At 39.6% G+C, this 72089-nt stretch overlaps 1 protein-coding gene across 1 annotated transcript; it reads left to right on the forward strand.

Annotated features, from left to right (window-relative positions):
• Positions 1 to 12115: 12115 nt before the first annotated feature.
• LOC121869030 (MOG interacting and ectopic P-granules protein 1-like) lies at positions 12116 to 59034 on the forward strand. The gene is given in 19 exon segments (XM_042370108.1): positions 12116 to 12219; positions 21377 to 21439; positions 22561 to 23465; positions 31071 to 31316; positions 34229 to 34384; positions 37631 to 37907; positions 37909 to 38215; positions 40181 to 40328; positions 40636 to 40836; positions 41370 to 41582; positions 42561 to 42795; positions 43687 to 43805; positions 47553 to 47720; positions 50509 to 50688; positions 51129 to 51251; positions 51447 to 51551; positions 51674 to 51869; positions 52357 to 52478; positions 56003 to 59034. Coding segments are annotated over 18 exon segments (3933 nt in total). The 5' UTR covers positions 12116 to 12219; positions 21377 to 21393; the 3' UTR covers positions 56189 to 59034.
• Positions 59035 to 72089: the final 13055 nt, after the last annotated feature.

Genomic DNA, 72089 nt, shown 5'->3' on the forward strand with positions numbered 1-72089 from the left:
ATCACCTGAAGATTAGACACCCTAACGTTAACCTAACCTAACCCAGGTAGCGTTAGGGTGCTTATTCTTATGGTGGCTCTAAAAAGAATTGTTACTTTATCATGTGGATATTATAACGTTGAGGGAGAGAGAAAGAATAATATTAATAATTCTAATTAACCCTTGTTGACGCATTTCATAAGGATGACGTCATAAGTTCTAATATAAACATTATCTTCCCCTCAGTGGCATCCAGCTCCCAAGTCATATTACTTATTTATTACTGTATATTAAAAAAAAAGAAATATACACCAAGAGGAGTTTCATTGGATGGTTTAATAATATTATTAATCATAAGTAAATATATTTCCTCGTGGAAGGTTACCAAAATAAACATAAATTTTGATGAGTGACGTCAGCAGCAACATGGCCGCCGGTGCCTGATACTGGTGAATATATCATACACCATCAAGGTCTATTTTCCTCCATCTATCCTTCACAAACTCCAACGGTAAAATTCATCGTCCACTAAACTTGAATCCCAAACAATAGCTATATAGAGAAAAATACCTTTATTAATTACATTTTATATAAACAAACGATGTAAATTTGTCTATTGTTTCAGAGATAAGTTTATCGTCCTTTTCACAGTTTTTAACGTTGGCTTCACAAGTATTCGCCCAGAGTCTCACTGTGTATCGCTCAACTAACACTCTACTGTTTAATGGACGAATTATTTTGAGAAACATACTTTAAGGAACAGCTTTTGGTATAATCTGAATATTTGTTTTATTTATTTTTTACCGGAAAATATATTATTATTTTATTAATTTTAGGCCCGTCATATACAGGGGATCACCTGAAGATAAGACACCCCAGCTTATTTCACGGTAAACTGGTGTATTGTAAACTGCGGTAAACTGGTGTATTGTAGACTGCGGTAAACTGGTGTATTGTAGACTGCGGTAAACTGGTGTATTGTAGACTGCGGTAAATTGGTGTATTGTAAACTACGGTAAACTGGTGTATTGTAAACTGCGGTAAATTGGTGTATTGTAGACTGCGGTAAACTGGTGTATTGTAAACTGCGGTAAATTGGTGTATTGTAAACTGCGGTAAATTGGTGTATTGTAAACTGCGGTAAACTGGTGTATTGTAAACTGCGGTAAACTTGCAGGCTTCAAACTGCGTAACCGGTGGCTGTAGACCGCGGTAAACGGTGCATTGAAACGTGTAAACTGCGTCTAAACCGCTGCGGTAACCGTATTGTAGACTGCGGTAAACTGGTGTATTGTAAACTGCGGTAAACTGGTGTATTGTAGACTGCGGTAAACTGGTGTCTAAACTGCGGTAAATTGGTGTATTGTAAACTGCGGTAAACTGGTGTATTGTAAACTGCGGTAAACTGGTGTCTAGGCTGCGGTAAACTGGTGTATTGTAAACTGCGGTAAACTGGTGTATTGTAAACTGCGGTAAACTGGTGTCTAAACTGCGGTAAACTGGTGTATTGTAGACTGCGGTCAATTGCTGTAACATCCGCTAATTATGAACTTAACATAGATAGATAGATGTGTAAATAAAGTGTATAATGTAAGGTCGCATTTATCTGCCCTGAAGTGATTAATTATTTAACTAATATATAAAATATGAATGAGCAGTTTATTGTTATTATTATTATTATTATTATTATTATTATTATTATTATTATTATTATTATTAATATTATTATTATTTTTATTTTTATTATTATTATTATTATTATTATTATTATTATTATTATTTTTATTATTATTATTATTATTATTATTATTATTTTTATTATTTTTATTATTATTATTATTATTACATTATTAATATTATTATTATTTTTATTTTTATTATTATTATTATTATTATTATTATTATTATTATTATTTTTATTATTATTATTATTATTATTATTATTATTTTTATTATTTTTATTATTATTATTATTAAAACAACGAGGTACAGTGTTGCCAAATGACTATAGTGTGTTAGTTAGTTTTAATTAATAATGATTTTCAAACATTGTGTAACTATTTTGTTATGTTAACTAACTTAACCTAACCAACCCTAACTTAACGATCTTGGAATATATTTTGGTTATGTAGGGTTAAGTTGGGTTGGGTTAGGTTAAGGTTAGGTTAGGTTGAGTTGGGTTAGGTTAAGGTTAGGTTAGGTTGAGTTGGGTTAGGTTAAGGTTAGGTTAGGTTGAGTTGGGTTAGGTTAAGTTGGGTTGGGTTAGGTTAAGGTTAGGTTAAGTTGGGTTGGGTTAGGTTAAGGTTAGGTTAGGTTGAGTTGGGTTAGGTTAAGGTTAGGTTAGGTTGAGTTGGTTAGGTTAAGGTTAGGTTAGGTTGAGTTGGGTTAGGTAGAGTTTATGTGTTTAATAACGTGAAATAAACTAGAGGGGCTGATCTTAATGCGATCCCGTTATTTTTGTGGTGTAGTTTAAGACAAATAGTTTAGTACATTATTAAAGACTGCATTAAATGTATACCTGTAATTTTAAGACTTCCACACACCGTAACGTGCTTGTACAGTATATGACAAAAGCTTCACTACACACAACTCAGGAATGATCAAGGTTACTTTACTGAATCACCGGATATAGTGCTTCACCCACGAGATTATTAACTACTATTACAGACGCCTCGTGTAGGAGTAACTATAATGATGCGAGGTAATATTGAGTCGGTAAATACTTGATGATGGTGACGGTGTGATGAAGTAGTCGGCGGTGTGGTGGTCTGTGTGATGAAGGAGTCGGCGGTGTGGTGGTCTGTGTGATGAAGGAGTCGGCGGTGTGGTGGTGTGTGTGATGAAGTAGTCGGCGGTGTGGTGGTGTGTGTGATGAAGTAGTCGGCGGTGTGGTGGTGTGTGTGATGAAGGAGTCAGCGGTGTGGTGACGGTGTGATGAAGTAGTGATGTGTTTCCCGGCAAGAATGATAATGAGTCAAAAGTTAGATGAATACAGACAACAGTTATTATAGTAGTCAACATATCCAAGGAAACTCTAGATATTGGGAGGTGTGAAGTAGCTAAGCAGACATGACTTAGCCTATAGTAACCTGTGATAAATAGCCATCATAACTGACATCATTACCTCAGAACTATGTTAGCTTATGTCCTAATGTTGCATGTCACTACCAAGGACCCCGGTTTTCAATTCCGGGCATAAAACTTGTGCTGGATACCGTCTGTGTAGGAAGCTTGAACAGCGGGGCGGGGCGGGGCGGGAGGTGAGGGCCTCTGACGCCCACCGTAACATAGTTCATCAGAGGGCCTCCTGTTGTGTGCTTCCCAGGTAGTTAACGATGGTGTGTTGGGCCCGTACACCTCCGTCAAGGACTACTGTATCACTACTTCATTATGATACCTTACACGTAGTTATTATTATTTTAAAGTCTGTATTACACCATGTTAGGAAAAGTACAGTACATTGTTAACTCTTTCTCAACCCTTTTCTTACAGTCAAACTTTTCACTACCGAATACATTATTATGCTTCATTAATAAACAGTATTTCTAAGAATACTTATCGTTTATGTTATTATAATGGGTTAATGTTCTTTGGTCTGTCTTCCACTGCCGACAGCCGACCTTGGGAGCTGAGTACACTTTCAGACTATAATCGTCGACTAAGTTGACCTAAAATCTGTGGTGGCATTGATAATAATTGTTGTGGCTTATTAAGAAACTGACAGTGAAAGAAAAAATACAATAAAAAAGTTGTAAATAAAACTAATAACATTGCTTATAATACGGGGCCAAATATATTATGTCAGTTTTAGTAATTTACCCTCCAGTAGATTGTAGGAAATGTTATTACTTTTTTAATCAAGAAACAAGAGTTGTGATTATTGCATATTCCTTATACAAACATTGATGGATCACCAGAGCTTGTTTGATGAGCGTCAGTTATTTATCCTGTTAAAATAAATATTGTCTTGTCAAAGGAGATGTAAATTATGTTGTCAAAATCTTAGCTAATTTAGTTCCAGAGTAATTAGTTGATTATATTTATTTATTGCTAAGGTTATGTTTTATCATATCAGCGGCGTGGAAATAATTAATGTTTGAGTATTGTGGTTCATTTAGTTATTCTTTACAGCATTTATCTTGGAAATCTAATTTTCGCCAATATTCTGCTCTTGGGATACAGTAAGGTGAAAGATGGCCAACAGTGTCAGGGCGGTGTAGTCCTCTCTTGGTCTTCAGACTTGAGGCTCTTGTCTTGTGGCCTTTCACTATAACTTAGAAATGTTGTCACATTGGCCTATCGTGATTCTCAGTTTTAAAATTGTGGTCTTTCGTATTCTGATGAGAGGTGTTTTCAGGTTACTCAAGAGTGTATTGTGCCAGCGGGGTCCTTGGTCTTTGGGTTCCATCTTCACCTTTTTACTCTTATATTCTTTTTGCTGTGTTTTTTCTCCCGTGGATGAACCTCGAAATCGAAAAGCTGGCGGCGTGTTGCTACATTCCTGGGTCGCCACCACCACCACCCACCGCCCCACGAGATAGAATTTTAGTCCTGGAAAATCAGATCATCTCTCACACACTGTTACGGCGACGCGGGTTAGGGTAGGTAGAGTAACTCAGAGTCTCATATGTGTGTTATTATGCTGTGATCACCTCCCTATTATATACACCAAACTGGGAGCTGTTGTAGAGTTAAGATCATGCAGAGACGCCTTGAGCGAGAACCAGCCAGTGTTTTAACGTGTTAGATCCTTTCTGGCGCTGAAAGAACAGAAAAGTGACTCGTCCTTTCTCTTGTGAGTCATAGGGAACTTTAGTTATGTGGAGAAGAAATTTACAGGAATTGCGATAAAGTTAATGAATGTTGGTTAGGTTAAGTGAGAACTAATGAGAACCTTTTGCACAAATTAAAGGATTATGGTTCATTATATTAAGAACGTAATTATACGGACTTGGGTTTTCCTCTTCATTTCGAATATAAAATTGTAAGAACTAAATAAAGACCTACACCTGCCAGAAGTCTTTGTGCGCATGCGCAGTGACCCTCAGTGTGCGTGTGTGAAGGAAATAAAATAAAATTCTTCTCGTCATAAGGTCGGTACGTTAGGCTGAATTGTTTCTGTTGTCATAATGTACCTAGGCTGTTCACACCCCGCCAGAGTAAAGTTATACTGTATTTAGAGCCAGAGTTTGATGTGTAGCGTCAGCTTTATATAAAGATCATTCGTTCCAGTTGAAGCATCTAAATGGAAGAACAGCTACCGTTCTCAGCTTAAGGACGAAGGAACATGACCATATTTGGTGGTCCAGTCCAGAAGATACCAGTATGGGAAGTCTTTTTTCTATCGTTGGTGTGACGGAGGGGGCGCCACCCGGGACTCACGCACCACGACGCCATGCGCGACTGATGCTACGAGGTATAGTGTGTAGGTGTTGTAGTTAGTGTAGGTGTAGTGTGTCGTCGTGGTGAGTGTAGAATATATAGTATATCATGGTGGTAAGTGTAGGTGTAGTGTGTGACGTGAGTGTAGGTGTAGTGTGACGTGAGTGTGGTGCTTCAACCTACTCACAGCTGGTTCTGGTGTAAAGGCTGTAGTGTTGTCTGATGGTCGCCGGCAAGTACATTTTTCCCAATACTTCTACACTCACAGCTCCATTTTTTAAGCAGCTGGTCCACGAGGTAGACCACTGACTGCCAGATCTCCGTGTGTCTCTCCTGGTGTTAGCCTCGAGCTCTGAACATCACCTCAAGATAACCCCTCATCTTAACACTGAGCCATCCTAATGATAATATAGTGGTAAACACAGGGGTACCTAGTGACAGCACTAGGATCCCGCTTCCTCGATCAAGGAATAAACATTTGAAATTGAAATTGAATACAGAGGGGCGCTGGTGGTAGAGCGGTACCGTTCTTGCCTCGCAAGCGAGATGTCTTGGGTTCGATTCCCGGGCCGGTGGTAGTTGTTTAGACACACTTCCTAGCCCCCATTAGTCCCTGTTCACCTAGCAGTACAGTAGGTACCTGGTGTAAGTCGAAAGTTGCGAATTCGTATTCAGGGACAAGTTGTTGGAGCTTCCAATAACTTGATGACATAAACCATTGACTCTTCAGGCTTCTACGCCCTTAACTCGTGAGACATAAAGGCAAGCATGAACTTAGCATGCTTCCCTGTTGGGCGCTGTAAACGCTTCTGCGCTTCACCTTACACAAGGATGTGGGGGAGTGCCTTAATAATAATAATAATACAGTATAACCTTAACTAACCAAATCGTAAATAACTTACCTAACCTAACGTTGTTGTATGAGAGTGTATTGTGGTATTTACTTCAGCTTGTTGATATTGTTGACAACTGAAGTAAATTAGAAAGCTGTTACCATGTTTAGCACTTTGGGGAATGAACTGTTTCTGGTGTCATTCTTGTTAATGGTGTTGGATGGACTGTATATACTTAACAACTCATGTAAACAAAGTCACAATAACAAAGAGTTGAGATTGATGCTTTTAAGTTGATACAGTGAAGTAATTGGCTTTAAGTGTAATAATTATGGATCACCTGAAGATTAGACCCCCTAACTTATTTAACTTGTTGATTAATCTTCCTAATGTGGGGTTTAGTGTGCCATGTATGTTTAGTGTACAGTGCCATGTATGTTTAGTGTACAGTGCCATGTATGTGTGTAAGTATTATAGTAAACATTCATCATCAGACTACATTTTCTGGCTATTCTCCGGTTATCCTTCTGTTAACACAAGGGCCGCTCTTATATTTTACTTAATATCTCAGTAAATAATAAGAGTTTGTTTTATACATTATACACCCAGTCATTTGAGCTTCATATTTTTATCATGCAACGAGGAACATGGTATTTTGTTTTTGTTATTTACGGTTCATATTAGCTATTATGTGCTTTAGTGAATTTTTTATTTTTAATGTTTGGATTAAAATTGAGGGATCACTTGAACTTTAGACACCCCAGTTTATATTGCAAGAAGATTAATCACACCATGAGGATTAGGACTATTTATTTTTTGTATTAACTAATAGATTAAATAATAAAATCTTGAGTAATAATTATTCATAAGTGTTTTGTGGGGTATTTGAAGCATCACCGAAATTTAACAAAATAACAGTACAGAATATTATTGTTTTCAAGTGTGACTCAAGAATACGACTTACAGTACACACTTGAGGGAGAGTATCGATGACTGACTGACCTGAGTGGTTATGTGTGGTTAGGTTATGTTTTGTGAGGTTAGGTTAGTTTATTTTATTTTTCACCTTTGGAAATGTTCATAATTTATCACACTGCATTAAAATTATTAAAGTTATTATTATTATTATTATTATTATTATTATTATTATTATTAATGATCTAAAGGAACTACAGTCCTCTTGTAACTACACTCTGTAAATATGTCAGTCTCTTGGGTGTCCGTCTGTCTGTCTGTGTGTGTGTGTGTGTGTGTGTGTGTGTGTGTGTGTGTGTGTCTGTGTGTGTGTGTGTGTGTGTGTGTGTGTGTGTGTGTCTGTGTGTGTGTGTGTGTGTCTGTGTGTGTGTGTGTGTGTAGGTTACAGTGACCACTGCAGCTCAATAACCACACGGACTAATGTGGTGAAATCTTGTATTTTCTCTTAACAACTTAATTACTGTGTTAATGAGAACTTGTGGCTCTGTTTTTATATATTATTAGTAGTAGTAGTATTATTGTTATATATTAAGAAATATTGTTCTTATTATTATTTTGTTATTTATTATTATTATTATTATTATTATTATTGTTAATATTATTGTTCTTATATATATTTATTATCACATATTATTATTATTATTTTATATTATTATTTATTATTATTATTAAAGTATCACTATAAACACTTAACATCACAAGTTACTTAAAATTGCCAGTAAGTTGTTTAGTAGAAAGTTTGTGTGTTTGGGCTGGTGTGTAGAAAGTGTGTGGTGAACATGTGGTGTATGTGTGTGTGTGAACATGTGGTAATGTGGGTGAACATGGTGTAGTGTGTGTGAACATGTGTGTAATGTGGGTGAACATGTGGTGTAGTGTGTGGTGAACATGTGGTGTAGTGTGGTGAACATGTGGTGTAGTGTGTGTGAACATGTGGTGTAGTGTGTGTGAACATGTGGTGTAGTGTGTGTGAACATGTGGGTGTAGTGTGTGTAGAATGTGGTGTAATGTGTGAACATGTGGTGTAGTGTGTGTGAACATGTGGTGTAATGTGGGTGAACATGTGGTGTAGTGTGTGGTGAACATGTGGTGTAGTGTGGTGAACATGGTGTAGTGTGTGTGAACATGTGGTGTAGTGTGTGTGAACATGTGGTGTAGTGTGGTGAACATGTGGTGTAGTGTGTGGTGAACATGTGGTGTAGTGTGTGTGTGAACATGGTGTAGGGTGGGTGAACATGTGTAGTGTGGTGAACATGTGGTGTAGTGTGTGAACATGTGTGTAGTGTGTATATGGTGTAGTGTGTGTGTGAACATGTGGTGTAGTGTGTGTGAACATGTGGTGTTGTGTGTGGTGAACATGTGGTGTAGTGTGGTGAACATGTGGTGTAGTGTGTGGTGAACATGTGGTGTAGTGTGTGTGAACATGTGGTGTGTGTGTGAACATGTGGTGTAGTGTGTGAACATGTGGTGTAGTGTGTGTGAACATGTGGTGTAGTGTGGTGAACATGTGGTGTGTAGTGTGTGAACATGTGGTGTGTGTGTGTGAACATGTGGTGTGTGTGTGTGGGTGAACATGTGGTGTAGTGTGTGTAAGATGTGTGGTGTAGGTGTGTGTGAACATGTGGTGTAGTGTGTGTGAACATGTGTAGTGTGTGGTGAACATGTGGTGTAGTGTGTGTGAACATGTGTAGTGTGTGTGAACATGTGGTGTAGTGTGGTGAACATGTGGTGTAGTGTTGAACATGTGGTGTAGTGTGTGGTGAAATATGTGGTGTAGTGTGTGAACATGTAGTGTGTGAACATGTGGTGTAATGTGTGTGAACATGTGGTGTAGTGTGTGGTGAACATGTGGTGATGATGAAGGTCAGAAGTGACAGTTCCACATATGAGGTCATCCTCGAGTGAGTGATAGGTCATACGGGGTGAACAAGAGTATCTGCGACTTCTAAAGGTCAAACGAGGTCAAATTTTCTAATGTTACAGGTGGAAAGGTCAGAAGTGTTAAACAATGACTTAATAGAGGTCAGATTAGGTCAACAGTAACGAGACAACCAACTACTATGAATACCTCCTGGGTCATGTGACGTATTATTCGACCTTGAAGACGTTATGTGACACTATACGTAACAGTAACTTCAGCTGTGTGTGTGTGTGTGTGTGTGTGTGTGTGTGTGTGTGTGTGTGTGTGTGTTGTGTGTTTGTGTGTGTGTGTGTTGTGTTGTGTGTGTGTGTGTGTGTGTGTGTGTGTGTGTGTGTGATAACCACCGTGCCATCACCGCCTGCCGATAACCTGATCAATATAAACTTGATAACAATAACAAAAAGTTTGCAGCTAATGAAAGGAGAATGAAATAAAATAGCAATTACTCCAGCTATTGTATAGGTTACTCCAGCCGGTTCACTGAGTATATAAACCGGTTATAAGCGACGTGTTCCTACTCAAGGTACTGCCGTGACGTCACCTTGTGTACGCCTGTCAGCTGATTATGTTCTCCTTTATGTTATTGTTTTTCATCACGTGACGATTAAGCACCCTTGCTTATTTCAACCCTGACACTAACCTAACCTAATTAACGTAATTTAATCTAAACCTAACCTAACCTAAAAAACAGGTAGCGGCGTTAGGGTGTCTAATATTCAGGTGATCTGTGTATAGACTGAGGGGGTAACATCCTGGTGAGGTTACGCTACAGAGGTCAAGGTCAAACGCAGGGGTCATGGGGTATTGAAGGCGTGGGTCAGTCAGGGGTCATGGGGCATTGGGTGTTGAAGGCGTGGGTCAGTCAGGGGTCATGGGGTATTGAAGGCGTGGGTCAGTCAGGGGTCACGGGCAAATTGAATCTGATCTTGCATGCGTGATGATGAGTACAGGTGTTTTTCATCGTTTAATGTTTGTAATTATTGCTATTATTATCATCATTAGTTGTTGTTATTATTATTAAGCCTCGTATGTTAACATATTTTCATAATGGGATATGGGATAAGTTGTCTTACGGAAGCAGACGCAAAAAACTAATTGGCCAGACCTCATAGTTTCCTTAACATGATAAACGTATACCATTCATTAGGTGGCGTAAATGACGACACAAAGATATATTCTCAAAGGTCGACCATTGTACGTTTATACTCTTCCTCTCCCTAATATTATAACCTAATAATATATATCACCATTAACTCGAACACGCTGGATAGCCTCGAACATAAGTTGGATGGATATATGAGCGATAGGGGTTGGGTGTAAATGGGACTCCCGGTATGGCTCGCTGCAGTTTCCTCCATTCTTATGTTCTTAACCCACTTAACTATCTTACTAAGTGGTATATAAACTTCATTGAGACTATACACCACATCAGTAGACATTCACTATACTCAGTTAAGTGAAAAATATTAACGTAATAAGGTTGGGAAATCCATAGTTGTGTTGACATTTTTGTTGAAGTGTTTCCGGTCGCGGCAAGTCGGGGAGGTGATGGTCAGGACTGATACCCGGGATGGTGATCTTAGTTCCTCTCTCGCTGTGTACTCTTTACCTAACCTAACCTTCAGTACGTCGTTGTTTGGCACATTAGTACACTATAATTGGTGGGAATAATGGGGTAGAATATTACATAAAATTGGTTGATATAATTGGGTTGATTACAATATGTGGGTACAGTTAGATAGGTCAGTACAGTAAATAGTTTATATAATTGGGTATGCTATTACACGATATTACACGAGTTATCCCAACCTAACCAGTTCTAACATTCAGTCCTAATTTAACTACCATAATTTTAATCTTGCATGACCTATTTAAACTGGTCTTAGTTAAAACACATTAACTCTAATATATGCCAACCTGAACCAAACTAACATTGACTAAACTTACTTAACCTGTTTTAATGTAAGTAATAGAATGGTAAGATGTTGGTTCATTATTTTGGTGGTGAGGTATTGGCCAGTGTGTGTGGCAGGTGTTTGTTCCCCCGCGTGCCACCAACGAGGTCCACGAAGAGGTGTGTGTGTGTGTGTGTGAGATGAGTGTGTGTGTGTGTGTGTGTGAGATGAGTGTGTGTGTGTGTGTGTGAGATGAGTGAGTGAGTGTGTGAGATGAGTGAGTGTGTGTGTGTGTGAGATGAGTGAGTGAGTGTGTGAGATGAGTGTGTGTGTGTGTGTGAGATGAGTGAGTGAGTGTGTGTGTGTGTGTTATTAGTATTATTAGTATTATTGAGATAGGTAGGTGGTATGTGTGTAGAGAGATGAGTGTGTGTGGTAATGTGTGTGTGTGAGTGTGGGTGTGTGGCTGAGTGTGAATTCATGTGAGTGTGAGTGTGTGTGAGTGTGTGTGATGTGTGTGTGTGTGTGAGTGGTGTGTGAGTGAGTGTGTGTGTGTGAGTGTGTGTATTGTGTGATTATTATTGCATGTTGTCCTCACCCAGCTGGTGGGGAGGAGGGCCTCACCTGGCCAGCCACTATGCTTCACCACCCATCATACATCTCATGACAAGGTGAACAATTGGCAGGTGACTCCTCCATTAATAAACTTCGTCAGGCAGATCGCAATATAAGGATAATGTGATGGAGGGGCTGGCTGGTATTCTCTCCTGACGAAGGTATTTAATACAGGTAGTAATGGGTGTTCCTTCAGGTAGGTCCAGGTCAGAGGGAGTTAATACCTGACGAAGGCACTGTGTGGGTGGGTGAGGTAGCACGTGGAGGAGGTGACATGTGGTGGTGGAGGAGGAGGTCAGACCACGTGGAGGGCGACCTGGTCCCCCTCTACTGTAGCAGGCGCTGACGGGGGGTTTGGGGGGATAGGGGCATATAAGTCGTCATCTACGAGCCCTGATTGGTGAACGCGGCACCGCTGGTCACGTGACGTAGAAACTTGACGCTGATTGGCTGGTCTCACTCCGTCTGGAGCTTTAGGTGACGTCACTGTTTTCCGTCACGTGACCAGTCGCCGCCATATTGGGACCGCGGGTGCACTGCGGAGTCGATGGTTAACTAGACTTTCCTCAATATACAGTGACTTTAACGTTAATTGTGCTTGAAAATAGTGTGTGATCAAGTAAGTAGTGGGCACGAGTGCAGTGAGGATAAGGACAGTGCCACTAGTGGTTCCGGCAGTGAGATATTAGTGTGTTAAGATGAATCTGACAGATGAAACAGACAACTGGAGAAGGCGCCAAACATTGAACACGGGTTTACCGCGCAACTTTGAATGTTGTGATGCTGCCACTAACGTTGGCTGCTCCTCCACTACCCGGAGTTGTCCCTGCTGCTGCTAGTAGAGGCATATAGAGGTGCTACGGAGGTGATAGAAGTGTGTTAGAGCTGTAACCCGTCGGGTAGAATCCAGCCGGCTGTGGAGTTAAGGGCGCCGGGCGGTGACAGGGTCGTAACCCACAGGCGCCGAGTGGGATCACACGCCCCACTGTTTATGGCACCCACTGGGTATTGTGGGTACTGTGGGCATCCCTGGGGGAGTGTGTATGGGTGGTCTACTGTTGTGGGTGGAAGAGTGGGCGATGAGTGGAGTGTGGGTGGTGGTGGGGGCGGCGAGTGGGTTAGGTGGAGTGGGATGTGGGTTACGCCGTTGGTGTGGTGTGGAACAAAGCGGAGCGGCAGCAGTGCGGGGGGAGGGGGGAGAGGGGCGAGGGAGAAGGGGGGTTACAGGGGGACGCACAAGTTGTACACACACACACATACACACACATCACCACGCACACACTTACATACGCACACACGGTCGGGGTGGGGGGGGAGGTGGTTTGGGGAGACTGGGGGGACACCACTACTTTTTCACGCACATACGCACATGGACGTACACATGCGTACATACGCTGACAGGGAGGGTGCACACAGGCTATGGGGTGGTGTGTGTACGCGGAAGTCTGTGGAGGAGACTGTGTGCGTGCTGGCTGGTATGGAAGAGTTCAATGTACACATGACCCGCTGATACACACACACACGCACATCTAGGATACGTTCACACAGCAACCCACCCCACCCTCCCTCTCTCCCTCCTTCCCCACTCTCTCTATCTCCCCCCACCTCCCCCTCGCCACACCACACTACCACCACACCCCACTAACCTCACCCACCCCAACACACACACACACACACATACATACATATATACATACATACATATGCTTGCAGCACCACAGGTGTGCTTGTCTCAGCTTGTTATAGTGTACATGTGTGTACATGTAATGTACACACTCGTATACAGTTATAATTGTAGTCTGACGTACATACGTACATGGTCACTCATACATGTGTGTTTTGTTATGTAAAGGTACACAAGTATAAACTTGGAATTGCGCACGCGCGCTGCCACATAAACACCTGTAAACAAAAATCTTGTTTACAAATACAGCTCGTACCTGTACACTCACCCTTAAGACACACGCACACACACACACACACATATAATTACCTTCGTACAGACTTTCTGTACTGTACACCCACGCAAACATTAATCTTACTGTACTGTACACACCAGTACTCTCACACACACACAACCATCTCAACATCAGTACTCAAAGATTCGCTTTTACACAGACAAATACAGAATCAAAAAGTTACACACACACACCGTAAGACATTCACCTGTACTAATACCTACCATACACACCCGCCCCCACACATACGTCACTGGTAAAGAACAAGACACAACATAACCACCAACACAGAATTTGGGTAACCACGTGAGAAATGGGCAGGGTGAGGTAAAGGTACGGCAGGGTGAGGTAAAGGTACGGGAGGGTGAGGTAAAGGTACGGCAGGGTGAGGTAAAGGTACGGCAGGGTGAGGTAAAGGTAAGGGTGGCAGGGTGAGGTAAAGGTACGGCAGGTGAGGGTAAAACGGCAGGGTGAGGCACGGCAGGGTGAGGTAAAGGTACGGGAGGGTGGGGTAAAGGTACGGGAGGGTGGGGTGAAAGGTACGGGAGGGTGAGGTAAAGGTACGGCAGGGTGAGGTACGGCAGGGTGAGGTAAAGGCATGGGAGGGTGAGGTAAAGGTACGGCAGGGTGAGGTAAAGGTACGGCAGGGTGGGGGTAAAGGTACGGGAGGGTACGGGGTGGGAGGTACGGGGAGGAGGTAAAGGTACGGCAGGGTGAGGTAAAGGCTGGGCAGGGTGAGGTAAAGGTACGGCAAGGTGAAAGGTAAAGGTACGGGTGAGGTGGGGTAGGGTACTAGACTGTTAAAGTTTATCCTCAACAAAATTCTTTATTGGGTGGGGTAGGGTACTAGACTGTTAAAGTTTATCCTCAACAAAATTCTTTATTGGTGTTGATTTGAACATTTGAACATAAACAAGTATACACAGTTGAACATAAGTATACTGTAAACATATAACATACAATTTTACATATACAATCATTCATACAAGCAAGTACATTATACATAACATACAAATAATCATACCTAAGCACCCAGACAAGCATATGTTAGCAACAAGTAGCCGGACATAAACAAACGGCAAACTAGCATATGTAAACAATAACAAACATACAAAGAAGCAAACATAAACAAACAAACAAACAAACACTTCTATAATATTTGGTGAAAAGTATTTGTATACATATAACCAAACATACAAGCACATGTTTGTGTGTACATAGACTTGTTTGTGTATGTATGTATGTCGATATATGTGTGTGTGACTGTATATGTGTATACTTGTTTATTTGTATGTGTACTTGTGTGTTGTCATCAGTTGCAGTATTACATAACTGTGTGTGTGTGTGTGTGTGTGTCTGTGTGTGTGTGTGTGTGTGTGTGTAGGCTCACTTGAAGATGTTATGTATTCAACCAGACTTGTTAATGGATTCTTAAGACTATGTGTATACTACTTGCTGTGTATGATGTTTAAGTAAGTCATTTATACTAATAACACAACATTTATACACAAACATACCGTCCCAGCTTGGTTTTATACACAAACACATATACACACGCCATCAGAAACAGACACAAACACGCCCATGAACAAACAATAAGACCTTTAAACAAACACTCATAAGCAAGCAAACATACATGTATCAACAAACAAATACACCCTTACACAAACAATTTCTCCCAAACACTCAAACAAACCCTCAGTAACAAACTAACAAAAACTTTCACTCATTAAGAAACACAAACATAAATAAACAAACAAACAAAAAATCAACAAACACTCATAACTAAAGACCTCCAATAGTAAACATAGCCTAAAATACTGGTTCACACACACACACACACACACACACAGTAGCAAATATGTGCTAGTTTATATATACTGTTATTAATGTCATATGTGTGTGTACAGTATGTGTGAGTGTATAGTAGACATACACACCACAAACGTTCTTATGACATTTGTGATACATCAGTTTTCATGAGTGAACACTTGTACCTACACACATTATAAGCACACTTGTAGTTTGTTTAATAGCAGTAAAAAATTATCGTGTGTGTGTTTTTATATACGAGTCTGAGTTCAGTAATTCGAGCACACTTAATGCACACTGTACTTGTGTTTCTTGTGAGGATGATCTGTGTTGACTCAGGTGTGTAGGAACAACAGATGCACCACTAAACAGGTAGTTGTGTGGGGGGTTATGGGTGGAACAGAGATACAGTACAGTAGGTATTACTTTATTGTATGGTACTGTACTTGTAGTTAACAGATCTAGTGTGAGAACTGTCTTTAAATTTACTTATTAAATGACAAGTAGGTCAAGGCATCCTTACATTTAGTTCTGCTTTAAATTGGACAAAAAATCACTAGTACTGTACAGGATCAGTACTGTATGCCTGAACCAGTGAGTACTGCCAGCCTCGAGTGTACAGTACAGTACACCCTTCAGTGATGATTATTATTATCAGTTTATTAAAGTGCCAGAGACAGAGGCCATGACCTACTTGTTGTTTCTTCAGCAACTTTAAGTACTGGCCTGTATAAGATATTAAATACTTCCTCACTGTTCTGTACAATACAACAAATGTTTTAGTAAAGATACCAAGAAAAACAAAGGATGATTAAGGGTGCAGACCTAAAACACTTGTTTACCCATTGAAGTAACTAATGTTTTATAAATGTAATCTCCCAACACCTGGATTAGTGGTGTCTCTTGTATAACATTACCCGGTGACAGTACAGTCTTGTGCGTGGTCAAGCTCACAAACTGATGCAGGTAGATGCATACAGTTTGATCATGTACACAAACATACACAGGAATATAGAAGAGGAGGAGGACGTTCCACATATACTGTATATACATTTGGTGCAATTGTATTGAACCATGTACAGTACAGTACAGTATACTCACACCAGTTATATGTGTACTGTACTGTGTGCCTGACTTACCTGGATATTATGCAATTTACTGTTGTATTAGAGGTCAAGGACACTGGGGATTTATGTTTTACAGTTTTATTGTACACAACCTCTGATATTTCCAATAATCTCTTTATATTACCAAACACTTGATACAGTATGGTATTAGTATAGACCTACACATAGGTGTTGATATTCTTAAAATATTCAACCATTTAGTTGCACCAGTTAGTGATGACCTCGTACCATTGGGCTCCAACGGTGAGAAGACTTTCGGGTCACCGGATGTTTGCCGTGGCCATGGTTAGGTTAGATTAAGTTAAGTTAGGTCATAACCACCCTGACCCAAACGTCCCACAACCGGTTACAACTATAGTACAGTATGGTATATCTCTCATATATTTACAGTATATTCCAAAAGTGTAGGGAAAGAAATTGAGAAGTTATAATGTTAAGGTAAAACATTGAAGGATCAAACTCCACCACCTAGTCCACCTCCCTTACTGGGTGTTATTGCCATTTATTTATCAAGTACTGTACTGTATCGTTTACACTCGTTGTCAGTGAATTATAAATTTTAATATTGACCTCAATAGACACAAGTATTTGTCTTTCAGTGAACTTTATTGACACTCAAATATTTGTTTAACAATAATTTAAAAAGCCCAGCCATAGTTTTTTCTAACTCAGGACATGATGCCTATCAGGTGCACTTCTAACCACAAGTATATAACAGTGTGTGTTGCATCACTGTTGTCTTTTCTTTATAAGAAAAAGTCAAAATTACAGCCTTAGAATGAATGAAATTCCTCAATGTATCTAATTATCTACCGGTACCTCTCCATTGCTTTAGAATCTCGCTGCTTTCAATGGCAAAGTTTCTGCGCTCCCCCACCCACCTGGGCCAGCACTGTGTACAGTACATGCTCATGACCAGCCATACATAGACAGCACTACATAAACAAAGTTCATGAGTTGTGTACATTTTTTCACCTGTACACTAAATGATTACTGTACAGTGTAGCTATATATGTACAGTATATGAGTGTTACTTTGTCCTGTAGCTACTGTACTGACAGGAGGTTGGAGTGTGAACTCTTGTTGTTGTTACAGCAACTGCTTTAGGCTGTGCGTACGGTACATTAATGATGGGCTTGTGTTTAATATCACAGATGTACTGTAGATGACAACAGCTTTTGTACGAGTATTTCCTCGTTATGAGTTTAAATCACCTTTGTATTGGCAATGTACCCCAACAGACTGTGAGCTGCTAGTACAGTATTGTAGCTTTTTGTTACAAGTTTTATCAAATGGTTTTCTTCAAAAAATGATCTTCTTTTAGAACCATTTTGACAAAGAACAAAATTAAAGTAATGTTCATTGTGAGTCTCTGCCAGAGCTGCAGTGATGTGTTACTTGCCTAAAGTTACTAAATACTGGAATACATTTGTGGTGTGAGCATCATGTACTGTACAGGGGTTGATGTGCACCTACTGAAACATGTTGAAAGATAAAAGTTGAACGTGTACAATATACTGTATCTTACAAAGGTAGCTTGATGTTATTAGGGATGACATGCTCTGAGTGTTCATCTTCACTACAGACAGTGAACTAATCACTAAAAAACAAATCAACTAATGAATGGAAATAACACCCAAAGTTACTCTTGAAACCTTGACACACATCTTTCTTAATGTCCCCTGTGTGATGGAGTGACCCACCAGTGCTCCCCCTCCTACAGTTGTGAACAATAATCCTTGTGTTATAATCTCTGACTTGGGTCTTACGAAGATAGGAACCCAACCTTACTTTACCTGATGATTAAACCTGGCTGTTGAATGATGGGGTTAGGTTAGGTTAATATTAGGGTGTTTAATTGTCAGGTGAAATAATGAATCCAGGAAAAAGATCAGAAGGAAAAAAAGGCGCGGAAAAACCTAACCTAACTTAACCTACGTGCAATGCCGTCATATATACTGTGCAGCATATTGTGTTGTCAATGTGTACAAGTCTTGTGACTTTATTTCCATTCATCGAAATATTTGGGGGTTCCTAAAATTCGTGATATCCTCAGACAATTTCTATGGAGTCTTTCGTCTTTTTTCCCCGTTGTACATTGTTATTTCGTGCTTCCTAACTTAAGGAGGCACTTGGTTTAGGCACTATCAGAATTTTGTTGCTTGTAATTGCAGGGTACAGTACCCTATTGTATATGTAGATTCAGTTGAAAATTTTCTTGGTTTGTCACAGTCAGGGGCCTGTCTCCTATCCTCTCTCTCTCAAAAAGAAAAAAATCTTGCTTTTTCTATAAATAACTTTCTCTGTATTTTAGCTCCACAATCATTCCTTTCAAAACTCTGCCAACTTTTTGCATGACTAAAAATTATCGACCAAAGTGGAACCAATGAGAGTGAATCAGTCGTTCCAACAATAAAGTAAACTTGTACATCATGATGAACCTGGGAGAAATGTTTCTTCTTAAAAACTCCAATAATGTAATTTAAGTCCATAAACTTAATAGTTATGATACTGTATATATATCAAGAGAATAATCACAAAGTAAATCTCCACCACTGTTTGTTTAGTGTCAGGACCCAGTTGACTTGTTGCTATAAATAGTATACTTATATAACTGTTTGATAATGAAGACTTTTCACTTTTATCTCATGTGTTGGTCCCAGGTAAAATGTTGTGTTTGACCAACTCCAAGTGTACCAGTTAACGAGGTCACTGGATGGGTCATTACCATACCTATAATAGTTTGTAATGCTTATAGCAGCAAGTTAGAGTAATTAGCCACAATTATAGATAATATTGAAGAAATTTAAAGGCTCATGAAGTTATAGATTTCATATGATACTGCCCAGCAAAATGGAATTGTCATTGTTATTACAGTCACAGGTTACCAAACATATATAGGTACTGTATTGTATAGCTATATCATAAGACAGAAGAAACCTACTATAGTTTTGTCTATATATTTATCAACCTATAGCGTCATGTACAATATTTATACCATTACTGTGGTGATTGTTTGTTATGACTGTCAATTCATATATTATACTGCTAATGTTTGGACACTGGTTGAAGGGATTTGTGAAACAGCCACACTGAGACTTGAATACTGTTTGGTCTATGGTACTGTACGGGAAGAGGTGTTCAGCTGTCTTCGTGCATATCTTTTCCGGGAGTATTTCTTGTGTTGGCTCCCCCCTCTCTCTCTCTCTCTCATTTCTTTCCTGCTTTGCTGTGGCACTGTCCTCCTTGAACACACACTGGCACTGTCCTCCTCAACACATAAAGAGCTTCCCTTTTAAGAAGTACATTAGCAACAAGGTGTTAAAGATGATATAAGACGTTGTATTGTATTTACAGTTTAAAATAATGCATCATTATGAAGGTGTTATTCAGTTAATTATTTTAACATGTTTGGTCATTTAGGGGTTGTCAACCGGGTCTTGTCGCTATAATACTGTTGGGCATCTTGGTATATTATTGAAGATAAGTTTATATTGTTAGCTAAAGATGCTATGTTCTTTAATGTCAAAACCATTGATCAAATCCTTCTCTTTGACCTTTACACAGCCGTAGACATTTGTGTGGCTGCCAGCTAGCTACCCTATTGACCCTAATACTACGATTAGCTTAACTTGTTAGCTTCGTGCATTTTCTGTGGTTACTTGAGGTTATACACGAAGGCTAAGGATGTCTGGTCATTAAGGAAGGCTGTGTGTACAAGAAAGGTCTTCTCTTGGGGGAAATGTTTGTCTTATAGTCACATAAGTAGTGTGTGAATTTCATCAGTTCATTCATTCCAAGTTGGGCAAAGTTTTCCTCATACTGAGTCAGGGTCAAGGACAACTTTAGCCTTATCTTTGAGGTACAGTTCACCCTAATCCTTCCATATACAGGAGTACTCTTGTCTTTTATTTACTGTGTACTGTAAGCTGGCAACATCTGCTTCCATAATTTGATTGGCTGAATCCATAAGGTTTGTCAAATAGTCTTGGTTGAGAGGTTTTAGTATTAGGTTTTGGAGATGGTGACAGGGTGAAGTGTTTGGGTAATGTGTTACACTTGTCTGCCACCTCCAGCAGGAACTATTGTGTTACAGTAGTCATGTGGCTAAAGATTGCCAACTACTGTAGTACTGTATTTACATTAGTTACGGTAGATTGTTGACAGGTGGTACAGTACCATAGGGTTGGTCTGGGTACAAGTTACACCACACTAGATTATAAGTGTTTGGTTGGTACAGCACACAAGGAAACAATGTTGTTAACTTGTAGGTTGTCTAGAATTATATTGCTGGTAATATTGTATTATTAAACTAGTCAGTCAGTGCAGCATATTGTCTTAAGGTGGTGCAAATTCTAAATTTCATTCATCATTGCTGAGAAATACTGTATAGTAAACTGTATGAGGAATGTGGCAGAGTTATGTACTGTACAGTACTAGACTTGTGGGTCTGGCTTGTCCATGGAAGGTGTTTCATGATTACTTGTTGTCTCTTCTTTCCTTCACTTGGGTGTTGCACTTGTCCTGTTGGGGCACATACTGTCCACGTCTCGTAAATGTTGCATTATTTTTCGGTGCAAGCAAAGAAACATATTTTATATTCAGTACAGTACTGGTACTGTATATGGTATGTACAGTATCTCGAATGTTATACAGCTGTTGTCAGGTCCTTAATGTATCAGGGTAAAGTGACTGATGACTTAAATAAATGTGTTAGAGAAGACTTCACTTGATACTGCTGGTACAGTACAGTGCAAAACTGTAGAGGGACGAACAGATCACCTTGACAGAGTCACTCATCAGTAATGTTAGGATCATTTATAAATCTTATACAGTTGTGTGATCTTCAGTGTTGTTGTCAATGTTTGGTCTCTTTCAGATTGGATCTCCAACACCATGTCGGAGAGTGAAGCAACAGCAGGGCTCGAAGAATCTTCGACTGGTGAGCAACTGTTTTACTGTAGTGATTCTTATTTACTGTAGCTCTTTGTTGTCATAACTTTATCACCAGTACAGTTAGTGAGCTTTAAGACCAGGAAGAGGCTGAGGTGTACAGTACAGTATAGGTATATGTTATGAATCAGTGTTAGTGGTCCTTATGGCTGCAGTGTAGTGTGGATAAGAGATAACTTGTACACTTACCTTTGAGGTCAACCTTGACTATTAAAAGCAGCCTCGAAGTCTTGGTCAATTATTGTTGTCAATACGTTAAATTTTTTCAAGCACGAGTGTTACTCTTGTCATCAAAGCTTAACTAACTGTTTAAAGCTGTTCTCATTAAACTGTTTCAGATCTCATGAAGATTAAAATATCAGCTTATTTTCCCTGATGATTAAATACCCTCATGCTACTTGTGGGGTTGGTTAGGTTAGCATTTGGGGTCGTTAATCTTGGGGTGAAATAAGACACAGGTACTCCCCGACTTACGTCCACCCGCACTTACGACCGCCACAGTCGTACCAAAATGTGGTCAAATTATTTATTTCTTAGTCCCAAAGTCAGTACACAGACAAAATTTTCATCTGTAATTCTCTTTAAAATGGCTGGCAAGCTTAAAAGTGAGCATTTTGTGGTGCTGAGAAGAAAAAGAGACCCAATTTTTTTATTTTCTGTGTTATTTAAGCATTTCCGACTTACGACCATTTCGACTTACGACCTGGATGTCGGTCCCTAACCCCGTCGTAAGTCGGGGAGTACCTGTATGGGGTATTAATCTTCACATGGTTCTTATATTCTTGTTTATCGACTAAAGTGTCCTGAACATATACAGATGAAGGTGAATGACATTAATATTCATCATGACATAAACTTTAAATCTTGTTCACTCTTTCATTGTCACTAAACTTGAGGTATATGATCGTGTTTTTCCGGGAATTATATTTTTTCACGTGTAATACTAGAAACTGGGGCTCCAATTTAAACCTTTACATTTATATGCATAGAATAATTTAGCAGGAAGGAAGTATGTCTGGCCTGATGACACCATTGTATTATATAGCTACGATGTACGTGGCTCTAACATTACTCTTTAGCCCGACTCTAAACCTCTTCTCTTCTTAACAGATAATGAAAAGGTGAAAGCGATTAATGGAATGAAAGAAATGGAAGAAGTCAAACTACAGAACGGGGAATCGGAGAAACCCCAGATAAACGGTGACGTAGAGAAAGGTGACGGTGAAGACTCTGAGGGAAGTGATAGTGAGGATAATGGAAAGTCAGAAGAGAACAGAAACCATAAAGAGGAGGAGGAGGAGGAGGAGGAGGAGGCCGCTCACACACAACAAAATGACGTTGACGCCTCGGAGGAAAGTATGGAGGCGGACGGTGTTGTGACGAACGAGGAGGAGCCCGTAGATGAGGATAACACAGAGGAAAAGATGGACGTGAGTGAACAGAAGGAGAAAGAGGCGGCAAAGAGTGACAGCAGTGAAAGTGGTGAAGAGAAAGAGAAAAAAGTAGAAGAGGAGAAAAGTGAGGGAGAGAAAGATAATAAGGTGAAAGATAAAGACAGTAAAGAGGGTGAGAAAGACAAAAAAGAGGTAGATAAGGATAGTGAAGAGGGAGAGAAAGACGACAAAGAGGCGGAGAAGGAGAATAAACAGGGGGAGAAGACGAATAAGACAAATAAGGAGGGAGACAAACAGAAAAAGGAGAGCGAGAAGAAAGGCGATGCAGTGACAGAGGAGAAACCGGCCGAGAAACCGGAGCCGAAAAAGTCCGAGGGAAAGAGGTCGAAAAAGTCGGCCAGGGAGACCTCGGACGACATACAGGAGGTGCCCATCAGGGAGACCAGGCAACTGAGGGTACGGCGGACCCCCAAGAAGTACACCGAGGACGACGACGACATTAAGATTACCGACGAGGTGATCAAGGACGACAGCAGCGACATTGAGATGATCGAGGAGAGCGACCCTCTGGCCATCAGTGACGCCGACGTCAGGAAGATACAGCAGAAGGAGAAGAAGGAGGTGAGTGGTGGCTTAATGGGATATATTTAAGTGGAAGTTTGGTGTCTGATAATACTTCACTCTGATGGGCTGACCTTACTGATACTCTGATGAGCTGACCCTACTTATGGTGAATGTCTTGTATGAATAGGAATCTTTGGTAGACTTTTTAAAACTGTTTTGTTCACTTGCTGTCATGAAAGCCAAGATGACACACACACAGTGGCATCAAGAGTGAGGGAGAGGAGCTGTTAGTTCACTTGGGGAACATCTCTGGCAAGGTAGCAGGAATGATTTAATACCCGTGTTTTTTATTTATATTTTGTTAGTTATTTTATTTTGTTGTTGTGGTCTTTATTAGTACCAGTATATTGTACCTTGATCACCTGGTTATAGTCTTGATGTTAGTTGGTCAAGTTATGTTATATTTTATGGGTTACATCTGTAGTACAGTTCTGGGCTGCTAACTTGTCTGTAATGAGTGAAGGTGGTTGTGGTGGTGATGGCAGCTACGTTAATATGACGGGAACTTGTATCTGTGCTGACCCAGAAAGTTATATCATGTGACCTTTTGATATTTTCTTGAAGGTCATAGAGGCAACTTTGATACTGTCCTTTACTCACCTAACCATTTATCTGTACAACCTCACCTCACCTCTCCATGTACAGTAATACTTAGAGATATGTTGTCGTGTTTATCCTTTTGGCCCCTGAAGGTTTCTTAAATCCAAATAAATTCTTAGATGTGACAATTGGTGTGAAAAGATTATTGTGTTTGTAAAGTAACTCGGCTCAGTATGATGATGTTACTTAACTTATACTGTGGAGCTGAAAGAAGTAAACTGCTTTCTTTATGCTTCCTTTGATTAAATATGAATATCACTGTTTAACAACCCAAACTTCTCCCTCTACTGTATAAGTTAAATAAAAATAAGAACTGGGTTTGAGAGAGCAAATCCTTACATTTACTTAGGGTACAGTACTGTGTGTGTCTGTGTGTGTGTGTCTGTCTGTCTGTCTGTCTGTGTATCTTGTGTCAGTGTAGACTCTAAGATGTGGAAGCTACCTAGTAAGAACTGAAGGTATCATAATTGCGTACAGTTAATAGGAGTATATACAGTACCCTACCATAGTGATAATACCGTATTGTACTTTAGATATTGGTATATTTATAAACAATTTCCAGAGTTGTTGGTTATTAAAGAAAGATTTTAATTGGCACTTGTAGCTACATGATAAGACAAGTATTAATGTTGCCTTGTCATAGTTGATGTTATTTAACGACTTAGCGATGGAGAAGTTAGTGATGTCAGGTGTAAGATTATGTTTGTAGTGACGGGGAATGTAGTGTTGTATGGTGTACTCTGTGTGTGGTGTAGTCTGTGTTGTATGGTGTACTCTGTGTGTGGTGTAGTCTGTGTGTGGTGTAGTCTGTGTTGTATGGTGTACTCTGTGTTGTATGGTGTACTCTGTGTGTGGTGTAGTCTGTGTGTGGTGTAGTCTGTGTTGTATGGTGTACTCTGTGTTGTATGGTGTACTCTGTGTGTGGTGTAGTCTGTGTGTGGTGTACTCTGTGTGTGGTGTAGTCTGTGTGTGGTGTAGTCTGTGTTGTATGGTGTACTCTGTGTGTGGTGTAGTCTGTGTGTGGTCACCCTGTGTTGCCATATATTGTGCAGCACAAATGGTGTACTCTGTGTTGTATGGTGTACTCTGTGTGTGGTGTAGTCTGTGTGTGGTGTAGTCTGTGTTGTATGGTGTACTCTGTGTTGTATGGTGTACTCTGTGTGTGGTGTAGTCTGTGTGTGGTGTACTCTGTGTGTGGTGTAGTCTGTGTGTGGTGTAGTCTGTGTTGTATGGTGTACTCTGTGTGTGGTGTAGTCTGTGTGTGGTCACCCTGTGTTGCCATATATTAATTAGCAGCAACAGTTAATGCTTGTTACTGAACTATTATCTTATCTGTTTGTTTATCTGAGTCGTTATCGCCGCTTGTACTGTTTTCTGTGCTTTGTTACGTCACTTTCATCCCTTGTCCCACACCCGGCCGTCCCAATCCTTCCTGCTGGATCACTCACTCACTCCTACACCTTCTAGCCAAGCATAAACTCCTTTCCTTAAGTTCAATTTGAGAGAGAGAGAGAGCTTTAGCTTTGTAATGAGTGGACTGTCCTTGAGTGGTGAGAAATATACAGTGCCAGCAAGATGATACAGGACACATACTTGGCACACATACTTATGAGAAATACATTTAACCTCACCAATAGGGTCAGAGTAATGAATGACCTGAGTACCGTTGACCTTCCCTAATACACGACCTTCTCTTATAATTGACCTTCCTTGTACATCACCATAGTTAATTACACCATCTTCTGCACTACACATAGAGGAAGAGCTGTGGTTTATTTTGGTGATTGTTGCTTGTAAGATGGGTAGTTGTTGTATCTCGTGTTATGTGTACTTGATTTACAATGATGTTGATGTGAGGTCAATACGCCATGGTATTCTTCTCAACCACTACTGTAATGTACTGTTATTATTATTGTTGTTGTTATGAATGAACGGTAAAGGGTGTCTTGGCTTCAGTCTGTCTGTCATCTCTCCATAGTCAATTTGGTCTTCACAGGATGACTTAATTTTTTGTTAATAAATTCCAGAGATAATGATTAACTTGGTGATGGGAAAGAGGAAGAACATTATTGATTTTAGGGTTAAAGTTTAAGGTTGGAAGGTATAGGAGCCTGGTAGTTAACCTCCTGTGTACTGTAGTGTTTACTGCTTCACACACGGCTCCTGGAACTTAAAGCTGCTCTCATAGGTCTGGTAACTTTAGTAAATAGTTAAGATCCTGACACTGTTCCTCTGAGTTGGAGAATGGCTGATGATGATCCTTGTTGTGGAGAGGTAGGAAGGGAGGCAGCACCACTAATAATGTCTTTAATCACACCTGTAAATACTGTGTACTGGAATGTTAACTTGTAAAAATGTGAAATAGAAAGATCCCAAACTTGTAGCTGCTGTACACCCACATAACCTTGACTCACATCAGGATGAGTCTTCCTCTCTCTACATCTGGTTGATTGACTGATGGCTCTCACAAGGTTTGATATTTTACCCACAACACTTTGATAAAACTGTCCACACTGAAGCTCTGGTGAATGTGACACTGTATGGTACTGACATTGTGTCCTGGAGGGTGTGAGAGTAAGGCTGGTTGATCACTTACTGTACCTCAAGGAGCCATAAGATAGGTGTTGACTGTGAAGGGCAGAGTGAGGCAGATTGATAATAGAGATTGTGGCATAAATTTCAGCTTGACTAAATCCTGTGCATCTCTGTTGAAGAGCCGTGTCTTATTCCCTTCTCTGTTATTGATAAAAACACTAATTATCTGTCATGGGTGATATTTAGTGTGTTAAAAGTTTTCCCTCTGGTGGCCAAACATTCACAAGTCACACAGAGTAGTGAGCCACCACGTACAGTACTCCAGCTGTGTACACTTACCGCACCATACTCGAATTATTTGTCTTAGGAGGGACATGTTCCTGGTCACTGATGCTCAAGTCTGTTACCTCAGTAGTGTAGGTCGTCTCTCACAGTGAGGAACAGAACATCTTAAGTCCTTCATAGTCTTAACAACACTTGGCTCTATGGTAATCTTTTTCCTCTTCTCAACTTGTGACAAAATTTTTTGGTAGACTTACGGTGTTGTTGTACTGTTGGCACCATCACTTACAGTATTTACCAAACTGAACGTATGAAGAAAGTTTGGTGTATTGGGGAGGAATTTGTGGTTCTGTCTGTTTAATGTGATGTTGAAAGTGGAGTGAGGTGAGTGTACAGCCCCACACTGATGCTCTTATATATCAGCGAACTGTATTACACAACCTTTCTGTCTTAGTGGTGGTGGATATTAACTCTAGCTATTATAACTCGAGAAAGAAACTAACTACGTATTTGATCAAGTTTCTCTCATATGTCCTGTACAGTATTGTCATCCTGTGAGAGCTTGAGGAATATGGTTGCCAGGTTGTTGTCGGTGGTTTGAGATAATAATGTCTTGAAGTGTTGTTGGTCAGCTCTTGTCTTGACACTGATTCTCAAACAACCATAGTGTGTTGTGTGTCTGCCTGTTTCTCCTGTATGGCTGTCAGTCATCTTAATGTTTTGATCCTAAATAATATCTTGGTGGTCGGTGTTGTGTGATGGCTGGTCTGTCATCCTTTGTTTGCTTCTCACCATACACCTGTCGTGAGGGTTACTGTACAGGACGGTCAGGTGACAACACTTGCTTGATGTCAAACACACCATCACTTGATGTATTGAACCTTCTGCTGGGTGTTGATCTATACTGTTAATAATACAAACACCGGCTGTATCAGAGTGTAGGTGAGGGGCTACAGACACTGTACCTGTAACCTGGACATAATTGCAATAATTGTTCTCTCCCATTATTAGTTGTTGGTGCTGTGTGTAGCTGACAGGTGCCACTCCTCACAACCTCTAAAACTGACACCATTAGAGTTTATTGTTGGCACTTAAGTTATCCCAATTACCCAACGGTAGTTACGGCTATGACAGCTACAAGACTCTTCCTAGCAACTAGTGGAAAAAGACCCAAACTTTGCCATCACTTAATAGTGATGTCAATAAGTGTGTGTTGAATATTAGACACTGCTACCACTACTCTTTACTGAACAATGTCTGGGATCAAACCTGTTGTAAAATATTGAACTGAGAGTGGGCCTCCCTCCCTCCATCAATCAATCAATAGTCAACAAGATTGTATATTTACATAGTAATAACTATAATACTAAGTCAGGTGCCAATTACAGAAACACTATGCCTCTTAAGACTTTACTCACTCATACATGCATACACTCATACATACATACATTTTACTTTATTTTAGACCATCATTGAAGGCCATAAGTTACCAAAGTCATTAAAAAAGGCTGCCAGTTGTTGTGGCTGTAACACTACAGTATTGTTTCCCAAGTGAAGACATTTGTCAGCAAGATCTGGATGGGTGTGTCTTGTGAGAGTCCCCAAGCTTCTCACTCAAGGTCAAGGTCACCTGTCACAACTTATCACCTTTATAATTGTTGTTTGAATACATTTTTGTGGAGCTTCTTGTGAATAAGTACCAAGATGAGGCTTTTAACTACCGGTTGTGTCAGGTCAAGGTCACTCTCAGGTCAAGGTAGATGTTTGTGTTGTCTCTTATAACAGTAAAGATATTTGATGAAACTTGTGAGAGTAAAGTGTGGAGCATCAGATCAAGTCTCTTATAAAACACAAGTGTCAAAGGTCAACAGCTTGACTACAACCTCACAAACTTTACTCCAAAATGTGAACTACAGTACAATACTGTACCTTGAAGTAATGTTGTTACTTTTTATTTATTTATTTAGTTTAAGTATCTGTATTAAGAGAGGCAGCGGCTGATTGGATAAAGCAGTTCCTAAGGGTCGTTGGTTTGGTTCACCCAACTGTAGATAATCCACCTTTAGGGAGAAAGAGGCTGTTTCCTGTTGATTTTTGGGGTCATGGGGTCAAAAGTTCAAGGTCATCTAGCCATCTAATGTTTGTTGCCAGATGTATGTGGGTTCGTCATCATCTGGAAACTCTCTGTAGTAAAACTTTCCCCCATCAATTAGCTCTGCATCGTTTTTTCTGTTTGTCAGGTTTTTAGATTCATGTTATTGCTTTTTTACGTTAACTTGATAAATTACCGATAATATAGTATTGTATAGTACTGTCTCCTGCCAGACATTGTTCCATCACATACTTGTTCATGTACAAGATCTGTATATTAAGTTTTCTGTAGTGTGCCCTTGTTCAGTTCCCTCTGGCCCACAAGTTTAACAACAATGACTCATTATATCGTTGGGTCTTCCTGCCACTCATTTGGTCTTCTGGCATCATCGTTAATGTTTATTCACAACACAGCAGTAGTCACCTTCACACTCTACCATTCTCACCTGCCAACACAAGGACAGTATAGAGACTCTTTATTATTGGTGTTTTGCAGCAGAGGCCAGGATGTATAGAGGTTCTGTACTGTATTAGCAGAGGCCAGGGAGGTAGAGGTATTGTGTTAGGTGGAGGCCAGGGAGGTAGAGGTATTGTGTTAGGTGGAGGCCAGGGAGGTAGAGGTATTGTGTTAGGTGGAGGCCAGGAAGGTAGAGGTATTGTAGCAGGTGGAGGCCAGGGAGTTAGAGGTATTGTGTTAGGTGGAGGCCAGGGAGCTAGAGGTATTGTAGCAGGTGTGTTAGGTGGAGGGAGACAGTGTACATGAGAGGAGGGAAAGGTTGAGGAAAATATACATAGGAGAGGAGAGGGGACAAGACAGCCTAAGGGTAATAAAAAGTCTAAAGGAGATGTGTGGTGATGGATGGATGGCTCAGGAGGCCCCCGTGTCGTCCCTCAGAGGAGCTCCCTGGGGTGTGAAGTATTGCTCGTGTTATGGAAGAGATTTACCTACACCTGTTATGGTTCGTTCTTCACTAACGGAGGTGTCTTGATGTCTATTGCAGTTCACACACACACACTACTGAGTTTACATGATTGAACAGTACAGTAGTGTCATAGTTTATAGACCAGGTGGTTACTGTACCATGCTCTTGTGTACAACAGTTACAGCAGCATTAAAAGAAAGGTTAAACGTTGTGTATTATTTTGTTATGAGAACGTTGTTACTGGGGGAGAGGTAGTTGAGGTTAGGTTAGTTTGGGGGAGGTAGTTAAGGGTGCACTACATTTTTTCTCAAGGTGTTTGTCATTATCCATCATCGTAATAATAATAATGACTGACTGACTCACTCACTCACTATCTGTGGAAAATAATATAAAGGATGTGTGAGATTGTTTTTATCATTATTGTTATTATTTTTCCTCTCACTATTGTTCCTGTGTGTCTGTCTGTATGTTTTGCTCTCCTCTCCTCTTGGCATCTTAAAAAAATACTGTAACTCATAGAGAATAAATTTATATCAAATTTTTTTAGTATCTTGTGTTTGATTGATTAGTGTCTCTTTCTCTCTTGTGTGTTATATGATAAGACACTCAGCTACTGTTGACTTTCATCACTAGTTCTTATGACTCTCACTTGGAGGATAAATTTATGACCCAATAAATGGCAACTCCTACTTATTGTCAGTCCTGCCCTGTGGCAGTGTTGTGTACTAGTGTTGTATGTACAGTGTTCCTTGTGTGATGAACACTGGTGAATATAGAACTTACCTTCCACCTCCCACCTGTTGTTGTACCTTCATTATAACCAGTCCGGTGATGAAGAGATGTCACACTGAGGCCAAGACACAGTTAAGTAGTACTGAAGCTTTGAGTGTAGAGACAGGTGGAGTAACAAAGTCTATGTTAGGCTGTTGTTGTACAGTGTGTGTAAGACAGTTCAGTGTTGTGTTTAGACATCTCTGAGTTACCTGGTCACCTTTTCAATCTGTCAGTGAGATTGCTTCATTACCTGTACAGTACAATACACTGGGGAGGACCAGTCAGGGCATACAGTACTGTACTGTACTGTGTTATGTTTACAAACACAACTATGATTTTTCCTCACAGGTGAAGAGCTTTGTACAGTACAGTCTACTCACTAAATATATTTCCACAGATAAAGTCGAAGGACCCAAACGTGATCATTATAGACACGAACACACTGCTGAAGAACCAGGGTAATCTAGCAGCAGCCGTCGCCCAGTCCACCAGCACCACAATCCACACAGTCACGGCCCGGGGCACCTCCACCGCCGTCTCAAACATCAATATACAAAATGCTATCCAAGCCATCACGGGCGGAGTGCCTGCCCAAGGCCTACAGTCGGCGTACATCACTGCATTACAGCAGGTCAGTCCCAAGGTACACTGTCAAATGCTTTATGTTTTGTTTAAGTGGAGGCTTAAGGGTGGGAGCATTAGCTGAACTGTGCGAGTCTTGTTATCATCAGACTCCCTGTGTTTCATGATAACAAGATTATATTGAGAAGAGTGTAAATAATTGTCAGGTGTAAGAGTTAGCATACAGGTGTGTGAGGAGGTGAGGCAGATGTAGAGGTGCAAAAACAACAGCTGCATTATGAGTCACTGATGATACAAAAATGAATGAAGATATAGCCAAAATTAAAGAGGGGGGCGGGTGGGAGGGGTGATGCAACATGAGTGTCATAAAAGGATTGAAAGCCCAGGATTTGTTAAGGAGGTAAATGAATGAATGATGAATGTGTGTGCGTGTGTGGAGATGATTAACTGTGGTCTTATGGTTGGGGTAAGCTGGGAAGAAGTTGACTAAAGAGTTAAAGTCTCATTGATAGTTGAGCTGAGTTATAAAAAAAGTGATAAAGAGAAACATTCAAGTAATTTGATACGGGTTTGGTGACGACCCGAGTTAGCCAAGCTGGTGCGGAGATGGGGAGGTCAGGAGAGATGGATGGTGTGGGGGTGAAGGGGAGGTCAGGGGAGGTGGATGGTGTGAGGGAGAAGGGGAGGTCAGGGGGAAGTACTTGAGGTGAGGGAAGTGGACGTCCAGGAAGCAGCGGCAGCAGAGTGTGTAAATGATGGTAAAGGTTGTTTTGTGGTATCAGCTGGTGTGTAAGTGTGTCGGGGATCTCATGACGGTTTGGGACTCTGGCTTAATTCACCTGATGATTGGACACCCTAATGCTAATCTGACCACACCTAACAACCAAAGCCAACCCAATCAAATGTAACCAAATTTAAGATAACCAAATATAACCTTATTTAACCTATCATAACAGAACTAGTCAACCCTCACCCACATTAGGTATTAGGGTGTTTAATCATCAGGTGAAATAAGGTGATGTTCCTGATCTTCATGAGATCTGATGCCACAGGTGAAGGTAAGTGAAGGAAGGAAGGAAGGAAGGAAGGGTGTTATCGCTCCTTAAGTCCAGCACACACAGCATCGTGGGGAAAGGTTTGCAAGGTGTAAGAAGGTTCAGCTAATGCATTGGTTCTGATTATGCCAATATTACTTAATATATTTTGTAAGTTATGTTTTGAGTTTTCTTTTATTGTTCTACTTGTTATTTTCTTGTTAGACTTTGAGCACAAGTTCCATGACATGTAATTGTGAAACTCTTATCAGTTGTGGACAATTGAGATAAGGCAGAACATTAGCAGCAACAGACACCTTGTATAGTATAATCCAACACTGTATCAACACACTACAGGGCTTCTCTGAGATATGTACACAGCACCGCCTTACGTGTGTTTGTGGGGATCTCATGGATGTTTGTACTAGAACAGCAACATTGTCATCACTCGTACGGTCCCCCATGAGTTGCTCTTGTAATATAAACACTCGTGTTATGTCCACAAAAATGTGTAAGACGTTGTATATACCTTTTTCTGGGACACCACTGCACAGGTGTTAATGCTTCACTATAAGGCATAATAGAGCAGAATGTAACACTTCATCCTTGGCTTATTTTCCCCAACATTGTCTTACATGGCTTGTAGTAGCACCTGTCACACACACACACATTGAGTAGTAGGAGATGTAAGTAAGGTGATGCCTCTTGGTGTCACATTGGTACAGTATAGTCAGCCAGGTCATCAGTTAATCCCTTCATCTTGTTGCCAGTTTCTGCTTTGCAATTTAGCCGTAATGTTCCTCAAATTTATCTCCTCTGGGAAGCTACTTCAAGAACTCTCTTTACTGTTACTTTAGATTGACTAATAATCCTAGAAGGGATCTACACCCCACCAACACAAGTCTTCTCGCCCATCATGTGCCTCACGCCCGGAGTTTTAAACGCCCTCTTACGTTGAAGACGGTCGTCGCGTTTCAACCCGAGTTTTAAAAAAGTGAGTCGAAGGATACAGCAGTACAGTACTTAACGGGGTGGTGTGGCGGTAAAATTAACTAATTCCAATATTATAAATTAATTTGATTGGAATTAGTTAATTTTACTGCCACACCACCCCGTTAAGTACTGTACTGCGGTGTCCCCCGGGACTCATTTTTTTAAAACTCGAGTTGAAACACGACGACCGTCTTCAACGTAAGAGGGCGTTTAAAACTCCGGGTGTGAGGCTCATGAACCTGTAAATTCAAGACATGACCCAGTGTACCTTCTGTAGACCCAACACTGTGTCGAGCTTCAGAGGTTCATGGGTGGGAGAGAGGACTGTGTGTAGAGGGTTTACACTTAGTTCCTGTTTGATGTTTAAAGTTTGAGGAACAGTTTGGTGGTCACATTCTCATTATATCTGTGCCCTTGATTTATATTTGTTAATTTTTCTCTTGTTTATAATTGATTTTATGTCATATTATAAGTGTATTCTTAAGTCATTGATATGATAAGGTTATTTGAGAGTGAAAGTGTGTGTGTGTGTGTGTGTGTGTTAAAGAGTGAGAACAAGAATACTTCCACGAGTTAGTAATTGTGTTTGTGAGACAGTGTGTTGGTGTGTATTGATGTGTGGGAACATGGAAGCTTGGGAATATCTGTGTAAAATAGAATGTGTGTGTGTGCGCATGCTTGTGCGCATGTGTGTATATTATTGATTTCCACTTTAATTTTTACACATAAAGAATTTGATATTATTATCATTACTGCACCAGCTTCCTTTTGTCCTCATTTTATGTAATTAATGATATAACCTGAGCAATCAAACCCCTTTATGTGTGGAGTCGTGTGACCCCCTAGCCTAGTGTACTGCACCCTGCCCCTAGACCCTTGATCAGTAGTCGTTGACGTGCTAAGCCTGCAACCTTTACCTAGAGTTCCAACTCCTGACCTCTTGCAGGTACTGCTGGCTCAGGGTGGGCAGGTACCCATGAACTCCCAGCATTTGGCTCAGCTGCAACAATATTATAACAGTTTAGGTCATTTGCAGGATGACGCCTATGTGATTGAGGCGCCATCGTTTATTGTGCCCTACGTTATGGAGGGGAAGCCAAAGGTAGGTCACCATCTAGAGGTGATGTTGTTTGTCTGTACATTACAGTAGTGGTGGTTCATTTACTGTGTAACTTGGTCAACACTTGTGAGCGCCTTTTAATCTCTATACGAGTCATACGTACGGTTGTGTTTGTGCTGTTGGCTACATCCTTACTGCATGTGAGAATCATGACAAGTAGTACTGTAATAATTTTTTCTGTTTATTCATTAATTACCTTTTTTTATCTCATGTTTACCCAATTACTGTATTTCATATTTATGTCTTATGTCTTCTTCTTCAGTCTCTCTCTTCTTCTTATTTGACTCTTAACTTAACTTAGCATTTTGTGAACGGACTGAACTGATTTCATTTCTCGGTACATTATATACAGTTGATAGTCTCTCAGTCTCTTCACTAGATAATACTCAGCATGCATCTCTCACTTTAAGAACTAGATTTTAATGTAGTTTTCTTTATAAACATTGAAAAAAAAAAACCTAAGTTAGTCCTTAATTGAATCACTATCCCAAGACGCTGATGACCTAGTTAATGAGGCTCAGGATACTCAAGATGGGTCCAAGATCCTCTAGTGACCTGGATGATTTGAGGTCAGAAGTTGTTAACAGGTCATGGATCGTCTAAGAGCTTTGGGTCACTGGGTCTTGGGTAATGTGATCTTGTGTGGCATGTTGTGTGTTGCTCTCTCTCTTTCTTTCTTTTTCTCTCTTTCTTTTTCTCCCTCTCTTTTTCTCCCTCTCTTTTTCTCCCTCTCTTTCTTTTTCTCTTTTTCTCTCTTTCTTTTTCTCTCTTTCTTTTTCTCTCTCTTTTTCTCTCTCTTTCTTTTTCTCTCTCTTTTCTCTCTCTCTCTCCTTTGTCTCTTCTTGTACTACATCCTCTTCCTCCTCCTTCCTCCCCCACCCTCTTACCCCCTCCTCTTTCTCACTACCTACACCTTGCCCCTCCTTCCCTCCACTTACTACCTACACCTTGCCCCTCCTTCTCTCCACTCACTACCTACACCTTGCCCCTCCTTCCCTCCACTCACTACCTACACCTTGCCCCTCCTTCTCTCCCTCCTTCCCTCCCAGACATGGAGCAGAAGCCAAGCCATTGGAAGGCTACATGAAACTTAACAGCATTACTTACACCCTGACCTGACCTGGTGATGGTGATATAGTAAGTTACACCGAGACTTTGAGTTGGTTGTTCTTGGGGCGAGTGTTGGACAAAACCCTCAGGACATTGTATAATATTATATTGAAGAAACTGTTAAAAGTATTATACAGTACTTAAACGCTTGTATAATACCAGAGCACATTAACCTAACCATAAGAATGAACATTATAAAGGATCATCTCACAGTACTGTATTTGGCTAAGTCATTAAACTGTTTAGATTCCTTCTACTTCCACCTGATGCTGTGACCTACACCCTTCAGAAGCTCCTCTGAGGTCTTCCTCCAGACACAGCTTCTTGGAACACTGTTGATGTTTCATAAGGTGGTTGTGTTTTATAACTGTGATGATAACCCAAGATGGTACAGTACTGTGTATCATAATGGTTGAGGATCTAAGGTGGTCCAGTGACGTGACACCAAACATACAGTAGGTTGTTGTGTTGGTGCCACAATTACTGACCAGTGCCGACACGAGAACACACTACCACCGCGCCGGGGAGAGTGAGCTTCAGGTGTGGTCAGGTCAAATGTGCATTGGCCATGTGACCTTAATCTGACCTTGCATGATTTAGACCCAAATGATACTTTTGAAACTTTGCATCATCATATTGTTATACAGCCTAAGTTTACAAACATTAATATAAAAAATGAGAAACTTTTGTCTTAATTTCCACTTTAACTGAAGGTTTTGACTATAGGTTGATAAAAGTTGCTTATAGTAACAACAAAGCTTTTATAAATTTTATATTATTGTTTTATTTTATTCATTAGTCATTGTCATTCATTTTATTGATTTCATTCATTTATTTTATTCATAACTGAAAACAAATCAGTAGTGCCAAAACTCTCCACAATACAAGACAACATTTAGTGAGTGACAGTCAATGAAGCGTGTTAAGGTTATCAATGGTGCTGTCGGTCAGCCAACAACACCCAGGGTCAGGAGGCTGAGGGCCAGGTCAGGTCATTGTGAGAGTAGACCAATAGGAAGAGGAGGCATTAACTGTGATGTTACTGAGGCTGTTACAAGCACCTGGGCTTTCTTAGCAGGTCAGGTCAATGTGTGACCAGGAAGGTCAGGGATCAGCTCAACCATGATGTCACAATGTGGTCAGTGTGACCGTGTAAAGAAGAAAGTCTGAAGCTTCAAAGCTGAAGTCTGTGCCATATCTCTGGCTTCAAAGACAATACAATGTTTTGAATCTTCAGCCCCATGTCTACTACCTACACCTTGTCCCTCCCTCACTATATAACCTTAGTTGTTGTCTTAGAAAACTATGTTAAGTGTAATTATGTAAATGTATTCACTTGTTTATTTTATTAATATTGAAAATATCTTTGTATTTGTTGTGTTTATTCAAGGATCAAAATATTTAGTACAATAATTACTGAACTGCTCATAGCTGTCAACCTTCCATCAGTACAGTGTAAAGTTTATAATAGTACAGCAGTGTTTATGATATACAGTATTAGTCTTTACAGAACAGTTTTGGACATTAATTTCTTGAACACATTTATCAGTCTTGGTATTGTTACTCGGTGTTGGTGGTACAATACAGCGGTAAGGTGTGTACCACTGTTAGGGGTTCGAGTCTTGCTTGGCCCGGAGCACACATGAGAAGGGAGTCATACAGTGTGACCGTCACTACCAAACATGACGGGTTTACTCCGTCCCCCTGTCCCGACACCGGACAATAAAGGTCATAACAAAGTAACAAAAAACCAGACCAATCACCCTAATGGCTAGTGAGTTGAAAAGTGATCAAATGATAAATTAAATTGAAGAAAACTAATCAGTTTCGTGTAGAGTTAATGTCTCGGGGAGGTCGGTCATATTGATAATTGTAATAGAATAAGTTTACGTTTTACGGTAACACCACCATTACAATAATCAGTCTTGGCTTAATATTTTTGACAGTTTTATAATATTTTGGAAATAATGTCAGTATTTTGTCTATTTCTGGTCCTAGGTGTCAGTTGTACACTTTTGGGATACTGTTTGTGGACCAGAAATGTGTTGAATGTTTTAGGGTTTTTTGCTTCTCTGTCATTTATTAATTTGTGCCAATGACTCTCTTCAACCCGTGCAGGAACCCATTAAGACCTTCCTGCGTAGAATAAACAAAGATTTGGAGGAGTTTGAGAAGAAGGAGAAAGAGGAAGAGGAGAAGAAAAAGGCAGAAGAGAAGAGACTACAAGAAGAGAAGGAGAAGGAAGAAAAGGAGAAGAAGAAGAAGGAGGAGGCGGAGGAGAGGAAGAGGAAGAGAGAGGCGGGTGAGGAAGTCTCCGAGTCGGAGGACGAAGAGAAGAAGGAGGAAGAGGAGAAGGAGGAAAAAATGGAAACGGAAAAGGTAAAAGTGATAAGACGAAGATAAGAAAGATGATAAGGACAGTAAAGTAGAGAAAGATGAAGAAAAGGAAGATACTGAAGTTGACAGTAAAAAAGACAAGGAAAAGAAAGATGACAAGAAGGTAAAAGAAAGTGAGGAAAATAATGAGAGTAAAGAAGAGAAGGGGAAAGAGACGGATAAAGGTGGTAAGAAGGACGACAAGGGGACTGTGGTGGACGACGATGATAAAGAGAATAAGGGCAAAGTGGGTGGTACAGATAGTGTGGTGGACGTGGAGAAGGACAACAAGAAGAAGAAAGAGGAGGATATGACCCACTTGGGGAAGTAAGTATTGAGATGCCACAACTACCTCTTTAATTAATGTGATTTGAGTCTTATTTGGAGGAGGAGGTAGTTAGGTAAAGAAGTGTGTTAGAGTAGTTGTGTTCTGTCCTCCTGGCTTGGTTTAAGTGAGAGGGAAATGCCTGCCTTTTGAGATGATGTTATGCCGTAGGTACTGTTGAGTGAGGTGTAGTGTGTCCACTGCCAGGGTCTTGGTAGAAAGACTGAAGGTTTCATTTTGTTGTTTACAGTTAATAGGCTCACTTTATACAGTTATAAACACATCTTATGTATTGTTAACCTACCTTATCAGTCGACTGGTAGGAAATCCTGTAGTCTTGCTTAAATTATAGAGTAATGATATATGAGCTTCACCTCAGAGATTAGCTTCATGTGAGTTGACTTGATTGTGTCTACCATAAAGTACTGTAGCCAACATAGGCTTTTAGGAGGCCCATAGTATTGCCTCCATCCTCCCCTTAAAGAATAGCCCTTGGCTCAGTGTTTCATACATAAGTCTGACCTGTTAACTCTCCCCCTCTCCTCTTCCCTTCCTCCCCCTTCCCCTGCCCCCTTTTGTTGTTCTTAGCAGCCACTACCTTCACAGCTGTCAGTTGGTTGCTACCGGCTGACTGAATCATATTGCAACATCATTCTCTTTTACACAATGAAATTTTTTCAGCTGAAAATATTATTTGTATTTATTTATTTATTCTTAGAAAAATGCAGATACCCTGTACAGTATATATACATTGAAAACAATAGTTAGGAGTTTGGTGATGTGGGCACGGCAGCTCTCCACGGTGCACGGCCTCTAGCTGCCTCTCCCCACCTTCAGAGATACCAGTACAGTGTGTTGAGGTTAGGCTAGGTCAGGTGTTTGTTATTGACCCCAGGAACAATTTCACAGAGAGGTCAAGCCTAACAGTTTCAGTGACGTGATCTTTAGAGAATGTTGAGAACCATCTTAGCCACTTACTGAGGATATAACAAGCCATCTTACACATCACTAGGTTCAGTATTTTACAAAGGAAATCTCACCAATTATCGGGTTATTTAGTCAGATTACAGGCGACCATGAGAGTAAAGTTATAATTTGAGGAGTCTTGGTGACCTTCTATATGTCAGTCAGTTAATGTATTAAATATTGATGGAAAAAGTTTGTTCTTCCCTTGACTAAAAAAAGGTTTTATGTTTTATGATAATTTAAATCTGGTTAATAACTATTGGTACAATTATTAGATTTTACTCAGTAGTGTTTCTCTCTTTATTCTTGTGGGGAGATATTGTACAGTATTTAACAGCAGCTGAGACACTGAGGTGATTTGGTAGTACAGTCCAGGAGAGAGATTGAGGTTCCAGAGAAGTTTTTAATAATGATTTATACCTTGATGACATAATGTTGGATCTTACAGATGTTGAGTAGTTGACAGACTGAGATTTGGAGGAGGATGTTGTAGCAGTCAGGTCAGGAAGACAGGCTTTGACAACCAACTGTTTTGTGTTAACTGTGTCGTCAGTTTAGTTAATTTTGTCAACTTGTTACCCATATATTGGTTAACACAGGAGGTGAAGCTGTCTTGTCTAAACTGTTTGAAGTACAGTAAAACTCTCCTGCTGTGGAATAATATAATGTACCTTGCTTATTGATTATTCAGAAATATGTCTCTTTATATAATTGTCTGTTACTTCACACTCAAGTAATGTGGTAAAAACTGCTCGTATAAAGTTAAGAGTTTGTGTGTGTGTGTCTGAGAGTACAGCACAGTATAGTATAGTACAGTACAGTAGAGTGTATAATTTGCTAGTTATCCTTCTCTTTAACACAAACATCAGTAAGTTGTACAACACTTTTTAAATAAGACTTTCCATCAATGTAATCACAGCAGGAGCCAATCTTGTCTAGGCCAACTAAAATTGTGTGTTTAACTGATGAACGACTTACAGTACAAATTTCCTCCGTTTCAGGTGGGAGCCGTATTACCGCAGTGCGTTGGGTAAGTTCATGTTGGACTTGGGTCTCAACCAGGCTCAGGAATTTCTCCAGTGTGATTTGTTACGTATGCAGAAGAGGAAGCTAGACAAGATGAAGACTACTCCGTCCAGAGAAGGCATTGTGAGTATATGTACAGTACCAGTGTTGATCTCTGGTCACACTAATACGTATGTGCTACAACTCGTGGCTAGAGAAGGAATTGTTTACAACTTATTATGATTGAATTCTCGTATTAATAGTTGGTTAGACCTCTGATAGTGTCTTAAATATGATGGAAAGTTTCCTCATGTTGGCTGTCATCTGTGTAGTTAAGACTGTATGTGTGACTGTCATCAGTAACTAATGTATTATTCTCTACTTGCAAGTTCACAACCTGTTAAATTTCACTGTTGTGTATGAGTGACTGAATAACCCTCACTTATTGCAGCTGTCTGTGAGGATGTTAGAAAAACAGTTAGAGTTCACCCGGATTAAGAATTCCCACCTCAGTGTGCCGCTCAAGATTTGCAAATTCTGCAACTTCAAGACGGAGAGTGAGTTGGTGATGGACCGGCATCTGGAGTCTCCTCATATGGTCAATTATACTTATAAGTGTAACTTCTGCGACTTTGAAACCCGCGGACCTCAGGCGAGTTAATGTTACACTGTTGGGTGTTGCTAACTCTTGCCTGTGTGCATGAAAATATTTGTGACCAGTTTATTTAGCACCATGAGCCAAAGTACAGAACCACACAAGAAGACAGTTTGTTTCAGTTACTGGTTCTGTTAAAACTTGTTGCCTGAACCTGAGAAATATTCAGTTTTGTTTGTCTGTTGCTGCATTAGCTGTGTAAAGTGTTTTAAGTCACCTTTATACTGTGTACAGTTTGGAGATGCTTTACTATATAAACATGGATTTGGTTCAGATTTCATACAAAGTCACTAATGTACTGTACATCCTGATTAAGGATTTGGGTTCACAATTTAAAAATTTGAGCAATTAGTGTTTTAATAAATGACCTTCAAAATAATTAAAGTTATATAGAATATTTAAAAAGTCAGTTGTGCTGTGAATGAATGTTTTAATATTTTAGATTTACCTTTTGAAAACTATTGTACAATTTATGGATATCATACCAGAGTGTATTGTTTTAACATTATTTTATCCTTGTCATTGTTCAGGTAATCTTATTCCACATGGAAGCAGAACACAATATCCGGGGACGGCTGGAGCGCGCCCCGGCATTTTTCCAGTGCTCCCTTTGTCCATATGAAGATAACAACAAATCTAAAATGACCAGGCATTCATTTTCCTGCAGCAAAAAGTACAAGCCAGAAAAGAATTGTGAACTAATAGACTGGGAACCACCGGCCAAGATTCCCAAGGTATTACATGTATGTCTCACCATTTACTGTTTGTTAATGGTTAAAACTACTGTACTGTACTGTACTGTATAGTATAGTTGTAATATTTTCATCTACTTTTGGAGTTGAAGTTATCCACGAGTGTACCGTATACCCCTTCTGACCTTGTACACTTATTGTATACTATACAGATATGTACTCAGGTACACATTGTACAGTACTGATAAGTTAATGCACAATAATGTCAGCTTACATTATTATGCCAAGAGGTGAGGGATGCCATAGGTGATTTAACTAAAGTTTTTCACAGTGTTGTGGTAGGTGGAGCATAGTGCAGTACATATTTCTTTATTTATTGTCATAGTGAGGTCTTAGGGCAACTTATTTTGTCATACTTACTGTACAGGTTGGGGATTTGTTCACAAAATATGTTATCAGATTTGAAGCATATTACTATATTTATTAAGTAAGTAATATTATAAAGAACTACTGTAATAATAATAAACGGTTTATTGAAAAAGATTGCAGCCCGAAGGCTGAAAATATACATTGAACATAAATGACTTATTACATACATTGGTGGTTTAACAAAAGCCTTCATTAGAGAAAGGTGAAGGAACATATACAGTGAACATATAGATTAATGTTTACACACGTAGATCATGTGAGCTGAGGTGTTGAACAGCAGACACGTAGTGTAGTAACTCCCTCACAGATGGCGTTATGAGGGGCATCACGTGGAGTACTAGTTCCCTCACAGGTGGTGTTATGAGGGGCTTGACGTGGTGTAGTAATTCCCTCACAGATGGTGTTACACACCAACTGATGTTGTCCTGCTGTTTTGATCCTGTATTGTTATATGTTGACCCAAATATTGTATTCCTGTGTAAGGGAAGGATGTGGGAGATGTTTCAAGTTATTAAGACAACACCTTTGACTTGTTTGTTTCAGAGACACAACTTAAGGAATACAATATATAACAAAACTAAAATGTGTATTTTTTCATAGATTCATCGTGGTCGGCCAAACACTTTAGGTAAAGCTTTTGAACCTGTGAAGATGCCCAATCTATTACCGAAAAGCTTAGCAGGGATGAATATCAGTATACAGTCTGCAGTCGCATCAAATCTCCTGACAACGGCGAACGCGGCATCGATAGCAGCGGGACGAGGGCGTGGCCGACCTGTGGGCTCATACAAGAACGTTGGGACCATAGCAAACCAAGTCCGAGGAACCAACACAGGTACGTTAGCCAGCCACAGCACCATAACTACACATCTTTGTCTGAGTCTCTCTTACTGGTTACCAACAGTAAGAAACTTGTGGGTAAAAAACTTAATGACAGTAGATAATTTTTTGACATCAGGTGAAAGCTCGAAGAGACTGTAGCTATGTGAAGTTAATGGAACTTTGAGGTAGAGGAAGACCAGCGTGTGTGTAGAGGAGGTGGAGGGATGTGTAGGGGCTGTGGCACTTGATAAAAAAGCTACAGGGTGTACATAAGTTATCTGACGTTTGAACCTTTTGTTGCTTGACATTGTTTGAGGTTCATAAGTTGTAAAATAGGTTGGGTAACTTATGGGACACCCTGTATTGTGTAAAGTTGTTTACCAGTGTTGCATACAAGAGCATTTAGTGGAGCTCTTTACAGTATAGTATAGGAGTTGTCTTATATGAAAAGCTCATGTACAGTAGCAAGTGTTTACAAGAGGTATTGAGGGTTTTAAGAGATAAAAGGTATGTCAAGATTACACTAGGTAGACGTCCTTTAAGAAGAGTTAAACTGAAGATATACTAACCCTGGGTGTATGGCCGAGGGTTGCCTCCGAGCTGAATAAAATCATCTGCCGTGAACCAAACATTGTTAAAAGAGAAGACCTGTAGTGAAGGGGTTAATAAACTATAGCAGGGACTGTGGTCAGGGTGTGATTAATATACAGTACATATTTTTCTCTCTTTATCCATATTTTTCTGTCTAAATAAGGTGCTTCAGTTACAATGTGTGAAAACTGACAATGGGTGATGATGTAAAGAGAGTAGATAATAATGTATTGTTCTTCATCCCTCTACTATAAAGAATTATTGTATTATTATCTCTGACTGTGTGGGTTAACATAAGGCTTCTCTGGTACAGGTAACACGGGGTCGTTGTTGTACACGACTCGCGGCACGACGACTACGACCACAGGGAACTTGGTGCAGCAAGTATCAGGAAACGCACAACAGTTCACACTTGGCAACCAAATGTTCCATGTAAGTGAGGCATTACTGTACTGTACTGTGTTGGTGTACACGTAGAGGAATGTTGGTAGTGACGCCTGTACCTGGCCAGCGTAGACTTGTAAGCTGCTCTGGTACAAACAAGGTCTTTGAATGGCTCTCCAGTCCAGTAGTCATGTGTAGGTGTTTGGTCTTCTCAGGGCTGATAATTGTGTATATTTTAAACTGTTTATATTAGTTAGGCAAATGCTGAAACTGTTTACATCAGTCTTGAAATAAAGTATTTTAGTCAGAATACTGTACTGTGTGTAAACAAAGTTGACCACGTGTTGTGTTAAGAGTCGGTCACTTGTCGGGTGGCAGCGAGCGAGAAAACCGCTCTTAACTAACACATCATTTGTTGGTCCTCTGTTTCCTGGCATGAGTTAGGTCTTGCGAGATATATGGTTGGCAAAACAGAACTGACCAACTTAAGAGCATTACATTGTATTCATCAACTAACAATCTGATCTCTTGGCTTCAATGTTGTTTAGTTCACTTGAATACAGAGCATTACTCTCCTAATATTTATGTCAGATTAGTCTTAGTAATGCTGTGGTCTTGGTGTGTTACTGTTGACCAGCTTCATGAATCATGCTCACACTTCACTAATTAACTGGATGGAGATTATAGAGGCGGGATTTACTCATTTAGTTCCCCTGCAAATGTTAATATTTATCACAACATAAAGGTCATTAAACTAGAATGTATTTGGCATCTAAAAATGTGAGTTACCTGTCTCAGTAAACATAAATCTTGTTTGCTCAATATTTGTCATTTAGAAATATAAAATTAAAGAATGTTTTTAGTAAGATGTTTTATGGGGTTACACTTAAGCTGTTTGTAACCAGTTATTACTTCATTAAAATAACCACAACACTTCAGATATCAACCACAGAGGGACTTACAATGTGTTTATTACAGTACTTGTATCATTTGTCACTGGTGTGTTCTCTCATCATAAATTATTGTGATGATTTAGTTCAATATTCTTCTCAGTTTCTGTAAATCAGCTGAGTCAACCTTCCTCTGCCTGCCTGTGTACTGTACCCTGTAGCTCTCAAGGCCGAGGGAGTGTTGTGTTCACCCCGGTTACCTCAGTCTCCATCCATCTATTCCTCTCTTTTTCTAACTTATTCTCACCCTAATGACTATAAATAACCTTTTGGAAATCACATATTTTCTGAGTTTCAGTAGATGAGCCTCCAGAAGGTAGAGTCCTTTGGGGGTGTCATTAATTTGCATCGTCTATATTGTTGGTGCTTATTGCTTTTCTTTTAACTTGTTCCTTCGAGTCCTTCCTAAATTTACAGTTCCTTAAAGGTTTTTAAATTTAGGTCACAACTTGTTACTATCACAGTACATTAGTTGTTTTTTTCTGACATGAAACCCAACATACAGTACTACAGTGACCCAACATAGTAACCAGGACTGTCTCAGGTACCCCTTCAAGATGTAGCTCACAGTGATGTGTGTGTAAAATGTTACAGGAAATTTAGGACACAAATGTTAAAGATTTTAGATTTTTTCCTGCATGGTTAACAGAAGATGTTGATGATCTGTCTGCCTGGCTTTTAGATCACCATACCATACTTTTTAGGGGTTATAATTTATATTATAGTGTACTTACATTCAGCAGTTGTTTGTGTGTTGTGTTGTGGAAGAAGCATGTGTTGCATGGAGCTTGGTGTGTTGGTTATACAATATACTAAAAACAAATCAACTTGGCAGCTATCCCCCCCACCCCCCAGAGCGTGATTGAAAATGAATGATTGGTCGGCGGCGATCGGGGTGGAGAGTTAAAAAGTCATAATTATTGGTCAACAGTCCAACTCCCAGATGACACTGAACGTCACTCATCACTTTACAACTCTTATTATTTGTCTCTAATATTTTAAGATACTGTATTACTACACTAATTTACACCACCTCATTTTTGGACATTATTACACATGATATCAGTTGGTTTGTGAGAATATGTAGAATGATAACAAAATTTGATTGAAAAATGAAGAACCATTGAGTGACCTAAAGACAAAAATCACTTTAACCAATGAGGGCAGGGGGCAGGTCATAGCTGCTGAGTTAATATAATAGTTAGGGACAAGTTTATTATTACTGTGTCATCAGTTACCAAATATATTATATACTTTATTCAATCATTCCTGAGAAATAATCAAGATAAACAAACATCTCTGCTGTAGTCTCTCCTCTTGCTTCATTATGGTATATTTATTTTGTTATTTTTGTCAATCATATAATTTCTTTTGAGTTTTGAAGGATGAGTTGTCTAAGTTTATGTTATCACTTATGATTTGGAGCATGTATGACTTGGCAACACTGTATTGATTCATAATTTTAGCTTCATCATCACACTGCCTTGTTTATCATTGGATTAACTTCACACGATAATTAAGGAATGTTAATATCGGTCATTTTTACTCTTGTCGTGACTACCGTATCTGACCCGACGAGACGAACCAAACTCTCGTTAGTTAACGTATTGCCCGGTCCCTTGGAGGTGGTCGTAGTAATTGTCTTGTAGCTTCTGACTATTGATCCACAAGTGATGTATGGACAAGCTGATCTAAGTCGCCAACAGCCACATCAGTTCTTCCGCTAAGGTAGACAAAGAAACTTACGAAAGAAAATATGATAATTAAATTTCCCTCAATAATTGTATGTTGTATATTTGAGATAAGATATATAACTTATTGTGAAGAGGAACAAGTTGAAGTTATATACAATTGTGTGATGTCTTTATGTATAGATAAATCAAGGTGTTTGATGTTATCTGTGAGTCACTTAAATACTGTAAGACTGTCATGTATGTTTGATGGTCTGAGACACACACACCATCTGGCTGCTTGTATTGACATAGTTTACTTACATTTGATCATCATTATTGACCCAGCTTAAGAGATACTAAGGACTCGGGTGTACGGGCTCTTGAGGAATGTAATTATTCGTACCTGGAAGACTGATGGGCTGCCCACGACCAGTAAAGATTTCCTCCAAATGTGCGCCTCTGGTCTTGTACGCCGACACACCCAGTTGTTGTTTTGCGAGGGTTAATATCTTGCTCTGATGTAAAGGTTTTTGATCTGGTATAGAGATAAAAGAAAAGGTTTTTGATCTGGTATAGATTAAAGAAAATCCCTCAATAGTAATCAATTGCAGATATTTGAAAGTTCTTTAATTTTTGTGTGAAGGTTATCAGTAAGAGTTGTTGTTGTAATGACACAGATTCATATGCTACATCTGTGACCTCAGCACAAGAGCTTCAGTTGGCCATTCATGTTTCTTTCATTACTTTTATTAAGTCATAAATTCTTGAATTGTCAAAATTTTGTTATAAGTTTAGAGGCCACATCACTTTGCTGAAACTCAATGAGCATCTCTGAACCGTAGATAGTGCTTCAGTAAGGCTCATTATCTCTCTCTCGGATGATGAGGCTTAGGGAACATGCATAAATTACGTCATTTGAGTTTATTTATGTTTTGATTTCGAGTATTTTTCATGCCTTGTAGTTTGCTTGTCATGATAGTGACAGGTTTTCCTACGATCATTACAGATAGAGCTGTGTCATGGCTGGCCAGTTTATCTTTGGGGAAATATTGTGAAGTATAAAGTAGACATAACCAGTACAGTCATGGGGCTGCAGGGCGGCATAAGACGTAATTCGTGTATTTCCCCGCTGGTTGGGAAGCATTATCGTGTGTGTTGTTGGCAACCCACAGCTTGTCAATGGCCACCTGGTGCCAATGTCGGGTGCCGCCGGCTCAGTCAGCAGTGTTTCCGTATCTTCACAGTCGGCAGCGAGAGTGCCACGCATCTTACCGTCCTCGTCATCCTCTTCTGTCAGCCTCATTCCTGGACTGGGAGCATCATCGTCTATCACTATACAGGTAAGTGTTGGGTCGTGACTTCTACCATCTATAACTCACAGCTCAGTTATAGGGCACTGTCTCAGCTGCCTGAGTTATAGATCACTGCCACATCAGCCACACAGGTCAGTGGTACAAGTCTCAGTTAACCATTTTCTATTCTCTGTTGATCGGTGTACATCTTACACCCATAGCTTACGGAGGCCGGTGTTCAAACATTATTCCCCCGAGTTACCGTAGTCGATTGTTTCTCCAGTCAAGGTGTAGATGAGCTCACTAACCATGTGTACCGGAGTGTGTGGTCCCTGGTCAGTTAGTATTAGCATTACAAGGAGAATTTTCAGGAACTTGTGAAGATTAGGAACCCCAGCTTATTTTACCTGATGATCAAACACCCTAACACTACCCCCCCCCCCCCAATTAGTGTAAGGGTGTTTAATCATTAGGTTAGATAAGCTGAGGTTCCTAATTTTCCCTGAGAGCTCAGTTTTAGAGGCCTACATTATCAGGTCTGCCGTACTGGTGTGGTTATAGGACACTGCTTCAGAGATGAGTTATAGAACCAAATCTTAATTGGTGTATCACTTACAAGTCTTTGAAACAAGACATCTCTATAGTTCACTCTAGTGTAACTGTTCTTCACCATAAAGGTTGGTATATGATGTCTCTTGTGTACAAACATAGTGAACAGGTTTGTGTGTAGGAGACATATGTGTTGACTGTCTGATAATGGTGTAACATAACTCACAGTACAGTATCTGAACAATGTGATTAATGTCACTAAAGTATTGTTGAATGTTTAGTCCTCCAGGTGGTTGGTAAGTAAAGATGAAAGTCCCAGAAGACGGTCTGTATTAAGGATGATGGGGAGTAGTTAATGCAGTAATATCTCCGTTAGCCTCAAACTCTCCTGTAGCCGGAATTTAAAATTTCTCGGAAAATCGTTCCCAAAGCCGGAAAATTTCGGCTTTGGGAACGATTTTCCGAGGGGCGCATTTTCTGGAAATTTAAGATAAAATTTTTGTTACTCGGAAAATTCCAGGGATGGGGGATTTGTTTTCTGGTTTTGAGAGTCGTCCCGTTACCCGGAAATCTCTCGTTCCCGGAAGTGCTCTGCACCAATTGTTCGGGCTAACGGAGATATCACTGTAGTAGATTTTGAGAGGTCAGGTCGGGTGACTTGATTGTGTACAGGATTGGCTTTTCTCTCACTGATAATTTAACTTATCAACCAAACAATGACCTTTTTTAGCAACGTTAACAGCTGATATAGTTGTTCAGACTGAGGTGGTTGGTTTATTGGGTTATATTTCTATGGTTTGACTTCCCTCCCTCCCCCTTAAGCAACTCTTGTATTGTCTTAACTAGTATGAACCTGGACACTGGCAGTTGATGATGTCTTGAGGTGTGACAGTCTGTGATACACTCCCAAGCTTCACGTTATCCTGCCAACATCTGTTAACTTTTATATCTTGTCTGGTTAATTTATTATTTTTATCTATTCACTGAGGTATAATTTACCCCTCCCTCCCCCTCCCTCCACCACTGAAGGTACAGAACACCAGGTTACACCGGGTGAAGGTCAGAGGTCAAACTGTTGTCTGGGTCATAATCCATATACGTACAGTATTGAAGCAGATATTTGGGTGAAACGTGACTCAGTATTAACCTAACACACATTACACCACATGAAACAGTCTGTCCATGTTGAGGGTTGTAACTGGAGGTCATAGGTCAAGTAAGGCATTAAGGGTCACTGTACTGTAGGTCTGTAACCGCCACGCCTTGTACATTGGCAACCCTGAGCCTGGCCGCACTGTTTGTAAACTTTATGGTCAACCGACTCTCACACCCTCTCTCAATACATCCTCACTTGCCCTATGACCTCCTCCTACAGGTCCCCAGCCGTTACCAACACCTCTTCCCTCCCTGACCAGATATCCCTCCTCCTAGAGACAGGCCTGGCACTAAGGACCTGACACACTTTGCCATAAACAGATAAATTGTACCGGGAATTTTCCCCCCACACACTCATCATGCTGTCACTTTATGTAACTTGCTGACAAAACCCATGACCCTTCAGGCTTTTAGGCCCTTAATGTGCGAGTCATAAAGGCAAGCATGGACTACGCATGCTTCCCAGATGGGCGCTGTAAACGTTTCTGTGCTTCACCTTGCACAGGATGTAAGGGGGTGCCCAATAAACTAGCCCCCCTCGTGGGCAATCTAAAAAGAAAATCTGTAACCTTTGTTTAGTTTACACCTGCGTGAAGCTACACTTTTGCTGTGTTTTATTTCCCCGCCTTTCTCTGGTCATCGTGGTTTGGTCAGTCAGTAGGATATTTTGTGTGTAATTTGTTTTCGGTTTATATTACAGTTGTGGTCAGTATCTGGTGTAGCGTCTCTTAAGAGGATATAAGGTTAGGACGTGGTGTTGTCTTGTTCCTGGAGCATGATAGTCAAGTCTTGCTGGTGTACCTTCTTGTGGTCATTACATACAGGGTGGTCGCTGGTCTCCTGGTCACTCCAAAAAATTTACACACACTACCTTACAGACTTTCATGGTAAACACATGAACTTTTGTATTACAACAACAACAGCATTCTCCTCACGTGTTGATATGTGAGTCTCCTACAGACCTGACACATCACCAACTGTGAACAATGTTCTGTGGTAACACGAACATTCATGTGATTACTATAAGGTGTCATGTATACATTTTTTTAGACTGTGGGTGAGTGAAATGATAAATATATTTACTTTAATCTCCAGTCCAGGCGGAGACGTCATAATTGTTGTCTCTCCCCAGAGTGTACAAAGCAAGGTAGGGAATACCAAATCTCCGCAGCAGCCGAGTATCTCCATCACGCCGCTGCCACGGGGCGGCCAGCAGCAGACACAAACTATCAGCAAGGGGGCCACACCAACACGTGATTCCAGTGGGAAACCGTCCTTTGTTATATGTGAAATTTGCGACGGTTACATAAAGGTGAGTATTTTGACTTTATTATTGTTCAGAGTAAAATTTTGGGTCATTAAGATTAGCCCCTCCAAGTTTAATGCATCTGACGGTTAAACACCTTAACACTACCTGGGGATAAGGTTAACATTGAGGTGTTAAATTATCAGGTAAACTAAGCTTGAGGGCTTATCTTCCCATGATCAAATTGTGTAATGCAGTTTAAAAATGTATTGACAATTAGCTTCTTGTTATTTTTAGTTCAGTACTGTACTATCAAGTCTCCTGTAATACTGTATCACATTGCTTCAGCAGGGGTGACTAAAGCTACCGTTTTCTCACCTGTGTGTGTGTGTGTGCGTCCACTTGAGAACAAGGTTGGTTGTGCAGGTGGCCAATAAAGAGTGTTTCAGACCTCATGATGACTGTCCCTTACCTGAGTTAGCTAAACATTGTGGGTCGTCTTACAGGATCTGGAACAGCTGAGGAACCATATGAACCTAATCCATAAAGTGAAAATCCACCCGAAGATGATCTACAACCGCCCACCGCTCAACTGCCAGAAGTGCCAACACCGCTTCTTCACAGACCAGGTACAGTACAGTGCAGTCGCTGGCATTAGTGTCTTGAGGGCCAGATGTTGGGGTGAACAAAGGTTATGTTATTTGGGGGAATGTTGACTACTGTAATCTTTACATTTCATGGCTGGGAACTTGAAAAATAATCATGATATAACATGAAGAGGATTGTGGGTTGTGGTGGTGATGAATCGTTCTCTCTCTCTACAGGGTCTGGAACGGCACCTCCTAGGCACACACGGGCTAGTTACTTCGTCCATGCAGGAGGCAGCCAACAAGGGCAAGGACGCTGGCCGGTGTCCTATCTGTGGCAAGGTAGGTGATGGTTGTTTTGTATCCCCTCATCACAACCTGTTGTTGCTTGTTAATACAGTTTGTGGTTGTAGTTTTTGTTATATTTTACAACTTCACATTATAATGGTGGTGTGACTCAACAGGTGTTCCAGTGGAAGCTCCTCAATCATGTGAGCAGAGACCACAAGATGACGCTCAAGCCCGCTCACCTGTCTTACAAATGCACTGTGTGCACCGCCACCTTCAACATGTACAGGCTCTTTGAGAATCATGTTTACTCAGCACATTCTGTTGTCAACAAAAATAAAGGGGATAGTGGCAAGAAGCAAGGCTCTGGAGGTATGTTGGATACTTTAAGTGTGCAGTACACTGAGAGAACATAGAGTAGAGCAGTGAACACAGCAGTAACTCTTGATGGAGTTTGCTTCATTCAGTTAGTGATACAATACTGTACAGTAATTTGAAATTTTGGAAATAAAGGCTTTGGTATTTTTAGGTAGTGTGAATTGCTTTTTATACTTACTGTTTACAATAAGGGCCTACATAAAGTGGAAAATGTTGTGGCTGTTCCCTTGCACATGTAAGGTTTTAGCTTAATGAGTTGTTGTACTTAGTTGTTCTCTTGAAGGGGAGATGGAAGTACAGTAGTGTGTTTGTGTGACACCTTTAAATAGACTGCTGTACCGTACTACTCAAATAAGGAACAGACTTAGCAGCTAGAGGAGGGAGCGCTTGGTGTTGACTGTTGCAGTCCATCTCTCAGCAGCTCTGGTTATGTAAGGTCTCCAAACACCAAACTGGAACATCAAAACTGTTTTTTCTGCAGGTTCTGGGTCCTCGGACTCGCCTCTTAAGATTAATGATGAGATCACCATCATTCCCCAGCCAGCAGTCAAAAGTCAAAAGTCGGATAAATCCATTTCTTCGGGGAAGAAGTCGGACGGCACGGTGAGTGTAAAGCTTGGGTCGCGTTTACCATGACAGGTGAGCCTCCTGGTACAAGGTCATAACGTAAAGTTGTGATCTAGTACTTTGGTTTTGCAATTAGATTGTTAATAAAACTACCATGGCCCTTGTATCCTAAATTGACTTAATCTTCATATCAAAATTTGACCTTAGTATAATATAAAACTCTACACACCTGTACAATGGTTTTTATCTCCAATTTTGTAATGAATTTTATTTAAAGAAATTATGAGTGGGAATGTTTCTTCAGTACAAATACAGTATACAGTATTCAGCCTTCAACAGTGGCAGAATTGTTAGATCGAACCAAAAGTTCTCCTCAAATTGGACTTGAACATTATTAGTTAATGTCATGAGTGATTTTGCTGTTGGTTGTGTTGATACACACAACAGCTGGAGGAACATTAGTATGTATATTACTGTACAGCTTTGATAGAGGTGGTCACTCATCACTAACTCTGCCTCAAGTTGTCAAACTTTTGGATCGTTAGGTTAAAGTATAAAGGATGTTAGCCTTTCATTACTATATTGCACTTTGCTTTCACATTAAGTAGTCACAAATATTGGCCCTCACTTTGGTGCGGGGAATGTTCAGTACCGTAATGCAAATAACAAGTGCCACAATTGGTATTAGTTTGTGTATAATGATGTAGCAGTCATGAGGTAACAGTAGCAGTGAGCATGATAGGTGTTCCTTCTTGTCTTGTACTGTATAATAAACATGTAGTTTGTACAGTACAGTAGTTAGTATTTGTATCTAGTTTTTACTAATTTATGGCGATACATTCTCTATACATGTCTAGTTTTTTGAGGCATATTCTCAACATTTACTCTCTCCATATCTCATTGTGTACAGTACATTCTATTTTACTAACTTAACTACTGTCTTAGTCATACTGTACATAATATAAGCAAGTAACTGATGATGTTTTGTGACTAACTTACACATAGAAGGTAACTAAGGCCTCCAACATGACAGTGACTGTCCCAACTCTCACACTATACCACTTTTTTGTATCTGTATTTATTCAAGTCATGTGATGTTTTAACAAAGTTTGCTGGCATTTAGTAAGATGTTTGACTATTTATAGTGTTTTGTGCTGTACCTTGACTAGATACTTGTGCTTTTACTCTGTTATCCATAATATGTGCACTTTTGTATCCATACAGTGTTTACCGTGCATGTCCTAAGTACAAAAGTGTCTTACTATGTTGTTGTTGATGTAAAGCGTATTAAATTATACAAATGTGCATGTGGGCGATTGTCATTTTGTTTTGACCACATTTGTCTCTGGAATATTTCCTGTGAGTCTAGCACATGTCTCACATTTCAGACAAATAGTTATAAGTAATTGATGAACTGTTCTGTGTCTTCCTTAGAATCTCTACCTTACAAAAATAGTATAAGGCAGTGTAGTGGCGAGTAGACAAGAGTTAACAAAATAGGAAAGGAATTTAGGAGTGAAGGAAAGATAGTTAACTATGTATGTATCAGGAAGTGTCTCTTGAAGGTAAGTCACAAGAAATGTTTAATATGAGGGGAAGGAGAATAAGAGCTTAATGAAACACATCAAGTACAGATCTGGGATGTGTATGGTCACTGACACTACTTTTAAATAAATTGCTGTCATGAAAAGGGAAGATGTTTACAATGAGAGCAGAATTATGTAAGCTGTATGAGGGGAGTTAATAGAGTAAAGCAAAACCTTAACCATGGACTGTAACTGGTAACTACTTGGATTCTTTAGTGAAATATTTGACAAGGTAGTGCATCATGAACCAAAATATTTATGTAAGATTATTTTACTATACAGGTTCCAGGTTTTAGCTCAAAGTAGCAAGTTAAAATCAAGGACTACAGGTTCCACAGTGTCATAAAGGGGGTGGATAGATATGATGGTGTGGTAAGGAGGACTGGCTGGAATGTTTGTGAGAAGGAGTACATATTGAGGGGAGGCATTATGTTGAATGGTGGATAGTGTAACAGGTGTCATAATGGTAACAAGATTGCCAAACCATGATGTGTATTTGCTGGACTGTGATCTGGTAGGGGTTGGTGGGGAGAGGTCACCATTATTGTCATTGGAGTGTTCACAGCTGTTGGTGATGGTCATAAATGCACTGAGAGTTAGCCAAGGTGTAGGAGAAGGATGCTATGAATAAACATTTAGAGACGTGTGTATTTTATCATTGGTTTGGGTGTAGCTAAACATACTGGCCTGGAGGTTGTCATCAGAAAGAGTTATAATGGTTAGTAGTAATAATAGTAACAAATAAAATTACAATAGGTATCGGTGAGAGGACAGTAAAGAGTGCACAGGTGCAGTAGTTAGAGGAAGGTTATGGTGAAGGTGGAACAATACTTAAGGAAAGAACAGTTGAGTTGACAAGACAAAGAGACATGTAGTGATAGGGCAGCCTGGAGACTGATTTCTGTTGTGGTCACTTTCTCAGGGAAGGATTGAGGTGTTATGTGTTCTTCCCATTGCATTTACATTGTGCATCTGTTTGAATTCATCCTAATGTAAGTCTTCTTTATTCATCAGTACTGACTTGGCAGTAAAGGTGGTGATCTGAGAGTACAGACCTTAGTCACCCACTTCATCCAACTTGGATTTTATTCCTAACATGGATGAAATGTGGTTTTTTATTTGTGTGATTTAATTCTGCAGTGTGGAAGAAGTACTCTGTACATATGGATGATGAGCGAGTCCAGATTAATCCTTGGTGTGAGAGCACGTCATTATATTCTCCTTTTGAGGTGGTGGATGATTTGAATTAAACAAAGATGATGATGGCTTGATGTCCTTGGAATACTTAAGATGATAAATGGCACTTATTAGAGATGATAATTTTACAGCCTCTCCGTGCTGTGTTTGTCTCTTTCAGCCTCTCCCATTAGGTTCTTAACTAAGGTCATTTCTCTTAGACTATGCCTGGCTCTCCTTCCCTCCACATGCATCTCTTGACACAACTGTTCTCCACATGCCTGAACCATCTTGTACCTCTACACAAAACCTCTCCATAATTCCCAGTCTTGCTCTTACCTCTGAACAGGGTCTGCTATCTCTCAGCATCACATTATATATCCACCTTACCATTGTCATTTCAGCTCACACAAGCATATGTATGTACTGAAAATGTCATCCTCTTTAACATGAATGTGTGTAGAGGAACTGATAAACAACAGTGGTACAGTCGTGTGATTTTGGAGGAATAATAACTAGTGTATTTCAGGATGAGAGTACTGTATAGGGTGAGGTGGGGAAGGAAGAATTGTATATGATGGTAAGTAAGAGTCTAGTTGTGCTTTAGTGAGTCAAGATATAAAGTTGGTGGTAAGAAAGATGAAGCCATTGCAGGTTAGTATGTTACATTATGTAGATGTAGAACTAATTTTTGGGTAAGTTCATTATTATTTTAGTCATGATTTTAGGTTAAGTGATGCATCAAGTAGAATTAAAGCTTTATTTTGTTTTATTTATTTATTTATTTATTTTTTACAGCCAACTGTTAGCAAGGAGATTACCATTACCAAAGTGGGGTCACGACCAACACGAAGAAGTGGCAGCAGTGTGGAGGTGATTAGCTTGGACGAATCTCCAACCAAGAAAGCTGGGTCAGACTCCAAGAAACGCTCAAACAAGGATAATGTAGGAAATGGCTCAAAGAAAGCACGAACCAGTAGCTAATGATGTGATGTGCGACTGTTAATGCTCCTAGAATAATTGATCAGTGGACAAAAGATGACAGTGGGAAACAGTTGGTATGGAAGTCAACAAGTGGGAATCTACCCGAGGAAAAGTTTATAACTCTGGGACTTTTATACCTTGAGCAGTGAGTTTGGAATGGTATGAGATTTTTGCACTACTCCAACCAAGTATATATACGGTATATATATATATATATATATATATATATATATATATATATATATATATATATATATATATATATATATATATATATATATATATATATATATATATATATATATATTTATTTATATTTATATTTATATATATATTTATATATATATTTATAAAGTGCTGATGTGTGCATACAGGTAATGGCAAAATAAGGATACTGAAGAAAAGGCTGAGTCAGCTAACTGATCTTTGAATCAAAGTGTGCGTAAAAGTTGCACATTTGTACTTGGTGGTTATGACAGTAACAGTGGTCGGTCAGGCTGAGACATACACAAACAATCTTGAAGATTTTATCATACACAGATTTCAAAAGTGACTGGTGACATTGGATATATGTGGTGCTGCATCCTGTCCTGTTCATACATTTGTACCAAGTTTATGTTGATGGAACAATGCAGGACAGGTTGTACATTATCACTATTATTTAACATTTACAGGGTCCACATGTTTGGCATTAGACATGTGTCGGTGCCGGATCAAATGACCCTTGCCAGTTTGAGTAAACATGAAGGTGTAGTTCACAGTTGATAATTTCGTCCTAATGCCATAAAATAAGTCCAGTCATGGAGTACTGCATTAGCTCTTTCTTTAATTTGGAAAATCAAATAGTGTTTTGTAAGTGAGAGAAGAGTAGGCATTAGCTCTTGAGTATGTACCTCATTATTTGACCAAAGTTATACTGCACAAACTTCTCGGTTATGTTACTCTTCACGAAGATCATTGTTTTATTTTTTGTTTTTTGTAGTAAAAAACATCAGTTGTATTCATTCCGTGTGTGGGTTTGCCTGTGGGAGTTGTTCCCTTTTGTCATCAGTGTTTCTTCATTTCTTTGAACCAGTTTAATTATGATTTTTGTTTCACATTGTGATAGGTCTCAACTCAGGACTGCAAGACAAAACAGAGAAAGTGAGGGTTCAGATTCATAAATTTTGTGATGATCCACCATAAGTGGAAGGTACATAGTGGTTTTGTTGTACAGAAGGAATGAGACATGGATCTGAACCTTAAACTTCTCTCAACAAAGGATAATAAATTTTTGGTGATGTATAAAAACAATAAATATTAATTCTCGACTGTTACAACAAGAACACTGTAACACTCCTGCTTAATGCTCAATATTATCATTTACATTTTTTATGAGACTAAAATTCTAAAGCCTTGTTTCACTGGACACAGTGATAGCTAAGCTGGGCAGGGCTTTTAGAATGTAGTTTTATTTACTCTTGCAAAGAATAAATCATCCCCTGGTGCCTGTCAGATTTAGCTCTGAAAATCTACCTTCAAACTGCATTGGAAGTAACCAAGTAATGCTGCAGAACCTGTTCCATGTCATAAACCCTAACACTGCTTCTTTGCCACATTGCACCAATTACTTTTTGGTGGCAGGGTATGTTTATACTTGACCACTTACCTGACCCCACAAACCACCACTACTACCAACCCCTCCATGTCATAGGTTATGTTTTCAAATCAGGTGTTGGTAGGAGTAGGACACATACCTCACGTTGCCTCTAATTTTGAAAAGTGTCGCAACGCCGAGGTCCCACTACATCATGCCTTACCAACAACACCTGGGTACATAAATGCCACCATAGAACGAGAAGCATTTTATTTTTTGATTCTGTGTAAGATAAATTAAGATTTGTACAGTGATATGGTCCTCCTTAGTTCACCTAAGATGATTAGTGGAGGATTTAAGAATCTTGGTACTGTATGGAGTCTACTGTGCCTACATTTTGCGTGGTGATGAATCATTTTGACCCAGCACTGGATCTTCGTTGAAATTCCTATTGTCACAACTGACGGATTGTGATTATGAAAAGACGACCTCTGGCCCGTTTATTATTATTTACACAAATATTACCTGGTTCTTTTACTAAACAATTATAACACTAATTATATAATTAGTTCATAAAAGTATTGATCTCTGTGATTTTAAAACAGGCCATAGGAATCATTTCAAATCTATTTATTCAAAATATTTGGGGAAATAATGAAGAGCTGTTTGTTGGTGAAAGATGTTAATCAGGCCACCGGGCTGTGTTGATGAGGTGGACTCGTGTGGCGGTCACTCTGTGTGCTTCTTACATTTTGACGGCCTCATTGTCAAAAAGTAACTGTAGACATTGTAATTTGAATGATGTGAGAATTTTGAGAGCCACAGAGTGTAGAAAGTATTGTGAATGTTTGACAACCCGCAGTATGCCTCCTGAAGACGAGCCTGGGCCCAGTGCATCACTCGTACCCTGGGTGGTGTAACCTTTTGTGCATACCCAAGGATACCTCTTAACACCACTCTCGGAAGCCCTGGATGTCTCATATTTTGGATGTTACACAGAAATAACTTAGCTGTTAGCCACTAGATGTGTACATTTTCCCAACTAGTGACGTGTTGATGGTGGTGTGGCACAGTATAAGAAGCTGTACATTATGACTCATTATGCTCCATAAGACTTAGGTTTAATTACTTCAGTTTCTGTACACAATGCATTGAATGTAAAATGCTAGTAGCTAGTATTTTATTTAATTTTTCTTTATGGAAGTGTTAAATGTTGTAGCTATGTACACTTTTTTTAGGTGTAATACACCAATAAAAATATTATTTAGAAGTATTTGTCTGTCAAGTGAACATTTAAATATAAAGATTTATGTGACAAATGTTGACACCAGGACAAGAAGAGTACAGTGTGGTGTGAGGAACAGTTAACTAGCATGAGTAAGTAACTTGTGTATATAGACTACAATGATAATGTGGCCTTAATATGCAGTATTGTGAAGCCTTAGATGAGGAACTTTGTTGTGGAAAAGTTTGAAGAGTTTCTTCTATTTGAGAAATTGTGTTTTGAGCAGATGTAGACAAGAAGAAATATTGGTTAATTGAGGCAAGTATGGAAGACTTGACAGTTTCTGTGAGTACGGTGTGTGTATGTGAAGACACTTACAGTATGAGAGGTAAACTAAATGTGAGAGTACTTAAGACTCATGCACAAAATGGAAGGATGTACAGTAGTGTTATGTAAGCAGAATCGAGATAATGTCATACAAACTGGAGAATGTGTTTGTGGAATATACAAAAGTAGGAAGACGTGTACAGTAGTCCCTCGCCAACCACGGTTTAGCTTGGACTCATTTTCTCTCCTTCCAATGTATTCATCCGCACAACGTCCAGCCTCCCACCACGCTCTGTGTTGTTATCTTGTACCGCACAGACGTATTTTATTGCTCCTTACGTTGGATATTTATTATGTATTTTTTTCATTAATAACATTGATTTTGCCTTTAATTATGGCCCTTAAGTGTGCATTGAATTTTAGTGATTAAGGTGAGAAGAAAGTGAATAGGACAAGGAACTTAACTCTAGAAAAAAAAGTTGAAGTGCTCGATAGACTAGCGCGTGGCAAGAGCGTAGAGTCAGTGGGACGCTCAACGGGCGTAAACCAATCCTCAATTTGTATGATTAAGAAAAGTGAGGCTACGACAAGGGCCAACGGTACACGGAAAATGTCACCCTCTTCCTCCACATCATCCTCATCGTCCTCAATGATGGTAAATATCCCTCATACTGTTAAATTTCTATGACACTATTTTTAATGTATTTGACTCAAATTTAATTAAATATACAATGCAGATATTGTTTTGTGAAACAACAGTGAACTTAGGTGGCCGTAGAACCTAACCCCTTATTTCCCATAAGCCTTTAATCTTACCAACTGTGGATTTACCAACCACAGGGTTTTCCAGGAACGTAACCCACGTGGTTGGCGAGGGAATACTGTACTGTACCAGAAAATACTTGAAGGCAAGACATCTCATCAACTTACATAAAAACAAATGTACAAAACCAGGCATCAAGGTGGATGGTTAAGGACCATATTCACAGTCGTTATACATGATAGTGAGCCCGGCCATCAGGCACCATACGCATGTGTAGGACAAGGTCATTCAAGGACTTGCTTCGGGCACTACGAAGGGTCGGGATCCTGATAAACTGGGCAGGGCTACCAACATTTCCAATCGGCCGAATGGCCCACTGTTACCGCAACCTAGGCGTCGAGTACCCCAATCATATTTCCCTCAAATACACACACAAAATTTAACCAAAACTTTGGAAAAAAAAACACATGACCAAAGAAACCTAAAAGTATTAAGAGGATATCTATGGGATACTGCATAGAAACTATTATTCTCTGGTGTTAGTGAGGTTTGTTTTGAAGGTTATATTTCACCAAGTGTTGGCCACACTGAGATGGCCGACGGATGGCGTACGGCGAGTCATCTGACAACAGCACGAAGCGAGAAGACGAGGGAAATATGAATAGCCATGAATGGTGCGTACTGTTGTACTTTAAACAGCTCAGGGAAGGGCGAAGTTATGCTAGAAAAGGCAGATTCCTCATCTTGAAATACTATGTCCTTTCCTTTTAGCAAGTGACTTGCTAAGAATTTCTAACCTAATCACATTTACTCTGTAGCCACCTCAGCATTTTACAAAGTATTTATAGTTTATAAATTATTTAAAGTTTCAGAATATTAATATTACATTCTGTTTCACTTCATTTGTGTTAACCATCCTTGAATATTGTGCCCCAGTTTGGTTCTCAGCTGTTGTGCCACTTAAAAATAATTGATAAGGTTTTAAATAGAGCCACATTCCATTGTGATGTGCTTGCTACGCTATATGAAATTTACATTTCTTATTCTAGGAACTTCAATTATCATGTACAGTCCCAAAAATAGTATCGTTAGCCAAGGCTTTCTGAGCAATGATACTTGACCTGTTTTTGAATGATTGGTAGTTCTACATTCACGACCTATGAGCATTAATGAGTATAGTACAGTATATACGTTTTTGAATGATGTGAAGCCTACAAGGCTTCAGGTTATATATTACATGACACGGGAGTGGATGTCGTAAACGAACACCAGTGCCATGCTAATCATCAACATCGAATGGAACGAGTAATTATTGAGGAGACATCGCTGTATATTGAAGGTGCTATTATTGTCCTTCACAATAGGGTACAGTATATGTGATGCTGAGTTAGCACAGCGAACCCACAGTATGACGATCAGTTTAGGGACCAAGAAACAACTGGTCCCAATTGAAACTTACAACCACAAATGTTTGTTGCCTCAAGTACCTTTACAGGTATTTAAAACCTTAATTTGGTGTTAAACCAATGCAGTTTGTATATCGGTAACATGGCAGGTCCCATATAGTCCAATACAGTAATATGGTATATCACTCTGATATCAAATACTATTTGGCAAGTCACTTCATAAATCAGATACCTATCATGAACAACATGAGTTGGCATATTGTGAAACATGGTGTGAATAAAACTCTGTTAGTACATCGTAATTATGAAATATCCGTTTTGAGGTCCATCTCAGTTTCAGTTATGATGTACCGAAACATTTCCATTTAATGTACAGTATATTTTAGTGTTATTGTATCCATCAGTCAGTGGCTTGTGTATTTATGCTTTGCTTCTACCCAGCACAATACATACATTAATTTCACTTAACGGTAATTGATTTCTTGTTAAATTGAAGTATTTAGTATGCCATACAAGGACGACTCCCTCCCCAAATCCTACCTTCATCTCTTAACTGTTGCTGATATAGCGAGCAAGCGTACCCAGTTATGATGATGCACTGGGGATTACATCAAAGTATATTGTCTAGCGTTTCAAATTGTAGCGACAGGTGCATTAACATATCTCTACAAGCAGATGTTTTTGTTTCTTCTCGACATACTGTTTGCAGTGCTCGAGTATTTAGCGGCGCTGTGTTTCTGCATGCTCGTGATGAGCCGGGATTATTTAACACGTAAAAAACTGACAATCTTTTAATGTACCCTGTACTGTATATGGAACAAAACTTTGTCACCAACAAACTCATGTTCTATTAGTTTTGAATTTCAATAATACAAAATTTGGAGGGTGAAAAAGGTTTTTATATTCTCAGGACTGCCATAGGGCGGGTACCTCTTCCTGAAGAATATCCCAACAAACCTGATCCACCGAGACTGCTTTCGGGTCTGTGGTGTCACTGAATGACCTCACCTGACTGTTCCTGATCAGTCGGGTGCTGTAACAAATGTGAGTATGCCCCAAATTACTATGAATGACAAGGGCGAAAACTAGTTGATGGAATTTACAAAATACTGTCCAGTACTTGGAAGATAGCTCCTTGTGAATCTTTATCGAAGTAGGACTGTAAGTGGCTTCAATGTACAGAGTTTGTATAGTTGTGAAATTTTAACAGTACAGATAAGTAAAATACAAGAAATCAATTTGATAACAAGCATCATTAAAGATCTAGGGTAAAAAAGGTTTGGTGGAGTACTTGCTGGTAAACTGAGATCTGGGGAAAAATCTCTTATGACCAAAGTTCATCATTTGATCAGTAGGTGGCTCCAGGAGTCTTTGCCAATTTTTTTTCCAGTTCATCTTTGATATTCTGTGGAGGAGAGAACACCCAGAAGGTGGTTCAATGTAATGCTCCAAGGACTGATTCCCAGTCTTTCTCACGAGAGCTACTTTATGAATGAGACAAATGTAGGTATTCTTGCCTGTTTTTTTGTGCAGATGTCAGCCCTTGTAATAAAATAGAATTGTTTAAAAAAAAACTTGCATAAAGAGAGGTGTCTATTACATGTATTTAATGTGTTAAACCACAACTCTAAGGAATATAAAGATACACAATCACCCTGCATTCCAATCATGGACCATATATTTGGAATCAGCATGTTCAGGGGTTCCTATACTGAGATTTTTAACAATTTAATTTTTGGACAAAATATTAAGTCATATTTTTGTCTTAGTAATTTTTCTACCGAAATTATACTTTTCTCTTGGAATAGGAATTTAAATGGTTTAACTAATTAAGTACTTAAAGAATAAAAAAAAAAAACACCCAAGTCGTACATCGGAAACCCTTATTTGGCGAATAATTAGCATTAAAATAATGTAATTTAACTCCAAAAATCCTTCCATACACCCTAAGATTATTATTTCTCTGATCAGAAATAAAGTTTTTAAGATCATTTATAAACTATCATACACACGGCCTCTAGCAGCCGTCGTCTGTTGCTGTTGCCAAGATTCAGTAAAGTTTATCCTTGTGCTCTATAATAATAACACTTTCTTGGTCAGTGTGTCTCTGTAGTTTATTGTTCTTCATCAGGATACTTTGCTATTGTTCAACAGTAAAGTACTCGTACAGTGAGTAACAGAGTCGTGACCGATCGCCAAGCTGCTAACGAGCCGATCAGTGATTAAGAGGATAAAACTCAGTACAGTCCAACCCGCGGCCTGAACCATTTCTTTGTTCGGTCTTCAGTGCCATTGAGAAATTCTGTCGTGTCTTGAGGTTCAGGTAGATGCAGCCAATTTATGGTGAGTAAAACAATATTTATTAAAATAATAATCTTCACACACAATTCAATACTGTTTCATCACCTAAGAGTAAGTAACTACAGAAATGATTGGTTGGGTTAGGTTAGATTAAGTACACCTCACACCATATTTGTGTTATTCGTGTAACTTGAAGTGCTATAGTTTGATCATCTCGTTATGGAAGTGTGTCTGTCAGTTAACCTTTGCGGTCTACAATAATTAGTAACACTGGGTGAGCATAAACTGCTTTTTGTTGTTGGTTAAATAATGTCCAGAGGAATGATGGCGGAGGTGGCAGAAAAAATATCACCCTGGCTTATATTTTGTTTCCTTGTCAATATGAAGTAAAAATTTTAACTCTACATATCTATGGGAATATTTAAATTAATATTTTATTTATACTTTTAATCTCAAAGTATAATTATCGAGTTAGAGTAAGATATTGGTTACACATCAGCCAGTGACATTGACGTGTGATAGGAAGTTGTGATCTTATGAATATTTTTCCTGCTGTGGATATCCTCTTTGCACTGATCATAGAATTTTATATTATTTGATCATTGGTATTCTTGGAGGTATTATTTGTAACTAATAGAACAAGCTTGATATCTCACACAAAGTCTATTAACCAGTTAATGAGATCAACTTTCGTCATGACAGTTTCAGCAATGTCCGGCTATATTATAAAATTATTTATTTTTATTTTTAAGTACAATTGGATGTCTTTTTTAATATACTTATGCATTTTTTTAATATTGCTTGATATTGGCATTTCTTAAGCTACAGTAGAGGGCAATAGTTGTATACACACAGTAAGATGCAGTATATTCGAGTAATTAATATCACAAAAGATTCTTATATTACACATACACCTCTAACTCTCAACTGTAAGCTATTAAAGACTAAAACCTTCACTCTTCATCTAATTACTTACAAAATAATGACAAATATATAAAGAAGAAATACTCAAATACATAATATAATAGTAATTTTTTATACCACAACACGACTAAGGTGTTGAAAACACACACGAACTGTAGCAGATGTTGGCGACCCTTACCAAACATGAAGCTATGATGTTGTAGTTATATAAAAAGGAAGAAAATTTAATATTTTATGATAGAAAACTAAAACTGTTCTCTAAATCACATATATAATAAAATAATTGTGTGATATTGTATTAAAGCGATTCTCCCAAGCCTAGTACAAATATCGATTCCTAAATGTGTTAAAACAGCTCTTTGTATTTATTATTATCACAGTGTTGTTATTATTATTATTACCATTAATATTCTATTTTACTTTTTATTATAAATTTTATATACTATGAATTATTATTATTATTAAATTTTCGACCCTGATGTGGGTCAGTGATTTGTGCCCGGGTATAATCCCGTAAAAAAAAATATATATATATATATATATATATATATATATATATATATATATATATATATATATATATTATATATTCTCAACCCAATTTAAAAGTTGGCTAGAAATTTTAGAGAAGCTGAATCGATTACTAAATTTATCTGCTCCGACATTTTTGTCTGTGACTAATAGTTGATATTAGATAAAATTTTAAATCGTTATAAGTAGTGTAGGGGTATCGAGATATTAATGTTGTCTAGCACTCAGGATGGAAGGAAACTCTAATGTGGTTTTCTTGTATAATATATAAGTTATATGATAGACAGTCTGGTGCTGGAGATGCCGTGTGGTGAGGAGCTGCTCAGTAGAAGACGTTCGGTGAGTAGCGTGTTGTAGGAGGTAGATGTGCAGGAGCTTCGTTAGAGAAGATGTTGCCTGTTGCTGGCCTTCAGGTTGAATGAATGTTAACAGCGTGGAGCTTGCTGGAGGAGGTGTTGCTTGTTCAGGAAGATGGGCAGAATGAATCTCAATGGAGAGACAGAGCTTATATACCCAGCAGCAGCCGCCAGTCCTCTATGAATCATGTTGGGAAAACCCAGAAAGTTGCCGGTGACTAGTTTCGTTGCTAAGCAACCGTACCATCTGGCATCAGCTCTCGCTTGGTTGCTAGGAGACGCCAGCACGTCGGAATGCGATACGCAGTTGTAGGGGAGACGTCCACTACAGTAGACTATATGATTTTGCTGTACATTTTAGGACAGTAATGTAATTTGTACGCGATTGTGTCAGTAATGTATTGAACCAGTGACAATCTATACAAGTAACAGAGATTAACACGTAATACAGTACACACAAGGAGCACAGGCCTTAACACGCAAGGTATAGACGTGTGTTAGTGAGGGAGTGTCGCGGTGGTTAGGTGAGGCTAGGTTAGTTTTTCTGTGGTCGGTGATGTTTACTAGATCTGTTTGGGGAGGGAACTGAAGGAAAAAAAAAGGTTGGTGGTTACAATAGTCTAAAAAATCCACGTCGAAAAAAAAGTTGAATGTGAAGGGTCATTGTACGTCTCGTTTTTTCCATCTCGTACTTTTTCCTCTCATCATTTACCTAATTTTTTATCATATCTCATTCTCCTGCTTTCTTCGTACTGGAGTGAGGTGAAGCTGGACAAGGCAGGACGAGATAGGTGGAACAGGGTTGGTGGTAGTCGCAATGTTTGCTTTAGAAAGTTCGTTCATGTTCGGTCGCTCGGAATATCATATATGAATAGGCTACGACTCGGGGCAAATTAATTACTGTGGGCGTAGCATTAAGACCTAAATAATCCACTCTGCTAAATTGTGTGTTCCCCCAATACGTATACAGCTAATTACCTAAGTAGTTTCAATCTTTTAAAGTGTGTTTCGCCAATATCTGAGTAACTCTGCGAAAAGTTGTACTGTACCGGTAGAGATGACAGCAAAATAAACATTGCGTACAGAATGAAATATGAGGTTATGCTTTCTGAGAATTAAAACATCAGTCAGGACACTGTTTCTTGACCATTGTCTGGTTATTGAAGTTCCAGTGTTCAGGCAATTCACCAAACTCTCTGAATCAACCGCAGAGTACACTTAAAATATGATGGTATACTTAAAATATGATGGTATACTTAAAATATGATAGTTCACTTAAAATATTGTATGATAGTACTGTACCTGTACACTTAAAATATTTACACGGGCGTCAGCAGAGGCGGGAAATATGACTGCGAACAACGCCATATTTCCCGCCTCTGCTGGCGACCGTGTAAATATTTATATGTGATTCTAATCTTTTAAAATGTTAGTTTTGTATAATGGAGTATTAGAAGGATTAGTTCAGCTCAAATCATCAGAACTCCCAACACAAATGATCTGGCCAAACTAAATAACACACTCATATAAACAGTGAGCTTAATGTTACTTTGGTGCGCGAATTATCTGTCACTACTGTACACCGTGTGCCTACACCGTCTATTCACAATGTATACCTGCATTGTCTATAATTATATAAGTTGAATCGTTGTGAACTTGTACGACGATTTAATTAATAAATATCTATGTATCCATTTAACTTTATACATATGGTCTTCAAAATAGTCCAAGACAAGGAACAATGGAGGATGCTACACAAGCCACTGGCGTTCTCTTGTTTGGGAGACTATTAGGAAAATAAGAGAGGTAAATTTCTGTCTGTTTTCTGGTGGGTGGGGATCGGTAGTCTAGAGGCAGGCAGGGGGGAGGGTGTCTGAGTGACAAAGAAAACATGGTACGATGCTTCTCACAGCTGAACCGAAAGAAATGATGACCATGTTGACGATACAGAAAGTCTTTATAAAGTATTATTCCGTTACAACAAATAAAGTCTTGTTATAATGTATTACTGAGCTTCAACAACTAAGGTCTTGTTGATGTGAGAAATCTACGAGAATAAAAGTTTATTATTTATTGATTAAAATATAACAAGCATTATAATGCAATTTGTCTGTACTCCGGCACAATACAATGAGATGTTCTCTCTATTGTTTAGGAATAGTTGTTGGCTGTTATTTGATGTTTATTTTTAACAATAGCTGAGCAACACACAATTAGGTATAATCACAGCACATATGATTGAGTCTACGATATTTTCCACAACAAATCGTTTTCTGTGATGGTAAATTTTAGGATAGTTACTCCTCTATCGCTAATATTATTCTTTTGGGGAATCTGAAACTGTATATTGATTAATCATATCACTATTCATTATCTATCGTTTTATGATTGAAAAACAGACCCAATAAACATGTACACAGCTGACCTGCCAACACGTGTCAGCCAGAGGTTCAGACTATGAGCTGGTCAGTGATCAGAGTATCGTCGTCATATCTGAGGGTTGGGGACCACAGTCTTCCATTCTAACCGTTCTCAGGCTGTTGTTACCAATCCTCTAAGGTTTTGTATCTCTCTGGGGACACAGATTTTAATATCTTTCATCCATCCCAGTCTCTGTCTTCCCCTGGCCCTCCTACCCTCAACTTTGCCCGTTAATATTTCTGTTATTATTCCCCCGTTCCTAATTATATGACCAAAGTATCTAATTTTTCTTTTTTCTGTACACTTCAAAAAGTAAGGCTACAATAGTTTGTTATGGTGGCCCCATAACTAAAATCATCCATCTAATCATAAGGAACAATTGGACCAAGTTTCATGTCAGCAAAATGTGCACAGCTCGCCCCCCAAACATTTAAAGTATCAACGTTACTGAAACTTGCAATAAGTAAAATAATATCACGTTGCTTTTAGCTGAAGGCAAACAAGATAAAAACTGGAATAACCATTGTCACAAACTCGTAACAATTTGGCTGCCATAGTCATAATGCTCGTTGAATCTTCTAACTGAAAAGTTTTATATGCATTCATAAACGTCATAGTTAATACGGAATATTAATGAATACAAATTTTTCCACTGCCACAGCCCGGGGAGAAGGGAGGGTGAGGGTCTAGCGAGTCCCCTGTTTTTAGCTAGACGCAGAGGTCCCCAAAACATAGTTACTTTTAAAACAACATTTTATAAGTGTGTGTAGTAACCTGTGTTATGTTGAATAATAAATGACATCTGTATGGACGAGGGGCAAGATCATGATGTGGTATATCTCGAATTTGGCAGAGCCTTCGACAGAGTCCCCCACGAGGGACTGATGAGAAAGGTGGAGGCTCATGGCATTAAAGGAGATTGTCATGGGTTGCGTTGAGTCTACCCCGCACAGCCCATCCCAAATGTTTGTTTACGGTAGACAAGGGACCAGGCGAGCCGTGATTCTGTCATCACTATTTCATTAGTGGGTATGTGAGCTAGTCTATGGGAGGAGGAGGAGGGGGAGGAGGGGGTGATTGAGACAGTGGTGTATTGTTCATCTCGCCTCACCATCAAAACCACATGTTAGTAAGTGGGCTTTATTGGGTTCATCGCGCCTCACGACCAAAACCACATGTTAGTAAGTGGGCTTTAGACCTTGGGTTAGAAAAGACCTGCTCCGCAGACTTAAGAACAGGGGCCTACCAGTGCTACGAGTCTGTGTGTGCAAATCCCCGAGATTGTTGTTAAGCCTAGCGACAAGTTAACACATCCTGTAAAGGAAGTGATCAATGGTGAGGGCCTGTTGCTACAAGAGCACTCCAGGCCGGCCTAATAGATCTAAACGATTAATTCTCCAGGTTGACAAACTCTCCCTTATAAATTTACGGTACTGTGGTGTGAATGTGAGTGACTGACCTATCCATGCAAATTATAAGTCCAGTGTATGGAATTGTGCCAAATAACCGTAAGTGCCATTATCTGCCCGCATCTGTGATCCTATCTTATTATTACTAAAGGTAATGACTGATTGGTTATGACAAAGTATAACCAATAACCTAGATGGATGTTGGAAATTAATGGAATTCATTAACTCATCATTTATCAAGTATAAATCATGGAATGTCGGGTGGTGGAGTGAACTTCTACGTAGATACGCCATAATCTCCTGTAAGTGACCAGTGTGAAGGTGTCGAACTCTACGGTAAGAAATATAAGAAACACAATATATTATAATCCTAATATAATATAATCCACTCTTACACCATTACGAGGAAAAACCATGACAGATGTTTTAGGATGGATTGGGGCGGGAGGCAACGAGTGAGCATTAACGGCACAAGAGCAACGTCACTAGTGAAGTTCCCCAAGGCTCAGTACTTGGATGCTGATGACACTAAAATAGGACGTGTAATTAAATCTGACGAGGATTCAGCAAAACTACAGGAAGATCTAAACAAATTCTTCGAATGGTCTGAAAAATGGCAGATGAAGTTCAACGTCGACAAATGTAAAGTACTCAGTATAGGAGATGTAAACAGGGAAACCAGATACCAGATGAACAACGATGCCATAGAGAAATCCGACTGCGAGAGAGATTTAGGAGTAATGATAAGTAGGAACCTTAAGCCAAGTAAACAATGTGTTTTTGCTCGTAACAAGGCTAACAAAGGAGTGTTAGTTACAAGACTAGCGAGGTCATCCTAAAACTGTATCTTGCTCTTGTGAGACCACACCTGGATTACGCAGTTCAGTTCTGGTCACCGTATTACAGGATGGATATAGAATCCTTGGAAAGAATTCAGAGGAGAATGACAAGACTAATCCCGGGCATTAGGAACCTTGAGTATAGAGACAGGTTAAAGCATCTTAATTTGCGCTCCCTCGAGAGACGTAGAGCGAGGGGCGACCTGATAGAGGTGTATAAATGGAAGTCAGGGCTAAACAAAGGGGACATTACAAAGGTACTCAAACTATCCAACCAGGAGCAAACTCGTAACAATGGTTTTAAATTAGACAAATTTAGATTTAGGCACGGAATAGGTAAACACTGGTTTGGAAACAGAGTAGTGGATGAATAGAACAAGTTACCAAATATCATCATTAACTCGAATACGCTGAATAGCTTCAAACATAGGTTGGATGCTTATATGAGCAATAGGGGTTGGGTGTAAACGGGACTGCCCAGTATGGGCCAATAGGCCCGCTGCAGATTCCTCCATTCTTATGTTCTTATGTTCAACAGCAAATATTTAGAAACACTCTTCAAAATACTCGCCGTAAGACCCTCGGTTTGTGATACAACCAAGAGTGTTACGAGCAGCTGGTGACACGGTAACGGTTAGGTGGTGTGGGGGTGTTTGTGAGGGGGTGTGTGGGGTGTTTGTGAGGGTATGAGGCTGTGTGTATCAGGAGGGGGACGTTTGTAAGCCTTGGGGTGTGTGCGGCACTGGGGTGTGTTGCGGCACTGGGGTGTGTTGCGGCACTGGGGTGTGCTGTGACGCTGGGGTGTGTTGAGACGTTGGGAACACTTCATACTTGGCTGTGTTCGCATGAGTAATAGGGGGTGTGGACAAGGTGAGAGGTGCGGGCCACCCTACAGTGCACCTACCTGGCAGATGGCCAACACTTGCTGGCCATCACGAGTGTGAATGGCAATCAGCCAACATCACCACATTCATAGCCCTTCACTATGTTGTGTGACAAAATTCTTCCCAGCTGAAACTAACCTAACCTACCCTAACCCAAGCTAACCCATTCATATCCAACCTAACCTTATCTAACTCATGTCCAAGCACTCTTAAACTAATCCAAGCCTAACCTAACCTAACCTAATCTAATCTAACTTAACCTTGACAGCCACACAGTATTGTAAAACTTTGTACCAACAGTTGCAAGAATTTTCGCCATTGGTTCATCGAAGAGATCACGTCATCCATACCACTACACACACACTACACTGTAAACACCACACACACTACACTGTAAACACCACACACACTACACTGTAAACACCACACACACACACTACACTGTAAACACCACACACACTACACTGTAAACACCACACACACTACACTGTAAACACCACACACTACACTGTAAACACCACACACTACACTGTAAACACCACACACTACACTGTAAACACCACACACACTACACTGTAAACACCACACACTACACTGTAAACACCACACACACACTACCACACTGCACACACACACACTACACTGTAAACACCACACACTACACTGTAAACACCACACACACTACACTGTAAACACCACACACACTACACTGTAAACACCACACTACAACAACACACACACACACTGTAAACACTACACACTACACTGTAAACACCACACACTACACTGTAAACACCACACACTACACTGTAAACACCACACACTACACTGTAAACACCAAAGGTTCCCAATTAGGCTTCATCTTTTAAATGGAAGTAGTAAGACCTTGTTAGCCTGACCCCCCATTCAGTCTCCGCAACACACACACACACACACACA

Source organism: Homarus americanus, unplaced genomic scaffold, assembly GCF_018991925.1.
Source record: "Homarus americanus isolate GMGI-L3 unplaced genomic scaffold, GMGI_Hamer_2.0 scaffold24694, whole genome shotgun sequence".
NCBI lineage: Eukaryota > Metazoa > Arthropoda > Malacostraca > Decapoda > Nephropidae > Homarus > Homarus americanus.